At 34.5% G+C, this 72089-nt stretch overlaps 4 protein-coding genes across 4 annotated transcripts; 2 read left to right on the top strand and 2 right to left on the bottom strand.

The window, feature by feature from the left end:
* The first annotated feature begins 11791 nt into the window (after positions 1–11791).
* On the top strand, positions 11792–12511 carry LOC131145722 (uncharacterized). Its single transcript, XM_058094915.1, has one exon. The coding sequence runs from the start codon at positions 11792–11794 to the stop codon at positions 12509–12511; it is 720 nt and encodes a 239-aa protein (XP_057950898.1).
* Positions 12512–30527: 18016 nt separating this feature from the next.
* Positions 30528–35262, top strand: LOC131146929 (transketolase, chloroplastic). The gene is made up of 7 exons (XM_058096782.1): positions 30528–31158; positions 32626–32716; positions 32814–32919; positions 33006–33288; positions 33381–33529; positions 33612–33765; positions 33911–35262. Exons 1-7 carry the CDS (start codon positions 30691–30693, stop codon positions 34868–34870), a joined length of 2211 nt encoding a protein of 736 aa, XP_057952765.1. The 5' UTR covers positions 30528–30690; the 3' UTR covers positions 34871–35262.
* A 4486-nt stretch (positions 35263–39748) lies between these two features.
* On the bottom strand, positions 39749–43654 carry LOC131146928 (small ribosomal subunit protein uS10y). Its single transcript, XM_058096781.1, has 4 exons — positions 43506–43654; positions 43281–43406; positions 42836–42949; positions 39749–40122 (listed from the first exon to the last, which is right to left on the bottom strand). The coding sequence occupies exons 2-4, from the start codon at positions 43393–43395 to the stop codon at positions 39980–39982; spliced, it is 372 nt and encodes a 123-aa protein (XP_057952764.1). The 5' UTR covers positions 43396–43406; positions 43506–43654; the 3' UTR covers positions 39749–39979.
* Positions 43655–49045: 5391 nt separating this feature from the next.
* On the bottom strand, positions 49046–68273 carry LOC131146927 (chloride conductance regulatory protein ICln). Its single transcript, XM_058096780.1, has 7 exons — positions 67875–68273; positions 67677–67800; positions 65610–65724; positions 65364–65423; positions 64584–64643; positions 64393–64487; positions 49046–49531 (listed from the first exon to the last, which is right to left on the bottom strand). Exons 1-7 carry the CDS (start codon positions 68039–68041, stop codon positions 49454–49456), a joined length of 699 nt encoding a protein of 232 aa, XP_057952763.1. The 5' UTR covers positions 68042–68273; the 3' UTR covers positions 49046–49453.
* Between the last annotated feature and the right edge of the window lie 3816 nt (positions 68274–72089).

Genomic DNA, 72089 nt, shown 5'->3' with positions numbered 1-72089 from the left:
CACACACCCACACTGCTGCAGAGAAGAGAGTCGCAGCACCTCCATCGCCATTCGCAAGTTCCCCATAGCAGGTATCTCCAACCTACAACCCCGACAACCCAGCACGTCGCCGTCATCCACGCCCCTCACCGTCGCTGTGGCCCACGCCGTTCTTCTCCGTCGTCAGACCAGATCTGTTCATTCCCACGGCTCGTTATCATCTCCATCTCCGGCGGCCATCTCTACCACAGCGGCCCCAAACCAACAGCTTCGAGAGTCTCTTTCGTCACTGTTACCACCTTGCCGTCGCGCACGCACCAGCCTCCAGCCTCCCTTCGCCCAGCGTGTTGAAGCTCTTCCCGGGCCTCACCTGCAACTCCAGCCGTCCTCCAGATCCGCCGTCTCCAGCAGACCACCCACGCAGCACTGCTGCTGGCCTTCCCGAACACAGCCCCACTGTAAGTCCCCTACCTATCTGCACACACACACTTTTACATACACAAACACACACAAGTAGATTATATCATTATCATTATTATAAGTTTTTTTTTTTTATATATAATCATTTCAGTAATATTGATGCTTATTTTTTTTTTAGAGGTATTAAACATTTATTATTATTATTGAAGGATCTTTATTGTTTGAATTTGTTTTAATATTTAAAGTGTGTTTTTTGCTGTGTTTATTATATATATAAAATATTAATACTATTGTTGTCTGTTACATTGTTTGTTTTAATGTTTAATATCCATGATATATTTTTCTTGTTATTATTATTGTATACTTTAATATTGTTGTCATATTATCATTGTGTATTTATTTTGTCATATTATAATTATTATGTTGCATATTTATTTTAAATATATATTTTTGCATATTTATGTGATTATTATTATTATGACCTTATATATTTATATTTATGTTATTATTGATTGCATATTTTAATTGTATATTTAATTTGCATGCATAGGTATTATTGTCATTGCCTTAATTATTTATTGGCATATTTATATTATCATTTAATTGTATAGTTTACATCTTATTATTGTGATCACCTCATATGTTTAGGTGCATATTTATGTTACTTTTACCTACCCTTCTTATTGTATATTTGATTACATATTTATTTTCGTATTATTATTGTATTTCCATGTTAGATTTTGGTATATTTCCTAATTATCACATGTTTCCATATTGTACCCATATATATATATATATATATATATATATATATATATATATATATATATATATATATTTGCATAATAGATTATAATTTGAAGTGTTCCCATAATTTCACTTGATTTTGTTTCCAAATTGTATAGTTTACATGTTAATTATAGGATTAGTTTATTTATTTAATTATTTCCATATTGTACATGTTATCATTAATTATATGCTAATATTAAGGTAGGTTTGTTATTATTAAAATATGCTTATTATTATTATTATTATTATTATTATTATTAATGTTATTATTGCTGTAATTATTATCTTTATTATTATATACATATCATATGTATATTTTTAGATATGTGGTATTATTTTATATTATTATTATTATTATTATTATTATTATTATTATTATTATTATTATTATGCAGGTATATATATATGTGTTAAAATAGATGTTATTATTACTATTAGTGTACGTATATATATTTGAGTTACGTATTATTATTGCCATATATAAGAGTACAGGTCATTTATTATTATCATACATACATATTTAGAAGCTAAGGTAGCGTTATTATTATGTGATATTATTATTAGTATACTTTAATTATTTATGTAGTGTCATTGTGGTATCATTTTATGTTATTATTACAGTATAGCGTTGCAATATTAATATGATATTTTTAGTATATGAATATTATCATAGTATTATGTTTTCATTATTGTTACTATTGTTATTACTTTCTGTTATTATTAATATTAAATATTCTTAGTATTTTTGTTTCTCAGGTATATTCAAATTTTGTATTATGTATTATGATATTTACTCTTATTATTTTATTTTATAGTATTATTTATTTTTGATTTTTTTATACCTATGATTTTAATGCTATGGTATTAGCCTTCGGGCTTCACGTACCTTAAGCTCTAAGGGATTATATATGTATATATTATATTTATTTATTTTTCACTTGTATTTATAAATTCATAAAAGGAGTAATTTAAAGACTTTTTAAAATTAACTTAGGGATAAGTCTAAATTAATTAGGTACCGTTCGTAAGGACGGGCGCGTAGGGGGTGCTTGTACCTTCCTCTCGCGTAACCGAACTGCCGACCCCAGCTCTGGTAACGTAGGCCCATTCTACCCCTAACGGGGTAGTAATTATGTGTTCTAACCACACTAAAGGTTAGTGGTGACTCCAATATTCCATATTTTTTTTTGAAAATTAAAACTGATTTTTATTTTGCCGCCCGAGGCACACGCACTTCGGGACGTCGTGACAGCTTGGCGACTCTGCTGGGGATATTAGAGAGTCGAGCCAGTAATTAATTAGAAATTATCTCAAGTTCAAATTTAATAAATCTTTTAATTATTCATTATTTTGTGAATATTGTAATTTGTAAATAACTTTGATTAATATACTTACTTAATTACAATATTAAGTAACAAATTAATATACTAAATTTGCAAATTGTAATTTGTAAATTAATATACTTAATTACAATATTAAGATACAGATTTTCACAAAATTAGCATACTAACAAATTTAATTAATCAAAGTTATTTACAAATTACAATATTCACAAAATAAGGAGTAATTAAAAGATTTAATAAATTTGAACTTGGGATAATTTCTAATTAATTACTGGCTCGACTCTCTAATATCCCCAGTGGAGTCGCCAAACTGTCACGACGTCCCGAAGTGCGTGTGCCTTGGGCGGCAAAATAAAAATCAGTTTTAATTTTTAAAGAAAAATATGGAATGTTGGAGTCGCCACTAACCTTTAGTGTGGTTAGAACACATAATTACTACCCCGTTAGGGGTAGAATGGGCCTACGTTACCAGAGCTGGGGTCGGCAGTTCGGTTACGCGAGGGGAAGGTACGAACACCCCCTACGCGCCCGTCCTTACGAACGGTACCTAATTAATTTAGACTTATCCCTAAGTTAATTTTAAAAAGTCTTTAAATTACTCCTTTTATGAATTTATAAATACACGTGAAAAATAAATAAATATAATATATACATATATATTCCCTCAGAGCTTAAGGTACGTGAAGCCCGAAGGCTAATACCATAGCATTAAAATCATAGGTATAAAAAAATCAAAAATAAATAATACTATAAAATAAAATAATAAGAGTAAATATCATAATACATAATACAAAATTTGAATATACCTGAGAAACAAAAATACTAAGAATATTTAATATTAATAATAATAGAAAGTAATAACAATAGTAACAATAATGAAAACATAATACTATGATAATATTCATATACTAATAATATCATATTAATATTGCAACGCTATACTGTAATAATAACATAAAATGATACCACAATGACACTACATAAATAATTAAAGTATACTAATAATAATATCACATAATAATAACGCTACCTTAGCTTCTAAATATGTATGTATGATAATAATAAATGACCTGTACTCTTATATATGGCAATAATAATACGTAACTCAAATATATATACGTACACTAATAGTAATAATAACATCTATTTTAACACATATATATATACCTGCATAATAATAATAATAATAATAATAATAATAATAATAATAATAATAATAATATAAAATAATACCACATATCTAAAAATATACATATGATATGTATATAATAATAAAGATAATAATTACAGCAATAATAATAATAATAATAATAATAATAATAATAATAATAATAATAATAATAAGCATATTTTAATAATAACAAACCTACCTTAATATTAGCATATAATTAATGATAACATGTACAATATGGAAATAATTAAAGAAATAAACTAATCCTATAATTAACATGTAAACTATACAATTTGGAAACAAAATCAAGTGAAATTATGGGAACACTTCAAATTATAATCTATTATGCAAATATATATATATATATATATATATATATATATATATATATATATGGGTACAATATGGAAACATGTGATAATTAGGAAATATACCAAAATCTAACATGGAAATACAATAATAATACGAAAATAAATATGTAATCAAATATACAATAAGAAGGGTAGGTAAAAGTAACATAAATATGCACCTAAACATATGAGGTGATCACAATAATAAGATGTAAACTATACAATTAAATGATAATATAAATATGCCAATAAATAATTAAGGCAATGACAATAATACCTATGCATGCAAATTAAATATACAATTAAAATATGCAATCAATAATAACATAAATATAAATATATAAGGTCATAATAATAATAATCACATAAATATGCAAAAATATATATTTAAAATAAATATGCAACATAATAATTATAATATGACAAAATAAATACACAATGATAATATGACAACAATATTAAAGTATACAATAATAATAACAAGAAAAATATATCATGGATATTAAACATTAAAACAAACAATGTAACAGACAACAATAGTATTAATATTTTATATATATAATAAACACAGCAAAAAACACACTTTAAATATTAAAACAAATTCAAACAATAAAGATCCTTCAATAATAATAATAAATGTTTAATACCTCTAAAAAAAATAAGCATCAATATTACTGAAATGATTATATAAAAAAAAAAAAAAAAAAACTTATAATAATGACAATGATATAATCTACGTGTGTGTGTTTGTGTATGTAAAAGTGTGTGTGTGCAGATGGGTAGGGGACTTACAGGGGGGCTGTGTTCGGGAAGGCCAGCAGCAGTGCTGCGTAGGTGGTCTGCTGGAGACGGCGGATCTGGAGGACGGCTGGAGTTGCAGGTGAGGCCGGGGAAGAGCTTTAACACGCTGGGCGAAGGGAGGCTGGAGGCTGGTGCGTGCACGACGGCAAGGTGGTAACAGTGACGAAAGAGACTCTCGAAGCTGTTGGTTTGGGGCCGCTGTGGTAGAGATGGCCGCCGGAGATGGAGATGATAACGAGCCGTGGGAATGAACAGATCTGGTCTGACGACGGAGAAGAACGGCGTGGGCCACAGCGACGGCGAGGGGCGTGGATGACGGCGACGTGCTGGGTTGTCGGGGTTGCAGGTTGGAGATACCTGCTATGGGGAACTTGCGAACGGCGATGGAGGTGCTGCGACTCTCTTCTCTGCAGCAGTGTGGGTGTGTGTCATGGGGCTGTAAGGGATTTTGAGAGCGATGAGAGGATTGCAGCAGGCTGGGTGTAGGCGAAGAAGAAGAAGAAGCTGGATAAAGAGAAAAAAATTTCTGGTGCTCTGGCCTGCGCTGCGTGTTTTTGTGAGAAAAAGAATAGGGTTTTTCTTTTTTTGTATTTTTGCTTGGCTCCCGACTGTGTGAGAAGGAGAGGGAGAGAAGAGAGACGTCTCCCGGCTGTCCACAGCCACCCCCCCCCCCCCCCACCCCACATTTAAAAAAACAACCCTAAAATTCTTTCTTTTCTTTTCCTTTTTCATTTTTATTCTCTTCATACTTTTATGGTAATAATATATACAATAATAATGATAATAACGATAATAATAAAAATAATAGCAAAATAATAGAAATAATAATGAAAATAATAATAATAATAATAGCGGTAAATAATAATAATAATAATAATAATAATAATAATAATAATAACGGTAAATAATAATAATCATAATATAATAATAATAATAATAATAATAATAGTGAAAATAATAGTAATGAAAATAATAATAATAATAATAAATATATCCAAACTAATAAGAGTAAAGTAATAATAAAATAATGATAATAAAAATACTAATAACAATAATAAGAATAAAATAATAATAATAATGATGATAATAAAAATTCTAATAATAATAATAATAAACTAATATTGGGCCTGGAAAAAAATGGGGTGTCTACACACGGCTGACGACACCCACACACTATCTGAGATATGTGGTTGCACTCTATCTATATTTAACAACGGTACCATGCTCTATATTCTGTGTCTATGCTGTATCTGTCTGTAATCTTTCCACAGGGATCTGATACTATATATATACGTACTATACTCTTTATACTGTTTTCCTTATATTTCCAAAATAACCATAACACTATATTACTGTACTGTAAATACTATAATATCCATAGCATCTTGATGCTATAACTGTGTAATCTGTCTATACTTTCTTTCTATATAATCTATTTGTATTTTCTTTCTGTATAATCTAAGTGTTATGGCATTTTGGGAAAAACATAACTTTTTATATTCACTGTATACATTGCTCTGAATAAATATTCGTATACTGATATATATATATATATATATATATATATATATATGCAAACTATGTATGTATAAAATATACAATTATCTCACTATATCTGTTTAATTTGAAATACTGAAAAACTACCTAAAACTCCATGTCAATATCATATACTTAGGCCACACATGCTTTAAAAATTCATATCCTGTATAATATCTGGTATAAATGCATACATATATAATATTTCTGATAACATAAATAAATTTCCTAGCATAGCATATTTCCCTTACTTTATCTCTGAAAAGCCCCTACTATACTCTAGCCCGATACCCGCAGGGCTCTTCACTCAATACCCTGAAAACCACATCCCTCATAACAAAACATTAGTATTTCTTCGTGTATTGTATTTCCTATAACTGAGGGAAAGACAAATACTGAATAAAATGTCTTATCCTGAGATTGGGACGAAATCCAAATCAACTTTTCCAACGATCAGCTCCAGAAGACTTGTAGAGAACTTCGCCAGGAGCGTCGTGGTGGCCTTAGATCTTCAATCCAACGAGAAACGGGCCCGGAATCGAACAGAGAAGGGGAAGGAGTCGTAGTAAAGAGAGAGAGAAGAGTTCTGCGCTGAAAATTTGTCTAAAATCCGGGTTTTTCATTATTTATAGGGCCAAATTCGTCGACGAGACACGTCACCTTGTTGACGAGTCCTTCAATAATTTCGTCGATGAACTTCCTCCCTCATCGACAAATTTTAAACTGTCCCAAAAATCCTTCTCAGTATTTTCTCGTAGACGAGGCGTAGCTTCGTCGATGAGGACCTATGGAAAATCTTTTGGGTTATTCTTTCCAAAATGCAATGTTGTCGACGAACACTTCGCATTCATCAACGAAGCCTGCTACCTCCTTCTGTTTCTGTTTCCATTTCCCTCTCTCTTAATATTTAAATATCATTATTTCTCGTGTCATTACAGTATGGGTTTACTTTCTGAAGTATAAGTTGGAAGTATTTTATGCTTTCAGGGTACGGAAAGCTATGGTTGAAAACGAAATTGGTTTGAGAATCAAGAAACTGAGAACAGACAATGGCGGTGAGTATCAAGACATTGGGTTCAAGAAGTTCTGCTACGAGCACGGTATCAGTATGGAAAGAACTATGCCAGGTACGCCTCAACACAATGGCGTAGCTAAGCGAACGAACCAAATGTTGACTAAAAGAGGTAGAAGCATGCGTATATAGTTAGGCTTACCATTGCAGTTCTGGGCAGAAGTAGTCGGCACAGCAACGTACTTGATTAATAGGGGTCCATTAGTACCATTGGACCACCGTATACCAAAAGAGGCATGGAGCGTAAAAGAGGTGAGACTTTCACATTTGAAAGTTTTTGGTTGTGTTGCATATGTACATATCAGTGATCATGTTAGAAACAAGTTTGATCCTAAGTCCCGAAAATGCACCTTCGTCGGTTACGGTGAAGATGAATTTGGATAATACATTTGGGATGATGAAAACAAAAAGTTGATCAGAAGCAGAGACATGATTTTCAACGAAAAGGTGATGTACAAAGACAAGCACACAACAGGATCCACCAAACCAGTTCAGATGAAGTCAACCTATGTAGATATGGATGATGTCCCATAATGTGTCAGGACACAACAGTAAAATGCTGATAATCCTCAAGCGGAGGAACCAGTGGAGCAGATCATCGCACCACCGCCTCCTACTCTAGCTCCGGAGCTTAGGAGATCTACTCGGTCCCGTGTACCAAATAGAAGATATATAGATTCTAGCTCCGGAGCTTAGGAGATCTACTCGGCCCCATGTACCAAACAGAAGATATATAGATTACTTATTTCTTATAGATGGAGGAGAGCTCGAATGCTATGATGAAGCATGTCAGGTGGCAGATATGAGCAAGTGGGAGCTTGCGATGAAGGACGAGATGAAATCCCTCACCTCCAATAGAACGTGGGAACTAGTTGAGTTGCCCAAAGGTAAGAAGGTCCTTCACAACAAGTGGGTGTACAAAATCAAAGAGGAGCATGATGGCTCCAGGAGGTACAAGGCTCGGTTTGCAGTTAAAGGTTTCGAGCAGAAGGAAGGAATTGACTACACCAACATCTTTGCACCAGTTGTGAAGATGACAACCATCATATCAGTCTTGAGCATTGTTGCCTCAGAGGGCCTATATCTTGAGTAGTTAGATGTGAAGATGGTGTTTCTTCACGGTGATCTTGATGAGGAAATTTACATGCATCAGCCAGAAGGATTCTCAAAGAAAGGTAAAGAGAATCTAGTGTGCAAGTTAAAGAAGAGCTTGTATGGTCTCAAACGAGCTCCCAGACAATGATACTGGAAATTTGACAGCTTTATGCACAGGAATGATTTTCTATAGTGCAACGTTGACCATTGTTGCTACTTCAAGAGATATCAGTATAGTTATATCATTCTGTTGTTATATGTGGATGACATGCTAATCGCAGGACCAGATATAGAAGAGATCAGGAGATTGAAGTAGCAATTTTCAATGGAGTTTGACATGAAGGACTTAGGCTCAGCGAAGCATATACTTGGGATGCAGATCTCCAAAGATAAGTAATAGGGAACGTTGCAGTTATCTTATTCGGAGTACATTAGCTGTGTTTTATAGAGGTTTAACATGAGCAGCGCCAGAGCAGTAAATACACCATTGGCAGGACACTTTCGCCTCTCCAAGGATCAAGTTCCCCAAATAGATGAAAAGAAGGACTTCATGGCTAAGGTACCTTATGCCTTAGCCATTGGAAGTCTCATGTACGCCATGGTTTGTACCAAACTGGACATTAGCCAAGCAGTGGGAGCAATCAGTAGGTTCATGTCAAATCCAGGGAAGACGCACTGGGAAGCAGTGAAGTGGATCTTCATGTACCTAAGAGGTACTGTTGATACGTGCTTATGTTTTGGCAAAGAAGACTTGAAAGTCAAAGGGTATGTAGATTTTGATTTTGCTAGTGAAGTTGATCACCGCAGGAGCACCACCAGATATGTGTTCACTGTTGGCCCAACAGCTGTTAGTTGGATGTCGCAGATACAAAAGATTGTTGCCTTATCCACTACAGAAGCTGAGTACGTAGCAGTGATAGAAGCTAGCGAAGAGATGATTTGGCTTTAGGGTTTGTTGATAGAGCTTGAATTAAAGTAGGAGAGGAATGTTTTGTACAGTGACAGTCAGAGTGCGATACATCTGGCAAAGAACTCTGCATTTCATTCCAGAACCAAATATATTGAATTGCGTTATCACTTCATCAGATCTTTATTAGAGGATGGAGTACTGACACTTGAAAAGATTCAAGGTAGTAGGAATCCAACTGACATGTTGACGAAGGTGGTGACTATAGAGAAGTTGAAGTTGTACTCAACTTCAGTTGGTCTCCATGGTTGAAGACAAATATGAGCACATCATTTATCTACGCACTGGTTGATATGGTGTCTCCGTCTTCAAGTGGGAGATTATTGAGCTGTGCACCATGGGTGGAGACGGAAGCCACCAACCCCAGCATTTTATGTTGATTTTGCAGAGGAGACCAGCAGCCCTCCACCAACCTTGCCTACTATGGTTGAAATGCAACCACCAACCTTGCCCATCTTGTTTTAATTAACACCCCCCCCCCTTTATAGGCTATATAAAGGAGATGTGTGTGTGTGTGTAATTGTGAGTGGGGCAAGATGTAGAATTGTGTGTGGTTGTGTGTGTGGGTGGCAAGAATCGAGAGTTCTTGTGTGCAGAAAGTGTTGTGCGCAGAGTGTGCAGAGAGTGAGGAACAGAGAGTTGTGGTGAGAGAGAGAGAGAGAGAGAGAGAGAGAGAGAGAGAGAGAGAGAGAGAGAGAGAGATTTGAGTTTAGCAGTGTGGCTCCTCCTTCTTGTATTATTCTCTCAGTTTATAGTGAAGTTGTGTGTGCTCCGTGGACGTAGGTCAGGTTGGACTAAACCATGTAAATCTGGTGTTCCATTCTTGTTTGTGTATTTTTTCTTGTGTGCAATTGTTGCTCATAGATCCACCCCCAACATAAATAAGAGAAGATTAAATTAAAATAGTGCAAGTTCAGAATCACGAATATTTTGTTGTTCTAAAGATGGTATTATCTCCCTATGTGCAGATGATGTTGACGAATGTCATCTCGAAGATAAAAGTCAAAATTCACTCGTAACAATATCAATCTACTGTTACATTGATAGAAAGATGGGGAGAACCGTCCAAATTGATGCTCACATATGAAAAATATAAAATACAAAACTAGTAATTGAGAAAAGGAAAAAGAGAAGAGATGATGTTGTGTGTCAATTTCTCGTGTATGATATTATCTCCTTATATAAAGATATAAACACCCTTTCATTAAGGTTCTGTTTGGATTAAGAATTTTATTTAGAAAAAAGAAAGGAAAGAAAATAATAAAGAGAAAACTCATTTTTCCTTAAATTTTCCTTCTCTATTAAATATTATAAAAAAAATTATTTTAGTATGATTAAAAATTAAGAAAACCTAAATATTAATGATGGGTAAAATCAAAATTTTATTTATTGATTTGGTATATTTTCTTTATTTTCTTTCTCACTTTTCTTGATTGCTAAACATAAAATTTTAAATTCCTTAATATTTTCCTTTAATTTCCCTAATATTATTCGAGTTCCAAATGGAGCCTAAAGGAGTCATTTCTTGAAAAACACCTATTACAAATACTATCTTTTATGTAAAGAGATAACCCTTGAATAATGCTTGTTAGAATAGGTATTTTAGATGGTAAAAATAATATATATTTATGAATGAGAGACGAAGGTATCTCATTCTAACATAATTTCATTGCTGCTTACAACTTCTCCTAAAGTACTCTCTTACTTAGGCATTGGAGAGATCCCCTGCAGTACACCCCGAGTCCTCCAAACCGCGTTTGTTTTCGTTATTTTCAGGTGATCGATATTGGAAAGCTTTCCATAGGTTAGATCAACATTTTTTGTAGCAACATTTGGCGCCGTTTGCGGGAACTCTTTTGAGAGGTTTTAAATTTCCGATCCTTGATCCCTACATCATGACAATAGCCACCAATTCCAGGTTCGACCCTGTCACGGGTGATCAATCACCCAATCCATTCATTCTGCACCCGAAGACTGTTCGGGAATGACAAGAGAGGAATTTCTTATCTTCCAAAGGAGAATGGAAGTTTCTCAGAAGAAGAAGGAGGACATGTTCAACATGCTCTTACAGCAAATGAGTCATGGAGAACTTGCCCCCACCAGCAGCTGGTTAATCCTGACTCACAGGAGAAAGCGGAAGACCTAAAGGAAAGTAATGGAAAAACCAACCCCACAAAGAAGGTGGAGGACACGAATAGCGTGGGAGTCAATGAATAACGATCGAACGAACTGGAGGAGAGGATCAAGAAAATTGACCAAATAGAAAAGATGATGAAGGAGGCTCGTTCCAACCTGTCCTGCAGGGAGACCTCATTGAAGACTTCAGATCCACCCTTCATCAAAGAAGTGATGGAGGTCCTGTTGTCAAGTAAGTTCAAAAAGCCTACCTTAGAAAGGTATGAAGGTTCAACTGACCCGGTTAATCACCTAGATACCTTTAAGGTATTAATGCAACTACAAGGCGCACCAGATGTTATCATGTGTCATGTGTTTGCCGCTACCCTTAAAGGGAATGCCAGGGCATGGTACCGAACCCTAAAACCAAGATCCATCAAATCCTTTTCAAAGATGGAACAAAAATTTGTTAGACACTTCATCAACCGCCATAGGATGGCAAAGACCTCAGCTCATCTCTTGAACCTGATCCAAGGAGAAAGGGAAACGTTGAAAAAATTCATACATCACTTCGTCGCTCCTACCTTAGAGATTCGCAACTTGGATCATGGGGCAGTATTGGCAGCCCTAACCACAGCCCTCCAACCTGAGGACTTCTTGCACTCCTTGGGGAAAAGGCCTCTGGCCAATATGGGGGAACTAATGGCACGAGCACAGAAGTATATCAATCTAGAAAAAGTAATGGACACAAAAAGAGACCGAGTTGATTTGAAAAAGAAAAAGCTCGAGGGATATGGAGGAGGCCTCCAAAACAAGGAAGAAGTCCTACACTCCTCTGAACGTCTCGCAAACCAATGCCCTAGGGGGCTCTGACCCAATCTAGCATGCCCAGAAAGGAGATTGTTTCATAAAATTGCACCTCTGTCAGTCATATCATCAAACATTTTGTGTGTCTCTATTAAATTATCAAACTTTGCATACATATCTATAAGTGTTGTCACGCTACTCGATTTTAGTACAAAAGATGAGCACAACTCATTAGGTAAAAGAAAATCAGCCCAACTAACGAGCAACGCTCATAAGGCCAGAAGACTGCCCAACAAATAAGCACAGTTCATTAGGCAAAATCGGCTCAATTGACAAGCAATGCTCATGAGGCCAAAAGACTACCCAAACAAATGAGCACAGCTCATTAGGAAAAATAGGCCTAACTGACGAGTAGCGCTTATAAGACCAAAAGACTGCCCAACAAATGAGCATAGCTCATTAGGCAAAATCTGCCTAACTGATGAGTAACGCTCGTGAGATCAGAAGACTACCCAATAAATGAGCACAACTCATTAGGAAAAATTAGCCCAGCTGACGAGCAATGCTCGTGAGGCTAGAAGACTGACGAGTAACGCTTGTGAGGCCAGGAGACTACCCAACAAATGAGCACAACTCATCAAGCAAAATCAACCCAATTGACGAGCAACACTCGTGAGGCCAAAAGAGCTATTCGACAAGAATTCCCCAGGAAAGGCAGTTTGGCAAGAATGCCCCACTAAGGGCAGCTCGACAAAAATGCCACCAGAAGAGCAGCTCGGCAAGAATGCCCATGAAGAGTGGTTTGGCAAGAATGCACATGAAAAGCGGCTTGGCAAGAATGCACATGTAGAGCAATTTGGCAAGAATGCCAATGTAGAGCAGCTCGACAAGAATGCCCATGAAGAGAAGCTCGGCAAGAATGCCCATAAAGAGTGGCTTGGCAAGAATGCACATGAAGAGTGGCTCGGCAAGAATGCCCATGTAGAGCAGTTCGACAAGAATGCTTATGTAGAGCAGTCAAGAATGTCAATGTAGAGCAGCTTGGCAAGAATGCCAATGAAGAGCAGCTCGGCCAGAATGCCCACAAAGTGCAACTCAGCAAGAATGCCCACGAAGAGCAGCTCGGCAGCTCGGCAAGAATTCCAAATGAAGAACAGCTTGGTAGCTCAACAAGAACCACCATGAAAAGCAGCTCGGTAGCTCGATAAGAATGCTCATGAAGAGCAGCTTGGCAAGAATGCCCATGAGGAGCAGCTTGGCAATTCGATAGAATTTCTGTAAGGAGCAACTCAGTAAGAATGCCCATGAAGAGCAACTCGGTAGCACGGCAAGAATGCCCCATGAAGAGCAGCTCGGCGACTTGGCATGAATGCCCCACGAAGAGCTGCTCGACACGAATGCCCCACAATGAGCTGCTCAACACAAATGCCTTATGGAGACCTGCTCGACACAAAATGCTTGTCAAAGACCTGCTCGGCATCATCGGCTCAGGTGGCCCAAAAAACCCAGCTCGGCACAACTCACACATAGAAACATCGACTCGGATGAGCCGGCATGTTAGTACATTTGGCTCGGCAAACCACACCCAAATTCGGCTCTGAAAATCAGTTCGACAAAGCCATGTATGCCTCCACCTCAACTCGGACTAGCCGACTCCCCCTTGAGTTCGATTCGACAAGGCCAGGAGTGTCGTAAGATAGAATCGAGAAAGCCGAGCATGCCCTAAATCTGGCTCAGCCCAAGCCTTCACTCCATGGAGTAAGCCTGAGTAAGAAATCTCCTGTTAAGAAACTATGCATCACTACTTTGGATTGGTTCATCACCCAGATCAAACACAACTAGGCTCCACAAAAGCCCAACAGGAACAAATTTTGAACTTTGGGAACATGGTTCAAAACTTCGGAACTAAGGGGGGGCAAATGATATACCCCAAATATATCACCTACCCTAAAGAGAAGGCATGTGCCCAACATTAATAGGGGAAATCACCTACAAAGTCAATCGCTCGACCAGAGCCATTGACGCCGACCATATAGTGACCGGAGTGATCCACGCCCGCACTATAATGATCAGAGTGATCCATGCCAAGTTATATAAATGACAGATCTACCGGGGTCAAACTTGGCCAATATAAAAGGGGTACTACGGAGATGCTAAGGTATCCTATTCTAACACAATTTCACTATTGCTTACAACCTCTCTTAAAGCACTCCCTTACTTAGGCATCGGAGAGATCCCCCATAGTATACCCTGGGTTCTGCAAGCCGCATTTTTTTTTCGTCCTTTTCAGGTGATTGAAATCAAAAAGCTCGCCGAAGGTTAGATCGACATTTTTGGCAGCAACAATGAATATGCATCTCTAATACATATTGGAATAGATACTTCTTACATAAAGTTGTATAATTTAAATATAGATTATTCAATAATTTTTTAACAACAACAGTAACAACAAAACCAAGTCTTAAGTCCCATTAGGTGGCATTGGTTATATGAATCTTTTTCCATCAATTTATGCGATCATGGACTATTTTTTAAAAAAAATTCAAGACTGTTAAATCTTTACTCACTATCTCATTCCAACTTATTTTAAGTCTACCACAACCTCTTCTACTGCCCCCCAAAGTAACTAACTAACTCTTCTTCACTAGTGCAATATGTGACCTACGTTTCAATTGCTCAAACCATCTGAATCGTCCCTCCCTTATCTTATCTTCTAAATGAGTTACACCTAACTTATTGCAAATATGTTCATTCTTTAATTTATCTTTCAATGTTGTACTACTCATCCATTTAAGGATTCTCCTCTCAGCAACTTTTACTTTTTGGATATTATATTTCTTCATCGTCCAATATTCTGATCCATATAGCATAACTGACCTTATATTCATCCTATAAAACTTTCTTTTTAATTTTAAGGGTATTATATGATCACAAAGCACATTTGAAACACTTTTTCATTTTACCCAAACTACATTAATTATATGCATTACATCATCTTCAATTTCTTCTTCAACTTGCATAATAGATCTAAGGTATCGAAATCTACAAGTATTATTTATTTCTTCATCATCAAGAATAACTATGTTCTCGCAATGTCCCAGAGAAGAAGGTATCGAAATCTACAAGTATTATTTATTTCTTCATCATCAAGTATAACTATGTTCTCGCAATGTCCCAGAGAAGAGTCTAGAATAGTGAGGGGTAAAAATAATAAAGATTTGATGGACTTGCCACTGACCTTTTATTTACATAAGTGCGGTTTAGTTCAACTAATTACTATTCATTGATTGGTGTCGAGACTAATCCTAAACCAATGAACTAATAGTTAAGATCTACATTTACTAGAGTTAGAATTGAGAGTTCAGTTATGTGAGAGGAAGGTACTAGCACCCCCTACACATCTTCTTTATGAACGGTACTTAATTAACTATGGATTATCCATAAACTGAATCTAATGGTCATTAATGAACTCCTTAATAAATAAATAAATAATATTAAAATTTTAAAGAGAAAAAAAAAAGGGGGGGTGTAATTTAGGATTGCCTAATAAGACCTCCAAAAAAAGGAATCTTATTACATAAACCCTCCTCATAACTAATATTGGTGAGGTCTGAATCACTTTTTTACCCTTTGTTTAATCATTGGTACGTACACACACTAAAATAGAATATATATATATATATATATATATATATATATATATATATATATATATATACAGATAATAATCAAACAAATTCATCAAATTTATATATATATATATATACAGATAATAATCAAACAAATTCATCAAATTTGAGCAAAAAAAAGTCTTTAAAACATTCCTAAGTTTCCAAAAAAAAAATTTAAGATTTTTCTAAAATAAAGTTCAACATTTTTTCTACAATTCTCTAGGACTTTTAAAGATTTTTTCTCCATTTTATTTATTTTTGGCATTTTTTTCCTATTTTTTTATCCAAGTCAAAATAACTCAAATAATTGTTATTTTTTATTTTTATTTTTTATATGTTTTTCTAATTTTTTCTAATTTTCACTAGTTTTTCCAACTTTTAAAACTTAAAAAAATTAATTAAAAATTAATTTATAAATAAAATAAAATAAAATGGTGGTTATGGTTACACCAGCTCAATTGATTTAAACTGGTCAACTTAGGTTGACCTGAGTCCAACCGAATTGACTCAATTGAGGAAAAGGACTGTCATGTGTCAGCCAGCGGTGACAACATGTGACGCTATATTTATATTTTACATTTTTTATTTTTTTATTTTTGTTTAAATTTATTATAGTAGGGTGACATCAACATGACATCACTCATCACATGATAGAATACTATGGACTTTGGAAGAATGTCATAGATTGCTGATATGGCAGCAATCTACAGATAGTCAGGATCACGCCACATCGCTACCCAAACATGTTGTCTTGACTACGCCACGTGTCACCATTTGTATGGTGGCACATGTCCCACTAATTATATATATTTAAAAATCTAATAAAAAAACCCTATTTTTCTTTCCTTTTCTTTTCTTTTATTTTCTCTCTTCTTTTCTTTTATTTTCCTCTTCTTCTCCCATACCATCTCTAACCTCCCTCTCTCCTATGTGCATCTCTCTTTTGTTCTTTATTTTTTTATTTTCTAACCTCTCTCTTTTTCTTCGATCTTTTACTCTCTCTTTTCATTTTTCTCATCTTGTTTTTTTGTTCCCCAAATTCAAATGAAGTAAAAGGTAGAGACAATTTAAGTATGGATCTGAAACCTATAGGTGAGTTTTTCCTTTTATTTTGTTTTTTATTCAATTTTTTATCTGTGATTCTTTGAATTTTCTTTCAATTTTTCCTCGAAAATTTTCTCAGGAACCAAATACAGTTTAGGGTTATTTGAGATCAGACGTATATGGTTGGGCTACATTTGATTTGAGCTGGATTAGGCCTTTGACCGAGTAAATTGGTAGGTTGGGCTTAGGAAAGGACTAAGCCCAGTTAGGCTTTGAATTGAGTTAGATTTAATTGGGTATGGTTTTAACAATCAGATTGATGGGTTGATTTGGGTCCAGATAATTAGGTGGGGTTTGGTTTAAAGTTTAAATGTACTTAGTCTAAATTCAATTAGGACTTGGCCAATTGGGTTGGACCTAATATGATTTAACATAGGTTTCTTGGGTTCTAAGAACGCTGGATTTGGGTCAATGGATCAATGGATAAAGGTTAAGGTTGACCTGGGTCCTAGGTCATCGAGTCATTTGACTTGAACCTGAGTCGGATCAAAGGGTATTTAGATCTGAGCTTTTTCGGATTCAAATTTGGACTTAATCTTTCCAATATGGTTATTCAAATTTTGAGACAATGTTGAATTCTGTTTCAAACTCAAATCCCAACTTGAATTTAAAATTCAGCAATGCCAAAAATTAAAACAGGATTAAACTGAATAATATAAACCTCTATTCCAAAATTCTGCTAACATATTCTTCCTTCGCTCAAACTCTCTTCAAAGTCTCCACCACTCAGTGAAAAGTAAGATGTACTCCCAAGAGGGGGTGAATTGGGATTTTAAAATTTATTTTTACCTTATTTAATTAATTCTTTTTTAAGTTCAACAACCACACATACAAAGTTGACTTACAATCACAAGTTCAACGGAAAATTAATTTAACTAAAACATTTATGAATGAATATACCAATTTGAATATCCCTTTCAGCAATTTAATTTAATCCAACTAAGATAACCAAAAACAAGATTCACAATGAAGAGATCTACCCCCAACATCCATGAGGGGAGGGATTTTTATAACAAACATATTGCAATAATGTGGCCAACATGCATTCACACACAACACACTCCACTATTAATAGAGTTGGTGGCTATTAGATTTTCTATATTATTGGCTTACTCCACCATTAATAGAGTAGGTGGCTACTTAATTTTTTTTATATTATTGACAAATTATTTTTGTTCATGAAATAACCAAGAAATGTTATCAATTTCCTATTTTAAATAGAAAATCATCAGTTTGTCTCTAATATTAATTATATTCTCAGTGGGAGCCAAAAATATAATAATATTCCATTTGGACTAAAAATTTTATTTATTTGACTAAATTAAATTATTCAATTTATTTATCAAATAATAAAATAGATAGTCCACTAGCAAAGATCAAAACATTCATTATTGTGCTACCCCATAGGTTCAAACTAAGCTGGTAGTAAGTTGGTCAAACCAATCTACTAATCAAGGTTGGCGTCTAGCAACACTCCTTAATAACTAGATAGTATGAAGTACACAATTACGTTCAAGAATCCGTTGAAGAATAATGTAGTATTTTCTTCTGTCATTACAACTTCAGGTATACCCTAGGATATGGTCCAACTATCAAATCTTAATAGGTAACCTATTATGTTCAATGTCTATTATAACTGACTAATGAATGACATAAGAAACTTTTTTTCTTCTTTCATTCAATTTCCCTAGCTAAGGTCTTAATTTAGTCGTTATAATTAATGACAAGATAGAGCTCAAACTCATTACCATGAGTTGACGGATTCCTTCTTAATCAATTATTAATTTTATAAGTATTAAATCATACCCAATATCTTTTCAATTATCGCCCTAGGGCAATAGGTGTCCAGAATCAAAGTGTGATCAATAACATGTTAATCACTATGAAGATCTTAGGTCAAAGAAAATATTTACATTATATTCCTCAAGAAAATATCCTATTGACAGTTTGATAGTAATTCTAACAATTAGGAATTTTCATTTGAGTCAGTTCAATGATCATATCTCCATATGCATCATCTATATATGCAATTTTGTTAATGAGATCAACTAATCTCTATCTTATAGAGACCACCACATATATGTTGATCTAATCGAATCATTAGTGTCCTAATATTAATGATCCTATGACCAAGAACAATTTGGATTAAATAGTAAAAGACCTAACTCTCATTATTACACACTCCATCATGATGACAAGCCTACAAATTTAAACAAGATCTTTATTTAGTTAATTAAATAATTAAATAATAAAATTACTAGTGTCATTTATTAATTAAAACTATTTGATAAAAAATGTGTTCAAACTATGTGAGATTGGATCTTGGACATACTAGTTCAATTCCCGATAGAGATAATAAATGTCATTAGTGTTTATACTCCTCAAGTAAGCTTAGCAAAAAATCTTTAGAGAAAATTTTGGGAAGATATGGATAGTATTATACAAGGCATACCAAGGACTGAGAAAATATTCATAGGAGGAGATCTGAATGGACACATTGGAAGGAAAATAAAGGTTGTGAGATGATACATAAAGGATATGGATATGGAGACAAAAATATGCATGGGGAGATGATCTTAGACTTCATTATGTCTTGATTTTTTTTACAATGAATACTTATTTTAAGAAGAGAGAATAACACTTAATAACTTTTAAAAGTGGACAAAATAGAAGTCATATAGATTTTTATGTTTTTTAACTAAAAGGGTAGATCGTTTATCATGCAAGGATTGTAAAGTAATTCTAAGTGAAAGTCTAACCACACAACGTAGAGTCTTAGTGCTAGATATAAAATGGGAGAAAATGGATTAAATAAACTAATGTAAGAGAACTAGGTGGTAGAACCTAAAGGATAAAATATAATAATATTCAAAGAAAAAATTATCAAAGATGGGATTGGACTATAAAGGATGGAATAAATACAAATACTCTTTAGAGTAAATTAGCTAGCTCTATTATAAAGATAGCAAAAGAGATTTTAGGTGAATCTAAAGATGTCCAAAGAGTCGTAAAGAAAAAAAGAATTTGGTATAAAACGTGCCAAAAATGTAGAAACATGGATAACCTTAAAAAGTATAAAGATACGAGAAAAGATGCAAAAAAAAAAAAAAAGAGTCATTAGTAAAGTTAAGCACAAATCATTTAATAATTTATGTGAAAGATTATATACAAAAGAAGAGGAAAGAGGTATATTTAATCTTCCTAAAGGTAGAAAAAATAAGAGTAAGGACTTAGAAAATATAAAATGTATAAAAAGTGAGGATGATATTGTCTTTGTTAAGGATGAAAACATGAAAGATATATGATGAAGTTACTTTAATAAGTTGTTTGATGAAAACCAAATAGAAGACTTAAACTTAGAATTGACAAATGTAGAAAAGACTAAAAATATGGGACACAATTATAAAAATTAAGAAAATGTCAAATGAATGAAGGAAAACCACTTTAATATCTATGTACAAAAATAAAGGAGATATTCTAAATTGTTATAACTATTGTGAAATTAAATTTATGAGTCATATGATGAAATTGTAGGAAAGGGTAGTTGAACAAAGATTAATACTAGAAATGAAAGCCTTGGAAAATTAATTTTGTATTACGCCTAGGAGATCTACCACAAAAGATATATATCTTTTAAGAAAATTAATGAAAAAAAGTTTAGGAAAAAGAAGAGAAACTTTCATATGGTATTTATTGACCTAAAGAAAACATATGATAGGGTACCTAGGGAAGTTCTATGATAAGTTTCAGAAAAAGTAAATAAATGAAATGTATGTAATAGGTATACTAATGTCATTAAGGATATGTAGAATGGAGTGATGACTAGTGTAAGGGTTATAGATGGAGAAACTAGAGAATTTCAAATCACCATATGTGTACATCAATGATCTATTTTGAGCCATTATGTAACGAACAAAAATTTTTATTATTATTATTAATTAATTAATTATTATTAATAAAATTAATTAAATTAAGAAATTTGAGGATTGTGGGTATATATATATATATGTCTATATACTTTAATACATATAAGGATAAATATTATATATATATATATATATATATATATGTATATGTATATGTATATGTATATATATAAAAGTAAAGTAAGGGATAAAGGTAAATAAAAAAAAAAAAGGAAAAGGAAACTTAGTTCTTAAGCTTCCTGTAGCAAACATAAAATGGAAAGGAAAAAAAATTAAAAAAAAGAGCTTCACGCACAGAAAGGGAAAAAAAAAAAATTCACATCAGTACATCTCACGCTCTCTACTCCTCTCTCTATGATTTCGTGGCAGATTCTCACCCAATTGAAAATCTGAAAATACCACTGAACTCCATTCTTCGCCCCCAACATTTCTACTGAACTGGATTTGTTGTAGGAGCAACGTGAGCATATCTCCTGGGGTAAGGAAATTTCCCATTCTTACCTCAATTTTTCTTAAATTTTAAGCCAAATGGGCGATGGACATCACCACGAGAATTTAGGGATGATTCTCTACAAGTCTAGCGGAATAGATTTCTCGTGGGGTCGTTGTAGAAATAGCCCCAAAATTAGGATAAATTGGTTATTTAGAAATTAATTATTATTTAATTATTGTAAATTAGGAAAGGTTAAAATAATATTTTATTGGGATTGATTTGATTGAATCAGGGTTCGGGTGAGTGCCACGGGTATTTTGGGAGGCCTGCACGCGTGGTTCAGGGAATCAGGTAAGGGAAAATAAAATTATATCAGTATTTTATTAAAGTGAACTTGTTATTTACAAGCATACGAAATTTATTATTTATCGATATGATTTTTTTTAGAACAGCTTGAGTACTGGAAAATGATGATTTTGTTTAAGGTTTATATTTGGGATAATTGTATATGATACTAAATTAATGTGACATGGGAACAATTTTTCCTAATAAATTGAATATAAATTACTATAATATTTGGATTTGCATGTGGAAATGTATTGATCTGTTGGACTACTGTGTGGGGATGTGTTGATCTGTTGGATACCTATGTAGTAATGCATTGATGCATCTGTGTGAACTAACTAGTGTGGTTATTCGTATCCATCTCAATATAACCTTGGCATGAGGAGGTTGTTATATTGCCTAGATATAAATCATGATATCATGTTGGCAGGTCGAGGAGTTTGTCATATTGTCATTTATATGGGGTAGGACATTGGCAGGTCGAGAAGCTTGTTCTAGTGATGTACGACAGGTAGGCCATGAGGATTGGATACTGGTGAATAGTGGTGCCTGTGTGGGTCACGTGTTGCGGAAGCTGGAGTGGTGCTTGTGTGAGCCACGTTATATCCTGTGTGGATAATGGCGCCTGTGTGGGCCATGTTTTGTATCTTGTGTGGATGGTGGCACCTGTGTGGGCCATGTTATGTACCATGTGTGGGTAGTGGTGCCTGTGTGGGCCATGTGTAGACAAGAAGTACGTTGGTGCCTATGTGGGCCACGTACTGATATGTACGCAATTGCTCTGTGTGGGCCACGTACTGAGGACATTGGAAGACGAAGTATAAGTTGCATGATTCCTGTGTGGATGTGTTGTACATGTGAATTTAATTCAAACATAATAATAATTATATAGCATCCTGTGAATGCATATGTGTGCATGCAGCAAGGTAAACATAACACCGGGGGCTTGCTGAGAAAGGCGAGCGCTCTGCTAGGTAGTTTCTTGGTATCAATGCAAAGGGATGCTACTTGTATGGGTGGGTAGACATCCCGATCCTCTTTACCTTTAAAATAATAAATATATGTATACTGATGGCGAGGTAATTCTTCACCTGAGGGTTTACTGAGTAAGGTGAGTGCTCTGGTAGGTAGTTTTTAGCACCAGAGCAGAGGGAAGCTACTTGTATGGGCAGGTAATCTTCCCTATTCTCGGGGACTTTCACCTGCATAAAAATTATGTACTTGTGCATATTGGATGTGTGTGTGATATCAGGTGTCAGTGATATTATTAATGATACGTTTTCTCAGTTGTTATTGATTTTATATGAGAAGCAGTTTATTTTAATATATAAATATTAAAACTCATTTGTCAAACACTGTTATAATTTATTCCACCCATACTGAGAAGTGTCTCACCTTAATGGATTAACAACTTTTCAGGTTCTTCTGAAGATCGGGTTTGAAGGCCTAGGCTGGGACTGTTTTTGCTGCTTTCTTTTTGGGGTATTGTGAGATACTGATATATATACAGATATATATTTGTACTGGGTTATGTTTTAAATGCTGATTATGGATACGGATATTTGGATGTTGTAGTATTCGTTTTTGGGTTGTTATATAGAACTCTGGTATTTATTTGAGGTTATTTATTTATGTTTCGTTGCGTGCATGTTAATTATGGTATCAGATACAGGTGATTAGAACATGTGGCACCCAGGCCCCACTTGGCGGGTTTGGGGCATCACATTGTGGTATCAGAGCATTAGGTTATAGGTTCTGCAGACTTTAGGATTGATTAATACCAGAGTATAAGTATGAACAAGGCCAAGGAAAAGAATGGGTAGATTAGGATGTTGATAGGAGATTTTGAGTTTTGTTTCGTAGCTTAGAGGTAGAAATCCCTTGATGGACTTCTATGAGTTTCTGAATCCGTCCAGTTTCAAAAAATCACGGTGAATCCATTGACGGTGATGTTTCTGAGGAGAGAGACTGGAACTCAGAATTAGAACTTGAGGGTTAGGTTGATTTGGGGATAAGCTAGTTGTTTGATGTTTTAATTGAGGATTTAAATGTTAAACTGATCAGTTGTTCTATAAATGCACCTAACGTGATATGAAGGTTCTAAATTCGCTTTTGTCCTACCCGCAGGATGGATTCTTGGGGAAAGGATGTTGATGTTAGAGGGGAGAATTATGTAGGAGCTACGAGTGTAGAAGAGATCAATACGTGCACTCTACTCCGGGGTTTAGCTCGGCAGGTTTGGGAAGAATTAGGCGAGACTCTGAAGGATAGAACTACCCTCATGTGAACCAGGGTTGTTCGATTGACCAATTTACTCCCCTGAAACCTTCTGCATTTGTGGGCGGTGTTGACCCACTCATAGCGGAGAGCTGGGTGCAAGAAATTGAGAAAATATTGGCAGTATTATCTTGCACTAAGGCACAGAAGGTTCTTTTCGCTACGTTTAAGCTAACAGGGGAGGCCGAGCGTTGGTGGCAAGTAGTGAAGCTGCTAGAGGAATAGCGGGCAGTATCCACGAATATGACCTGGAGTCGATTTAAGGAGCTTTTCTACGATCGGTACTTCCCTACCGCCACTAGGGCTGCAAAGGCAGAGGAATTCTTCCACCTGACTCAGGGGCAACTTACTGTGCAGTAGTACACTGCGAAGTTCATGGAGCTCTCCTATTTTGCACCTTTTATGGTTCTAGATGAATTCCAGAAGGCAAGGTGGTTTAAGAGGGGATTGAAATCGAGAATTCATGAACAAGTGGCAATCCTAAAGGTACAAAGCTTTTCAGAGCTGGTGGATAGAGCCACCGTGGTAGAATTGAGTCTACAAAGGAGTGTAGAGATGGCAGAGCAAAGGAAGAGGCCTATGCCTCCCAGTTTTTCTGATGATGCCAGACAAGGCTCGTGGAAGAGGGACAGATATGTTAAGGGACAGAGATCTGATAGAGGTGATTGAGGACGTCAGAGCGATTCGTCACCTCCCTATTGTGCTCGTTGTAAGTTGAAGCATTGGGGAGAATGCCTAACCAAGAACATTAAGTGCTATTAGTACAGCAGATATGGCCACATGGCCCGAGATTGTCGGGGACTGCCGAACAACGCACCCGCTCCTGATCAGCACCAGAGGAATGAGCCACTGCCTCATGGTGGTCTAGCGTGTGTATATACCATGGTTCCGGCTGATAAGGATATTGCTCGTGGTGCAGGACCAGGCATGATTTTATATTAAAGATTGATTTTATTTTAGATTCATATGCTTACTTAGAATTGTGGAGTATATTGAATTTGTGGTGTAATGATAATTAAGTAATTTTAGAATTTTGTAAAAGGATTGATTAGTAAATTTTGAGGACGAAATTATTTTAAGAAGGGGAGAATGTAACGACCCAAAAAATATTATTATTATTAATTAATTATTTAATTATTTAAAAAATTAATTAAATTAAGAAATTTGGGGATTGTGGGTATATATATATGTATATATACTTTAATACATATAAGGATAAATTTTATATATATATATATATATATATATATATATATATAAAAGTATATATAAAATGGATTTATAAAAGTAAAGTAAGGGATAAAGGGGGGGAAAAAAAGGAAAAGGAAACTTAGTTTTTAAGCTTCCTCTAGCAAATAGGAAGTGGAAAGGGAAAAAAAAAAAAAAAGCTTCACGCGTAGAAAGGGAAAAAAAAAAAAAAAAATTCAGGCCAGTACTCCTCACGCTCTCCACTCCTCCTTTCTCTATGATTTCGTGGTGGATTCTCGCTCAATTGAAAATTCGAAAATACCATCGAACTCCATTCTTCGCCACCGACATTTCTACCGAAGTGGATTTATCATATGAGCAACGTGGGCATATCTCCTGGGATAAGGCAAATTCTCATTCTTACCTCAATTTTTCTTAAATTTTAAGCCAAACGGGCGATCAAACACCACCACGAGAATTTAGGGATGATTCTCTACAAGTCTAGCGGAACAGATTTCTCATGGGGTCGTTGTAGAAATAGCCCCAAAATTAGGATAAATTGGTTATTTAGAAATTAATTATTATTTAATTATTGTAAATTGGGAAAGGTTAAAATAATATTTTATTGGGATTGATTTGATTGAATCAGGGTTCGGGTGAGTGCCGCGGGTATAATTTTGGGAGGCCTACACGCGTGGTTCAGGGAATCAGGTAAGGGGGAATAAAATTATATCAGTATTTTATTAAAGTGAACTTGTTATTTACAAGCATATGAAATTTATTATTTATCGATATGATTTTTTTTAGAATAGCTTGAGTACTGGAAAATGATGATTTTGTTTAAAGTTTATATTTGGGATAATTGCATATGATACTAAATTTGTGTGACATGGGAACAATTTTTCCTAATAAATTGAATATAAATTACTGTAGTATTTGGATTTGCATGTGGAAATGTATTGATCTGTTGGACTACTGTGTGGGGATGTGTTGATCTGTTGGATACCTGTGTGGTAATGCATTGATGCGTCTGTGTGAACTAACTGGTGTGGTTATTCGTATCCATCTCAATATAACCTTGGCATGAGGAGGTTGTTATATTGCCTAGATATAAATCACGACATGACGTTGGCAGGTCGAGGAGTTTGTCATATTGTCATTTATATGGAGTAGGACATTGGCAGGTCGAGGAGCTTGTTCTACTGATGTACGACGAGTAGGCCATGGGGATTGGATACTGGTGAATAGTGGTGCATGTGTGGGCCACGTGTCGCGGAAGTTGGAGTGGTGCCTGTGTGAGCCACATTATATCCTGTGTGGATAATGGCACATATGTGGGTCATGTTATGTATCTTGTGTGGATGGTGGCACCTGTGTGAGCCATGCTATGTACCCTGTGTGGGTAGTGGTGCCTGTGTGGGCCACGTGTAGATAAGAAGTACGTAGGTATCTATATGGGTCACGTACTAATATGTACGCAATTGCTCTGTGTGGGCCACACACTAAGGACATTGGAAGAAGAAGTATAAGTTGCATGATTCCTGTGTGGATGTGTTGTGCATGTGAATTTAATTCAAACATAATAATAGTGATATAGCATATTGTGAATGCATGTGTGTGCATGTGGCGAGGTAAACATAACACCGGGGGTTTGCTGAGAAAGGCGAGTGCTCTGCTGGGTAGTTTATTGGTATCAGTGCAAAGGGATGCTACTTATATGGGCGAATAGACATCCTAATCCTCGGAAACCTTCGCCTTTAAAATAATAAAGATGTGTATACTGATGGCGAGGTAATTCTTCACCTGAGAGTTTACTGAGTATGGTGAGTGCTCTAGTAGGTAGTTTTTAGTACCAGAGCAGAGGGAAGCTACTTGTATGGGCAGGTAATCTTCCCTATTCTTAGGGACTTTCGCCTGCATAAAAATTGTGTACTTGTGTATATTGGATGTGTGTGTGATATCAAGTGTCAGTGATGTTATTAATGATACGTTTTCTCAATTGTTATTAATTTTATATGAGAAGCAGTTTATTTTGATATATAAATATTAAAATTCATTTGTCACACACTCTTATAATTTATTCCACCCTTACTGAGAAGTGTCTCACCCTAGTGGATTAATAACTTTTCAGGTTCTTCTAGAGATCGGGTTTGAAGGCCTAGGTTGGGACTGTTTTTGCTGGTTTCTTTTTAGGGTATTGTGAGATACTGATATATATACAGATATATATTTGTACTGGATTATGTTTTAAATGTTAGTTGTGGATACGGATATTTGGATGTTGTAGTATTCGTTTTTGGGTTGTTATATAGAACTCTGGTATTTATTTGAGGTTATTTATTTATGTTCTGTTACATGCATGTTAATTATTGTATCAAATATAGGTGATTGAAACACGTGGCACTCGGGCCCCACTTAGTGGGTTTGGGGTGTCACACATTATCTTTTTGCCTTAATGATGAACCAACTGATTAAAAGCATTCAAAATGAGGTTCCATGGTATATATTGTTTGTAGATGATACTGTATTGATTGATGAAACTAGGGGCGAAGTAGAGACTAAGTTAGAATTACGGAGAGAAGTTTTGGAATCTATAGATTTTAGCATAAGTAGAAATAAGACAGAATATATAAAATGTAATTTCAGTAATGGTAGGAGGAATATGGGAGACAAAGTTAAACTTGTTGATAAAGAAATAAATAACGCTTGCAGATTTTGATATCTTGGATCTATCATGCATGTTAAATGAGAAATTGAAAATGATAAAATGCATAGAGTTAAAGCGAGTTGGATAAAATGGAGAGGTGCTTCAAGTATGTTTTGTACTTGTAGAATACCCTTAAAAATAAAAGGAAAGTTTTATAAGACGATTATAAGATGAGCTATGCTATATGGATCAAAATATTGAGCAATGAAGAAACAGAATATCCAAAAAGCGAAAGTTGTTGAGATGAGAATGTTTAGATGGATGAGTGGCATAAGACTAAAAGATAAATTAAGGAATGAACATATTCACGATAAGTTAGGTGTAGCTCTTATAGAAAATAGGATAAGGGAGGGATGACTTAGATGGTTTGGGCATTTGCAAAGTATGTCACATAATATGTCAATGAGGAAGAGTGAGTTAATTATTATGGGAGACGGTAGAAGGGATATGGTAGAGTTAAAATAACTGGGAATAAGATAATGAGTAAAGATTTAATAGTCCTGAATTTGTCAAAAGAAAGGATTCATGATTGCATAAATTGGCGAAAAAGATTCATATAGCCAACCCCACTAGTGGGACTTAAGGTTTGGTTTTGTTGTTGTTGCTGTTGTTATTGTTGTTTTAACTCTTTGAAAGTTGAATAACCCCAATCAAAAGTCAAATTTTCTTGGTAAAAAAAAAAAGTACTGTAAAGGAAATAGTGGGCTAGAAAAATAAACGTAAAATTTGACTAGAAAAAAATATATATATTTCGCCCTTTATGAAAATTTCTCGAGTATAGTAAAGAAACATATAAATTATAAATAAATATTTTTATATTTTTTAAAGTAAATAATTAAAATACACATACATTCACATTTAACAATGACATTGGCCAAACAAATTCCTCATTTTACTTGTAAGTCATGGGTCTTTTATATTTATTGTTTTAAAAAAAGTACTAAATTTCAACACTTAAATATCTACTTAGAAACTGTCTTTATGGTGATGAACTAATTAATACTTATTCATATTCTTTTCTTTTTTGGATTACGCATCGGGTATCCGCGCGTCCGTTTTACGGTCCACGTGACTAATCCTGCGCCCCTTAAAGTTGACCCCACAACTTCAAAGAGAGGGTAAATTCAGGAGTCCAAGGGTGGAAATGAGTCCGAGAGGGTTTGAACACCTAACCTCGTGAGAGGCACTCCCGCAGCCCTTATTCATATTCTTTGTGGGTATGTAACATGCTCAAAGTAGATGTATTTGATGGGAAAAATATAATACTGTTGGCCCCTCCATGGGACCCACACAAAGGGAAATTTATTTTCTCTTCAATAGTTTTATTGCCTTTTGATTATATGCTTAAGTAGCAAAAAACTTGTAAAGCCACAATTCTAGATGCATATTTTTTGAATAATATAAATCAATTTATTAGACTAAGGATAATTTAGGAATATTTCAAATAGCTTCTCTCATTTAAATCAACATTTTTTTGCCTATTAGAAAGTTTATAAGTTTATATAAATTGAAATAACCAGCATCTGTATCGAAGAGTTTTATCATTTCAAAAAATATGTCTCCTTTATTTTCTCATTTCTTTAAGTTTTGTTTTAACCTAATAAAATTTCTTTTGCAAACAATCCATTATGAGTTTTGACATTATTCTAATAAAGAAGAGATGACATTTTGTTTTGCAAAATTAGATATTTTTTCAAAAGGCTTAGATGAGCATGTGACCTTGAAAACATTAATTAATAAATTATGTTTATTTATTAGGAAGGACATGTGCAAAATAATATGTTGTTTTCCAAGGATATCAATTAATTAGGTGTTTGGTAGCACTAATTTCAATCTTAATATTGAATTTGTGTTAAAAGAATACAATATAAAATTCAATTTATTTCATTTAAATTTGTCAAATTCAAATTTTAAGCTTCACAAACACAATTTAAATCTTTTTTAGCCAAATATTAGGACTTGTTCAATGAATAGTATTTTTAATTTTTGTAATAATTATGAAAATATTAGTCTTTATTTTTCTATGTTTATTTACAAGGTATTCGATTTAGAGTTGTATTGAATTTGGGTAAAATGATGTATAAAATTATATTAAAACTTGTCTAAATCTACTCAAATTCAAATTTAAGGTACAAAATTCATACTCCCAAACACCACCTTAAAATAATTAAAAACAATAAATGAATAAATAAATTTCCACATTTAAACATGTCCTCGATTTTATTTATTTATTAAAGAAAACTCTTTGGAAGTTGAAGAAAATAAAACAAAATAGTTTACAGAAAACGAAGGGCTATAAAATAAGGATAAAATTCCTTGCAAAGAACAAAATAAAAAATAAAATCAAAAACAAAAATGGAAGCCGATCATTTCCTACCCGAAGCCAATGGTCACGATGCACCTCCCCATGCAACCACTCCTCCTACCCTCTAAATCAACGGCCACGATTTCGTGTCCCTAAATCTAAATGTCCCACCACTGAAAATGCTCCATGGACTTCCTCGCTCTCTCTGCAGCCTAGTTCAAAGTTCACACCTCTCAGCTCCACACAAACAGAGCATCACTCCTCTCTCTCTCTCTCTCTCTCTGCAACAATGGCTGCATCTTCCACCTCCCTGTCACTCTCCCAGCCTCTCTTCTCTCCCTCTGTTCGCCACAATTCCTCCTCCCCGCTCTCGGACCGGCTGGCCCTCTTCACGAACCCCCTCAGACCCTCCTTGTCCGCTCGCGCCGCCGCCGGCTCGCGGAGGCGCGTGGGATCACGCACCACCGTGCGAGCTGCAGCGGTTGAGACTCTGCAGAAGACGGAGACCGCCCTGGTGGAGAAATCGATCAACACGATACGGTTCCTGGCAATCGACGCCGTTGAGAAGGCGAATTCGGGCCACCCGGGTCTGCCCATGGGCTGTGCTCCGATGGGCCACATTTTGTACGATGAGGTAATGAGATACAACCCCAAGAACCCGTACTGGTTCAACCGTGACCGGTTCGTGCTCTCGGCCGGACATGGGTGTATGCTGCAGTATGCGCTGCTTCACCTTGCTGGGTATGACAGTGTTCAGGTGAGTTCAATTCAGTGTTTGTGGGGATTCGATTCGGGGGTAGCTAATAATTTTAGTTCATGGACACTGATATACGAGTAATTGTTACTGTCTGTTTTTTTGAAGAAAAAAAAGGAAGAAAAATTGTGTATAGTATTTTATATTTAGCGTGCTTTGGTGGTTCATGTTACTGCAGGACAGTGTAAAGGTATTGGAGTTGTTCTTTTTTGTTTCTGGTTGTTTCTGATTTTGCTCTTTATGAGATTTACGAAGAGTTTGCCCACACATTTGTTTGATTTATTGTCTTTTGGTTGGAAGATAGTTGACCCAAAATTAGTGAACTCGGGCAAAATTGGAAAATATGGTCTTCGATATTTTTCTCTCTTATCAATAATAATAATAATCATCAGCATAAAATTTGAAGTAATAGTTTGAGTGGGTAAATTTTGATGAAATAAACTAGTGACAATTATTTGTTCTCGTCCAGGAAAATTGTGTTTGGAATGTTCTTTCGAAATGTGGACGATTGGTGATTTAGAAAGCAATATTCAATGTTCAGGCGAAAACACATAATTTGTGGTATCATTTATGTGAATGCCTAATTTAGAAGACCCCTCCTTCTTTACTCTAGGAGAGATCATTTTTTTCCACTTCTTTTTGGGATTTTCAAGGGTTTATCGCTGTCTGATCTCCAAAGAGATTGGAAGGCAGCTTTAATGTAATTGTGATTCTTTGTTATTTTTCAGTTTTTCCCTAGAGGATTTCTTATCCTCCACTCTTTGTAAATTCTTTTCATTAGTAGATCCTTTTTTGCTATCAAAAAATATATATATATCATTGAATTGCAGATGAAAGGCCAAATAAATAACATAGAATGGTCTAATAGCAAGGTCTCTCAATTTCAGTCACTCTCTAAAATACCATGCCGCTATAGCCGGCCTATTTGTTATAGTTCATGGCTGATTTAGTTTGTATATTTTGACAACTTACACTAAGGGAAGCATAGTCCCACCATATTGCTTTCTATATTCCCATTCCACATATGACATAGATCAATGTTTTGGCGACCTTGAAACAAACAAACTGAACCCAGGGTTTGCATGTTTGGCTTTAAATTTAGCAGATCAGTTGATGTTGGATTCCGAATTTTTGTGGAAATTCATGATAGAGAAAACCATCATTAATAAGACAACAAAAATCAGAGGATATTTAGATTGAGGAAAATCTTCTTCTGTTTTTTTTTTTTTTTTTTTTTTTCCCTGGATTGTATGATTTGTCTCTATGATTGTTCTATAGTTATCGTGGAAATATTAGAGATTTACTAATATGGTTGTTGATTGAGATGATGCTTCATTTATGCTTCCTACCTTTTGCATTCAAGGTTGTAATTTACTTGAAGCTGCATTTTATTTCATTTTTCTATTTTGGGTTTGTGTTGGGTAGGTCACAGGCCCTTTATATTGTCTTTTTTTGTGCTCATTTTTTTAGGACGAAGACTTGAAGAGTTTCCGTCAGTGGGGAAGCAAAACTCCTGGTCACCCTGAGAACTTCGAGACGCCTGGAGTTGAAGTTACTACTGGTTAACTTCTATATTTTGAAATCTAAATTCATTCCATTTTAGTGTTTGCTAAAAGAATGCTGAGAGTTGTTCATTATTTGCATTCTTTCTTCTGTAGGTCCTCTTGGTCAGGGTGTTGCCAATGCTGTTGGATTAGCCCTTGCAGAGAAGCATTTGGCTGCTCGATATAATAAACCAGACATTGAGATTGTAGACCACTACACGTAAAAACACTCCACATTCCACTGTTTCTTTTCATTTTTCTATTAAAATAATCCAACCTACTTTGTTGACTCTAGTCTTTTCTTAGTTATGCTATACTTGGTGATGGGTGTCAAATGGAAGGAATCTCAAATGAAGTCTGTTCACTTGCTGGGCACTGGGGGCTGGGAAAGTTGATTGCATTCTATGACGACAACCACATTTCCATTGATGGTGACACAGAAATTGCTTTTACCGAGTGCGTTGAAACTCGCTTCAAGGGACTTGGGTGGCATGTTATATGGGTGAAGAATGGTAACACTGGATATGATGATATTCGTGCTGCTATCGAGGAGGCGAAAGCTGTTAAAGACAAACCAACATTGATAAAGGTTGAAATTTTCTCATATGACTCCATGCATCTTTGAGGGCATTTTCCCCTCTAACTCAGGCTGTGTGTTTGTTATTAATTGTGTTGGTGCAGGTGACTACCACCATTGGCTTTGGGTCCCCTAACAAGGCAAACTCATATAGTGTGCATGGAAGTGCACTAGGTGCTAAAGAAGTTGATGCCACGAGAAAGAACCTTGGCTGGCCATATGAGCCATTCCATGTGCCAGAAGATGTTAAAAAGTAAAATAATTATGAAGGTTGCATTTCCCTCGTGCCTTCAAAATTAGGTGCAACATTCTGACAACACTTTTGTGTTTCATAGGCATTGGATTCGCCATGTTCCTGAAGGAGCTGCTCTTGAAGCTGAATGGAATGCCAAGTTTGCAGAGTATGAGAAGAAATACAAGGAAGACGCAGCAGAGTTGAAGTCTATCATCACGGGGGAATTGCCTGCTGGCTGGGATAAAGCACTTCCAGTGAGTGTTTGCCTATTGTAGTTGTTTTTATTTCAATTTTCATCTTTGTGGGTTGTTTTTTTCTTTTTTTTATTGTACTTTTATTATGAATCAGTATTGATATTTGTTCATGGTCAACTAATCGTTCTTATTCTTATTTTTTCAGTCTTACACTCCAGAAAGTCCTGCAGATGCCACCAGGAATTTGTCTCAACAATGCCTTAATGCCCTTGCCAAGGTTCTTCCTGGGCTGCTTGGTGGTAGTGCGGATCTGGCTTCCTCCAATATGACATTGCTCAAAATGTTTGGTGACTTCCAAAAGGACACCCCTGAAGAACGTAATGTCCGATTTGGTGTTAGGGAACATGGAATGGGTGCCATCTGCAATGGCATTGCCCTTCACAGCCCTGGCCTCTTACCCTATTGTGCAACCTTCTTTGTTTTCACCGACTACATGAGAGCAGCCATTAGGATTTCTGCTTTGTGCGAAGCTGGTGTTATTTATGTGATGACCCATGATTCAATTGGGCTTGGTGAAGATGGGCCTACTCACCAACCTATTGAGCACTTGGCAAGCTTCCGGGCAATGCCAAACATCCTAATGCTCCGCCCAGCTGATGGAAATGAGACTGCTGGTGCATATAAGATTGCTGTTCTCAACAGAAAGAGACCCTCAATTCTGGCTCTCTCTCGTCAAAAGCTTCCTCAGCTTGCAGGAACATCCATTGAAGGAGTCGAGAAAGGAGGGTATATTATTTCAGACAATTCCACGGGCAATAAGCCTGACATCATTTTGATTGGAACTGGTTCCGAATTGGAGATTGCTGCCAAGGCAGGTGATGAGCTGAGGAAGGCAGGAAAGACCGTAAGGGTTGTTTCCTTGGTTTCTTGGGAGTTGTTTGAGGAGCAATCTGATGCATACAAGGAAAGTATTTTTCCACCTTTAGTCTCAGCAAGGATTAGCATTGAGGCAGGATCAACCTTTGGATGGGAAAAGATTGTGGGAAGCAAGGGCAAGTCAATTGGGATTGACCGGTTTGGGGCAAGTGCACCTGCAGGAAAGATATACAAGGAGTTTGGAATTGCAGTGGAAGCAATACTTGAAGCAGCTAAAGCTGTTGCTTAGACCTTGTTGATGGTCTCGTCTCTTCTTTGCAACTTTCATTTTGGTGGAAACGTGAGTTTTGGGTCCTTCCATTCGGATAGTTAGTGCAGTGGAGGTCTGATTCGACAGATGAGCAAGTGGAAGGCCTCTTGGATTATAGCAAGGAAAAGGAATTTGATTAATAATTAAGACAACCTCAGTTCCTTCTTATTTTCCTTGAATTTTATTTTTCTGAGATGGGGTGGAGGGGGGGGTTTGGTTCCCCTTACTTTATTAATCAAGAACAGATTTACTGTACTGATGTTCATAATTGCTTCCCAAGGTTTCCCATTCGGTGTAATTTTAAATTTGTACTCTTTTCAAAGGATAATTATCAATGGGGATTACCATTTCGAAGAGATTTTTAATTACTACATTTGGATTCTTCTCTTGTGGTCTGTTTGGGGGTTGACACTAATAACTATATATAAGCCTACTCTTGGGGATGTTTCAAAGAATAAATGATTCTAGAATCTGATTGAATCTACGACCTGAATAGTTGGTCTACTATGAATTTATATGGGGATTTTAATAGAAGTCCTTCTGTTTTGTGAATTAAAGGAGTAAATATAGGAAATCAAGAAAAAAAGATCCAAGAATTCAAAGAATGGTTGGTGGTTTTTTCCCTATTGCAAGAATAATATGAAGGGTTTATATGGTTTAAGTGATGATTTGGATTGAAAGGGTGGTTCCAACCCATTCAGTTAGGCTAAGGCAATCATGTTCAAAAGTTCAAGGATGAGGTGGGATGACTCTCTGGTTGTTGAGGCTTCTGCTGTCAGCCTAAGCCCTTATCCACATTGTTTTCTTGCTTGTCATAACAGCAGCATAATTCACTTGTCCAATATAAAGAGAACGCATATTCTTGCATTGTGCTTAGGCATATGACTCAACCAAATATTCCCTAGAACTCCATCCTTAAAACAAAACTGAAAATCACGAAAGGAGCTGCATATCCTTGAACATATGCACCTTCTCTTTGATGCTTTGATGCAATTTGGAATTACTGTCAAATGGAAATTAGAAAAGACTCTAAACAAAAATCGAAAAATGACAATATATGTTGAAAGTTGGAACAATTTTCAAACCTGATTGAATATATTTTGATTTCTGATAGATTTAGGGTAAAGAAAATTAGGACTTACAGAGTGGGGGCTCACCCCGCTTAAGCAAGACTCATTTTAAGGACAAAATCATGATATTGATGAGTTAAAACAGACAATACTTTGCATAAACCACAAGATATTAATAATTAACGACGTCTAAAAAACACAAACTTTGGGATCTCCTTCAAAGAGCTATGATTTCACATTGTTTAAGAGTGGAGTGAATCTTTAATTTTTGATATTGGGCTGATCCCACTTACACTAGATATCATTTAAGGGTAAAATTTTAAAGCTTAAAATCAAATTGAACAATATCTCGTGTGAGCCATAATACTGTTGGGATTATCCCACATCGGTTGTGGAATGAGCTGGTGGTCAATTATTAAGTGTGAGAGAAAGTCTCACCCCATGAGCTAACTTTTGGGGTTGAGAAGACTCTGAACCGCCCAACATTGGTATCAGAGTCATGGTTCAACATTCTCTTCGGGATGTTGGGTACGTGGTGTCGTCTATTTGGAGCCTGATGTGTGAGGGAAAGATTGTTAGGTTATCCCACATCAATTGTGGAAGGAGCCAGTGGTCAGTTATTAAGTGTGAGGGAAAAGAAAGTCTCGCCGCATGAGCTAACTTTTGGGATTGAGAAAGCCCTGGACGGCCCAACAAATATAACTTTTGGCAACAACAAAATATTTATACCATATTTGATAGAAAAACATGGAAGAGAAAAATAATAGAAGAAGATGTTGATGATATTGGAAAAGGAATTCTTCTAAAACCAGTATTTCTACTGTTAGGAGAAAAATGGGAGCACTTCCCCATTAAATTAAGTAGTAATTACTTTGTTTGTCTAATTTCTTCTACTTAACTGGACAATGCACCGAAATAAATTGGGTGATAATTCTGTCTGATTTTTCTGAAATAAAATAAATAAAACAAAACAGAGTAATCAATTTCATTACAATCCTAATATTTTCCTATGCCTGATTGGGACTTTTCCTGTCTGTGTACATTCCTTTTCTCCAGCCAAACTTAACATGGCCTCATTAAGATCTCTCTGTAGACCCATTTGCTCTAGAAATAGCCTGAATCTGTTCAATTTTTTTGGGGGAAAAAAATCAACTGGTGAGTTTCCATTTCTATGCACACCTGAAAAATGAAGAAGCAAATACAGACATCCTAATACTATCTTCCACAGTCGCTTTCAAATCTCCAATGGATATATACCTGTTCATTATTCCAAAGACAAGAAACCAAAAAAAGGGGATCTGCAGTAATTCTCCATGTACCTAAGGAAAAGAAAAAGAAATAAACATGTGGACAAACAAGGAGCAAGTGATTTTTTTTCTTCTTCCAATATGATAAAAAGATAGTGCTTGTAATGGCCCTCCTCTAGATACCTTGATGAGTGCTAGTTAATTAGGGGATAAAGGAGTCCAAAAAAGCCTTAAAAAGAAGGTAAAAATATGCTTAATCGGTCTTCGAAAGGTATATATGGATTGACTCATAATTTAAATAAAGAAAAAAGACAATTTTTGACAAAAAGACGTTGAAGTTTCATAAATTTAAGAATCTCACTTAAGTTTTTAGAAATTTTAAAAGGCACCGTTGAAACGAAACCACATAAGTTTCCCCTTATATTATGCAAAAGGACAAACTCTTTGAGTGATACAAGCGTCTTAATAATCAAATGTTAGGAAAAGTATGTAGGATTTTTGAAGTGTCACAGGAGTGATGTAGATTTTTGAAATTTTAAGAAAGATCCTTATTTTATTTTATTTTTTATCAAATTTCAAGAAAAGTCAATTCCTTTTGCCCTTTAAATAATGTTTTCATCATGGACACATATTATTTGCTACCTATTGTTTGTATTGGGAAAAATTATTTTGATTCAACTTATCTTTCTTGACTTGCCTATTAGAATCGTATATTCTGGATACTAATTAATCACTTAATATCCTTTTTTTTTTATCTTATCTCTTCTTTTTTTTTTAAATTCAAGATCAAGAATAGTAACCGATTTCATAAATCGATGGAGTTCCCCAAATAATTTATTTATCTTATTATTATTATAAATTAAAGATTTATTATATAGCTAGAATAACCTTCACAAATAGCGAATACTAATTTGTTAAGAATTAATCGGATTGAAGCTATAGCATCATCGTTCACTGGAATTGAAATAGTCGCGAGGTCCCGGTCACAATTGGGATATTGACAATTGAAAAAGATATAATGCACATTGCAATGAGAGATGACAATTTTTATTAACTTGTATTTGGAGGCTTGGGATTAACTATGAGGAATCTCTTCAATTATGAAAGATAATTTTTATTCTTAAAATTTTTAAAAATAATTATCAATTTTTTTATTTTATTTTTAAATTAAGCAGAGATTTTATTTATTTATTAATTTAGTTTATGCAAAACTCAAGCTCAAGGACTTTAAAAAAGGATATTTTTATACTCAAAAATTGAAAATAATAAAATGATAAAACTATTTTTCCCCTACTAGCTCATAAGTTTACTTCCTTCTCATATATATGAGTTTAAATGTGATAGTTTGAACAGAATAATAATACAATATGGTATTGAATTCCATTCAAATCCTTATCCACTTAAATCGAATTCAAAAGTTCAGTTAATTCAATAATATTGTGCTTTGAAGATTTAAAATTCCAACCAATTCAAATACAAAAGGCTTCACACACTAACATTAGCAAATATAGCATTGCTGAGGGATTTATTTATCCTGGAATTTTGTAGTTGACAAACATGTTGGAGCTCCCATTGCTCGTTCATTAATTATCTGGTCAGAACCTATAGCCGAGGCACAGGTCTCCCCTCATAAACTACATTCACAACCATCATCTTAAATTTTCACAAAATTTCCATCATGGATTAACAAATTATCTGAAATTTATCAAAATCTCAAAATTTTAGCTCAAAATTTAAACTATGCTAAGAATTCAAATAAGAAATTTAGGAGTGATATGAAATTTCTCTTTTAATTTATTTTATTTATATTTATGAAAACAAATAATTATTACAAGTTCCATTCATATCTAAATTTTCATTTTTTATATAATAAATAATATTTAAATAATTTATAAATTTTAGTTATATTAACTGATTCACTAAATATGTTTAATATAAATTATCTTACATATATATTTGATGCACATTATATTAAAACTTCTCCACCTTCTACATAACATAAATATATTTACTTGCAATATATTAGTCCTAACACTCACATCATTATGTCTATTAATCATTTTTAAAACTTCATAAAAATATTCCATATTTTATTACTTCCGATATTTTTTCAAAACGAAATTGAAATTTCCGTACTTTCAGAGTTTTGAAATTTGAGGTTCACAACATAACCTTAGAAGAGAAGCTCAATCAATAACATTAAAATAAATTTAAAATTTGACAACTAAGCACCACATATGTTCCAGAATTACAAATAACCACCCAAGATAAGCGTAGCTTAAGAACCCCCAGGGTGTGGTTCAGGTGGTAGTGCGGGCTGCGGGAGTGTCTTTCACGAGATCAGGTGTTCAAACCCTCCCGGGTTCGTTTTCGCCCCTGAACTCCTGGATTTACCCTTCCTTTAGAGTTGTGAGGTCAACTTTAAGGGGCACAAGATTAGTCACGTGGACCGTAAAACGGACACGTGGATACCCGGTACGTAATCCAAAAAAAAAAAAAGAAGTGTAGCTTAAGACACCCGACGTAAAAAAAAAAAAGTGTTGCTTAAGAACACAAAATTCCACTCCATTGATATTCCAACATCAAACACTTGAATCCTAATGTTCATTTCATAAGTAGAATATAAAGGAATAACATAAATACTCTCCACATTACAAGAAAATCTTCTAAAAATTATAATATTCCAAACCAAGCCAGATACAGCGAGGGAAGTGTTTAAATTTCACTATGGAAACTAAAGGGTACCAAAAAGAGAGAGCACTCAACACACTCTAAGAATCCGCAATGGTAACCTCAACCTCCACACCAGGTTCAATTGTAATGGAGGTAATCTGCTTAACCACGTCTGGGGAACTGAAGAGATCAATCACTCGTTTGTGGACCCGCAGCTCAAATCTATCCCATGTGTTCGTCCCTGAAAACAAAAGAGCATGAAGAATATCAAATTGATGAATAAACTAAATATAACTTCACACCTATAGCTTCACAGAAAGCAATTTGACTGAGTTTTTCAGATAGGCTACTGTCCTCTGGTCTACCCAAGTTTACAGAGGTGTTTCAACCCACTTAAATTGCCTAAATCAGCAAGACCAGTTGGTTGGGAGTTTGGAGTTTGGACCATGGAGTATGGATTCACATTGGAAAATGCTTAAAAGCCATGCGCCCATGATGACAGGAGCTCATGCCATTGGGTTTTACTGAGTGATGCAGTGTGAGGCCTCGTGATGACAGCCCGCGTGGCAGGGCTTTACTGGATGATACAGTATCGAGGCCCATGTCATCAACCACACTGCATCATCCAGTAAAGCTTTGCCACATAGGCCCATGTCATCACAGGCCAATGTTTTATAACATGGTTGATTCAGATTTGTGTAGATTTGAATAAAATACAATGCAATATTTTATGCATTTCTGTTAAAATCTACACAAATCTGAGGCCTGAATACATACTATAAAACACACGACTAGTTTTTAATTACAAACAATTAAGGCTTCAGGATTTAGAATCTACAATTTCAATAAAACCAACCCCCCCCCCCCTTGGGTCTTTGCTAAGTTCGGAGGGACATAGGACTAACAATAGCATAAAGCAGTAACATCAGTGTCAGAGATTCACACTTCTCATACACATCCAACACAACAAAAATTATCCAACATTTAAAAATATAACATCAATTTTTTAAACTTCACTACAAATTCCAGCACAGCTTCACTTCAATTTATTAATGACACACTCCAAGAAGTTAATGATTTAAGGAATGTCGTAGTATACTTGCTTATCAAGAATTTCTAACAATGAAGGACAAATAAGATGCAACTGTATATCTTCAAAGCTTAAGGTTTGCAAAATATTATAAATATAAATAATTATTTCTTTATTATTGTCCCTCACCATGTTATTCTCTATGTTATTCAAAAGTAGTTCTCCTCTGCATGCATCATATAACATACCCAAGTTCCAAGTCTTGTCAGCAATCGGCCATTGCCCATCGGCCTCTCTTCACTCTCCAATAAAAATTAAAATTCAGTGGACCTAGAGAAGTTATATGATAAGAAATAAAGAGGGCCAAGAGGCACAAGCTGCATCCATTTCTGCCACAGTATTTGGACAAGCCCCCATGCTCACCCCAGCATTTCCACACACACACAAAATCACTGACAAGGTATCAAGAACCAATGCAGTCTTTCATGCAATGGCTGATTATAGACAGTCGAAAAAAACATATCATACCCGACTTTCAATTTTTCACCCACTATCAAATATGTGACAGACATACAGGAAGAAGAATGAAGAGAAATGGTGGGAGATGAAAACCCATCATAAACACATTTCAAAATCCTCTGAAAAGGGAATAAATTTTGGAGGGAAAAGACTCTGTTTTTATTATTAATTTTTTTATCATACCAAAATTCACATCAGATATAAAAGCAAAAATAAATAAATAAATAAAATATACAAAACACAAGGTCAATTTTGTAAAATTAAATTAAATATTTTCCTTTGTTTTTGGTAATTTAAACAATATAGGGGACAAAGTTCTCTCATTGGAGTACAAAGTATCAAACTTGAAGCTGGGAGAGGTGTAGCATTGCCATTACAGATCCGCAGTGGAATCAATTTCGACTTCCCCCTTTCAGGGTCAGGGTTTGGGTCTGGGTCCGGGAGCAATAGATCCAACTAATACCCTTAATAAGGGGGCAAATAGATGTGATTACAATCATTGATGATTTGATGATTATCTATACTATGTTTTGACAATTACCAATATTCATGCCAATCATGTGCCTAGAATCTCCATGCATTCCAGTAATGCTAAGTCAAAAAATATCTCGATATTCTCGGCTTCCAATTTTATTTAGAGAGGCAGTGGCACAATACTAAAAAAATAATTCAAATAATAAACCCATAACTAAGAAGAAGGTACGTTTAACTAATCCCAACTAATTTGAATCAAATATAAACTACATATTATCATTAGGCCTAAAACTTATTGTTACAAGGCCAAAAAATTTTGTATATGTAACAGTTATATTTTGTTATTGGGTAAATTACAAGGTGCATATATGCCTATATTCAGCTACCTCATCATTGAGACTTGTTGCCATCTTAGGCATGACAGATACTTTAATCCCACCAACAAGCCATAAGAAAAATATTTATTTTTTTCTAATGTTAATTTCTTCACAAATAGTTCTGAATCTTCTGATATTTATGAATACAACAATAACATCAACTAGTAAAGCTCTGGTTCTAAAATCTAACTATTCTTTTCTCTTCACTAAAAGAAGATACAGCGATCTCTTTTCTTCTCCCTCCTGAATATATAAACGCTGTAAATATTTGAACCAGCAAAAATATTCACAGATCAGTTTCAGTGAAATAGAGGGGAAATTATATATTCTAAATAATAACTAAGTTTATACAAAAATCGATATCATATTTAGGTTTACAAAAATAGAGGGGGGAAGGTATGGCTAGGTTTACAACTATCACAGTTAATGAGATAACGTTTACAACTAGTTAAATGAGATAAAAGGAAAACGTAAGCCAATGCTCTAAGGATTTAGACTAAAAATTTATTAAATAAAAAATCAAGAAAACATCCATAATTAGGCTTACAACATACCTTCTCCACATGGAGACTTCCTGGTAGTAATGTGAAGAACCTTGGTGGGCATTCTCACTGGTCCCTTAACTCTCAGCCGCTTGTCCTTGGCACCACGAACGAGATCCGCACACACTAATTAATATATCAAAAATCAAAATCCGCAGCTAACAATATAATTTCACAAATTATACAACGAATAATTTTTCTCTAAAAAATCATAGATTTATTGGAATTATTACTAATCAATAAACCGCCGGCTAGTAGAATCCTATCAAAGAAAATATGCATAATAAAAATGGGACGAAGCAAAAATATGAGTGAGATTCCAAATAATCTTAAAAACCAATGAAATCAAAGAGTGAGTAATGAATAAAACATGCCCAATAAACAAAAATAACCAAATGCGTCTGTTCTGAGAATCGACTAATTCTAAAAGTTCATTAAACAGTATCAACAAGAGGACCTTTCTCGAGGTTCTTGACATTCTTGGAGGAGAGAGTGATTCTGATCTTGTGAATCTGGTCCTGAGGCTCCTCCAGGCCAGCCTTAGTAGGCTTCATAGCTGCGTACGCCACCATGGCTTCTTCTCCTGAATCCAAAAACAAAATTCTTCAAACATCAATCCCATTTTGTCCACGAAAACAAGAAATGAACAGACAGAAACAACAGAGGGAGCAACAAAACTTACCAGAGGGGGCAATGCTCGAGAGAGGGAGAGAGAGACGTACGCTAGGGTTTTGGAGAAGGGAAGGAGAAGCAGGAGCAGCCAGAGGCGGCCTATAAAAATCTAGGGTTTTTCAAGTGACGGTATCCTGCAAATTTATTTCAAATTACCCCCTGGATTTTTTTGTTATTACCTCAATGTCCTTTTAATTAAAAAATTAATAATAAGTTTTTTTTCACAAAATTAGAAGATTTTATTGATAATAATAATAATGGGAAAATATACGGGCCCGTTCAGCTAAGAGAAAATATTTTTTATTTTAATTTCTTAATTATTACAAAAAAAAAAACTAACTGATTTTTCCAGTTTGATATCATTTGCATCAAAATAGAAAACAGTAAAAAATTTGATAATATTCACTTTGTGAAAAAGAATTTCATTTTTCGTTTTAAAATTTTTAAATAATTACTAAAATATCAGCTTATTTTTAAATTATTTAAATGAATTTTAGAAAACATCTTTTATTATTTTTCAGATTTCTAATTTCTTACATAATTCTAAAAAATTAGAAAATAAAGTGTTTTTTTGTAATTTATCTAAAAATTATATATATATGAAAACTATTTTTTTACAACTAAACAACATTAATTCTATATTTGTTATACAAATCTTGTAAACTTGAAAAATAAGCTGGTATTTTTTTAATTTTTGGAAAAATTAGAACAAAAAAATGAAATTTAATTGAGTAAGATAATTAAATTTATAGGGATATTTTTTTTATTGTTACAAAAGATATCGCAAACTAGGTTGAGAGTGACTCAAACTCAAGACCTTAGTCAATTTTATCCGGATGGAAGCGGCCTACCATGACCTCATGTGATAAACACGTCAAGTTGCTTATTAACTACTTAGTACTCAATTCGATCATGGCTTACTTGAACTCAGTTTTTAAATTAAAATAGTAAGCTCGGGCTCAATTCTTTAACTTGTTGAGTAAATAAATCGATTTTGAGTTAATTATATACTTGACTTAGAAGGCTCATGAGTTGGATCACTTACCAACTCACAGGCTAACTTATTTATTGGCTTATTGCCGGCTTGTGAACTAATTGGATATTAGTCTCGTTAAATATTAAATTTTAATTTTGAATTTTTTCATCGAATTGCCTTTATTAAATGTCAACTATCTTTATACTAATCTATTAGCTCAACTTATTATTAATTCGAAATGAGTTTAAGTAGAGTTGAGTTTGAGCTTGAACTCAGTTTGGCTTGTTTATCAAAGCGAAATGAGTTATAGTTGAGGCCACTTCAAGCCAATCTAGCTGAAATTGATACATATGCTAAATTATCAAAACTTAAAAACACACTTTAAAAGTTCAATTCAAGTTTGAGCAGGGCGGCTCTTCATTAAGGTCACTGAGGTGCTTGTCTAGGACCTCAAAAATTTTGGAGCTCCCAAATTTATTTTTTAATATAATAATATTAATATTATTTATGTAATTCACATGTTTGGTGGGTAGAGTGCACATGCAGTGCACCTAAAATTATTTGATGTACCGAGAAAAATTAATTTTAAATAAAAATAAAAATTAAACAAAATATTAAAGTTTCTAATTAAATCATTCACCTAAGGCCCCATATTGTGAAAAGTTGCTCCTGAGTTTGAGCCAAGTTTTGTTCGAGTTCAACCCAAGCTCTACCCTTTTTCAGGCAAATGACCCAAGCTTGTGCTAGTCCAAGCTCGACTCATCTACAAACCTGCACAACCTTCTTATTTACTAGAATAGTATGAAAAATTTTATGACACTATACTACACACCCCATTGCTAATCATTAAATTAAAATTTTAATGTTGGTTAAAAGGGCATGTATTGTAAAAGACCTCAGCAATACTAACCCATCTTGTAATGCTTTTAACAAAATAGATGATCTACAAATAATTGAAAAACAATAATTTATAAATTAAAAACAGTGGATTTGGAGTTGAATTAAATTTGAATAAAATGTAATATAAATTTGTACTGAAATTTATCCAAATTTACATAAATTCAAATCCAAGATTAGAAATTTATGTTACCAAACATAATATATAAGAATTCTAATAAGATTTAATTTACAATCTAAAGTAGTATAGGAAGTCATACATTCAATTATTTAGACTCATTCATGCCTCTATTTAAAGAGTTTAAATTTTAAAAAATGATGTCTAAAATTAATTAAACTTAAAAATTAGTTTCCAAGAATATGAATATTTTTGCTCTTTAGTTTAACCTCTCTGACCTCTTTTGCAATTTCAGATATTTTATGAATTTAATTTTATTGACATCTATAGGTTTGATTCTTATTATATCAACAAAATTATTATTTCATGTAATTTTTAAAATATGTAATTTTAAAAATTTTAAAAGTATTGTGCAAGTAATTTTCCCATTGCATTTATATGCCTTGGACTTAATTTTAGTTAAATTAAATTTGATTTAAATTTAATTATTATTTTACTTTATTTTGAAATTCTAAATCTTTGTTTGGAATTCAAAAAATATTAGAAAAAGAAAAATAAAATGATAAGAAATTTGCATTTTCATGTTTGGTTATCAAGAAAAGTAGGAAAGAAAATAAAATAAAATTATTTCAAATCTATAATTAAAATTTAATTTTACATATTATTAATGTTTAATTTTTAAAAAAATTTAGTCATGCTAAAATAAACTTTCGTTTCCAATAATATTTCATATAGAAGGAAAATACAATGGAAAATGAGTTTCCTCCTTATTTTCCTTTCTATTTTCCAGACAAAATCCTTGATCCAAACGGACCCTAAGGAAAGGAAAGGAAAATATCAAGAAATTCATATTCTTATGTTTGATTACTAAGGAAAATAAAAAAGAAAATAAAAATACACCAAAACTATGGACAACATTTTAATTCTATACATCATTAATATTTGAATTTTTCATATTTTTAATCATATTAAAATAAATTTTATTTTCAATAGTGTTTAATATAAATGGAAAATGAGTTTCCTCCTTTTTTTTCCTTTCCTTTCCTTTCTCCAAACAAAATACTTAATCCAAACACACCCCACAGTTGTGCAAAATGGAGCTCTCGTTAATTATGTAATACCTATTTCTATGAAATTTCATAATACATAGATTAAAAAATATTTTTACCAGGAGTATTGGATGTGACCTTATATTGAATTTGAATAAGATGTAATATAAAATTATATTAAAATTTGTTTAAATCTACTAAAATTTAAATTTAAAATCCAAAATTCATGCTCGCAAAAAATACAGCGACGATATTAATTTATAGCCTTTATTATATAGCTATGTAAAGCACAAGCCAAAAATCCACCCCTCATATAAACTTAGATTTGAAGGTATTATAGAAAAATATTCCACTTTTCTTTTTTAATTTGTCGTTTCATTATTTTAAAATCCATTTGAGTCTCGAAACAAGGCATCACTAATATGGAAGACAAATTACTCAAATAATTAAAAAGATAATTTTTATATTTTCTTTCTAATTTTCTAAAAATTATAAAACTAACACCTTATTTTTTAAGTTTTTTAATATTTGTACATAATAACGAAAAAAAAATTCTCCAACTTCCATACAAGAAAGTTGAAAATTTCAAAAACAAGTGATAATTGTATAATTCCTTAAAAAATGAAAATAAAGAATAAACTAATGCTGATTCTCACAACTGAAATAGCCTTCAAGTTTTACAATTTCCTCTTTTAAACTCAAACAATGGTTCTTTTTTTTTTTTCAAAAAGATAATTACAAAAATAATTAAATGATCAAAATCATATTTGTTAGTCTTAGTGGCTACATAATCCTAATTGTCATATTTTAATAATAACAACTCATTAGACATTAGTAGTTTTAAGTTAAACTGATCTTTGCATACTAAGTTGTGACATGTATAAGTGGCAAAATCATACGAATACGGGTTTAAGTACAAAGATTAAGCGAATACTCTCATAGGCAAAAATCAAGAGGACGCTCACTTGGGAGATTTCAAGCACATCCAATGAAAAAAGTGTAGAATCATATGTAATGGGGAGTGTTTGAGATAGTATTTGTTGTAGTTCTGATTCATGCATGTTTATTGATCAAGAGTTGAGTAAATTGCATATGCATACTAGTTCATAAGAGTACATAGAATATCACTAAGTCATAAGATCCATATTTAGGAGTTTTCAAAGACAAAGCATAAAGTTTTATGAAAATATCCTATACTCAAATGTATTTTAATATGGGACAAGTATTAAATGATCTTAGTGTTTTAAAATTTTATATGCTTGCTCCTGGTTGGGTTAAAATCATGCTTATGCACCTAAATATCAAATTTGTGAAGAAACAGGGCAAACCGTCATCGGTTTGACTCAGGTGCATCGACAGTTTTAGACAGAGAGTAAGTTGAAATTTGGCTTGGAGGAAACTGTCGATGGTTTGAGGGGAAACCATCGACAATTTGTGTCGGGATTCCAAACCCAACAGCTATAAGTGGCTAGTTTTCAAAATATTAAATTATTTTATAAGCCCAACGGCCATAAAACGGTTAGTACTCCAAATTACCTATAAATATAAGGCCAAAGACTTGTTCTACAATGATTCTGATCAATCTTAGTAATTTACATTTAGTGAATATCATTTTCAAGCATACTACATTTTAGTTCATCATCTTTGTGCTCAATATCTCTTTTGCTCTCTAATCTTGTTGTGATTCATTACTTTGAAAGATTAGTGTGAGGTTTTCCTTGAATCAAATATCAATTCATTCAAGGAGCATTGTTTTTATAAATCATATTCATCTTATAAGAGTTCTTTATGAACCAAGTGTTAAAGAGATTGATTCCCTTGTAAAGTCTCTGTGTGAGCAAAAGGAATTTTTTCTCGTGTGAAGGCTCTATGTGAGCATTAAGGGATTTGTTCACTTGAAAAGGCTCTGTGTGAGTGTAAAGGGATTTGTTCCCTTGAGGTATAAAGGTTTCTCCGTCCTTGAAGGAGATCGTAATAGTGGATTGAGAATCCTTGAGAGTGTCTCAAGACGTGGACGTCGGCAAGGGACTAAACCACGTTATTATTATTTGTTGAGCTTTTCTTCCCTGCTCTTTAATATATATATATATATATATATATATATATAGTGATATAATTATTTGTATCTTACCAAAATCCAATATCTGTACAAACGTGAGAAAAACCTTGAATTTAAATTTATATAAATTTCTTTTAAAAAAAACAAATTTATTTGTAAAAAATACTACTCCGAATTCCAAAGTCCCTCCCCCCCCCCCCCCCCCCCTCCTATTTTATAGCACAAATTTCACCCTAGAATTTGAATCTATGTGAATTTAAACAAGACAATAGAATTTGATAATGCATATGGTACAAATTTGCACAGATTTAAATATGAAGTATGAAGCCTAAACTCTAAACATACTACAAATCCAAAAGAAGGGGAAAAATTATCCCAAATGGTCCTCCCAAATACTCCTCTTTTGTTAATTGAGCTAATTCAATAAGCAAAAGGAAACGCATTCTCATGAAAAATGATGATCCTCCATGCACCATGAAGCCCAAAGGTCTTTGTGTTTACTCTGTAAATTTAAAAAGGATAAAAAGAAACACCATGCGCCCTACTCAAAAAGCCCATGGGTACTAGATCACAAAGAAAGCTATTCCACTGGGGCTCAAAAATTTTCAACTATCTCACATAAAGAGCTTTCCCCAATTGATGTCAGCTCATTCATCTCCATATTGTAATCCTAATCCTATTAACTTTGGAGAAGTTTGACAGTGCTGTTGCTAAGAAAAAAGAACCTCTAAATACACAAGAGGACTCCTAAAGCATTTAAAAAAAACACACGCACACAAGGAAACAGACCAACAGCTTAGGAGAGAAGATGTATAACACAGGAGACACTGGCAAAGAGGATCAGATTGGTCATTGGAGCTCATTGATGGCCACTGCCACTCTGATTACCTTGCTCCATCTCTTCTGCATCCTCGAAGCGCCGATCATTGATTTGTAGCTGCATCAACGATTAGGGCGTACATACATAGAATTAGAATATATAAATGAAAATGTAGAATGAGTTTCTATGGCATTTGAGAAAGTGATTAGGCCCATACATTCTAATAATAATAATAACTGAGCAAGGAAACACTTAAACGTGAGGAAGATCAGAAAGCCCATAGTTAACAGTGTAGTGAGAAGAAAATATGTGCAAGAAAACAAGCGATGTTTAGCTCTTATTGCAATCACCAAAATACAAGTTTGAAGCAGATAAAAACAGGTGAGATTATGAATGCACCGCCTTCCCCCTCCTCCCAACCCTCAAAAACACTCTCAGAACACATTATTTCAAACCACTTATCAAAAGGTGCTAAACTCTCCTGCATTTGACAAGAGCTAAAAATCTTAAGGTCATAAGTACTGGTAGGCAGTGTTAAAAAATAGATAGTAATTATGAGTGCTTGCAAAATAAGTAGTACCATTCAAAACCAGTAATCAATGTGTTAGAACTAAAAAAACATGCTGAATTTGAGTCATAGGTACTAAAAAATAAGTAATATTTAGAGTTACCAAAGACCATTTTTACATTAAGTTAAGGGTCCATTTTTAATCCCAAAATCCACTTTATAGAAGTTTTTAGAAAATTAAAAAATAGGTTTTCTTTTTTTAATAATTATTTTGAAATCTAGAAATGAAAAAATGAAAAAATGTTTTACCCATTGAAACAAACTCTTTGTTTTCTACCTTTTTAGCAAGAATCTTGAAAAACTAAAAAAATAAGCTAAAATTTTATATTTCTTTGGAAAACTAAAAAATAAAAATAAAAATATTTTCTACAACTAAAAGGGCCCTAAGCAATTTTTTGTGTCCAGAAAAGGAAAAGAAAATTTTCATAATAAAACATCATAAACAAATGAGAAATTTTTCTTCAAAATCTGCACTGTTAAATGTCTCCAATCAAGGACATATACTCATAGACACCACTAATTCATTAATATGAAAATCTGCAATCATATATAATTGAGTAATTGACACCCTGTCAAGTAACTAATCAAAAATGTGACCCCTCCACTCCCCAAATAAATAAATAACCTCCCGGGTAGGAAAAAGAAGCACAAGAAAAGAAAAACAAAATCCTTTCCCACATTGATTTGATAACGGAACTCTCAGTCCATCCATATTATACCCTGGACCATGCACAGAATGACCATCTGCCCCAACCAGAATCAGGGCAATGAACAGTAAAGATGAATCCTGCTTAGAATCATGTGCGTCAAGCCATCAACTCTATTAGCCCACATCCACGTTACTACTATTACAACAACAAAACCAATGCCTTAAGTCCCACTAGGTGGGGTAGAGGCTAAGTTATTCTATCTTATTTCTAGTTATCCTAAAACCTCTAGATTCTAAAGTTTCTCTCCATAATTCTAACTTAGTCTCTACTTCACCCCTAGTTTCATCAATCAATACAATATCATCCGTAAACAACATATACCATGGAACCTCATTTTGGATACTTCCAATCAGTTGATCCATCACTGAAGCAAAAAGATAAGAGCTTAAAGTAGATCCTTGATGTACACCTATTGTGACCTATAATTCTTACACTAGTCATTACTCTATCGTACATATCCTTAATGATATTAGTATACCTACACATGCACCCTTTTTTTCTAAAACCCACCATAAAATTTCCCTAGGTACCCTATCATACACTTTCTCTAAATCAATAAATACCATAGACAAATCCCTCTTCTTTTCCCTAAAATTTTCCTCCATTAATATTCTCAAAAGATATATAGCTTTTGTAGTAGATCTCCTTGGCATAAAATCAAATTAATTTTCTAAGACATTCGTTTCTAGCCTTAACCTTTGTTCAACTATCCTTTCCCACAGTTTCATCGCATGACTCATAAGTTTAATTCTACGATAGTCATTACAATTTTGAATATCTCATTTATTTTTGTATAAAGGTATTAAAATGTTTTTCCTTCATTCATTTGACATTTTCTTAGTTTTTATGATTGTTTCAAATAAATTAGTTAATCATATAATTTCATTATCACCTAAGCATTTCCAAACTTCAATTGGGATATGGTCCTATAGTTTTTCCATTTTTCATTTTTTTTGTGCAAACGTAACTTCGTTAATTCTAATTTTGCGAATAAATCTCATATTTTTAGTATTTTCCTCATTTGTCAATTCTAAGCTTAAGCCTTCTATTTGGTTTTCATTCAATAACTTACTAAAGCAACTTCGTCATCTTTCTGTTTTGTCTTCATCCTTAATCAAGACAATATCATCCTCACCTTTCATACATTTTACATTACCTAACTCCTTACTTTTTCTTTCTCTAGTTCTAGCAAGTTTAAATATATCTCTTTCCCCTCCTTTTGTATCAAATCTATCCTAAAAATTATTAAATGATCTATTTTTAGCTTCACTAATGGCCTTTTTTTGTATCTTTTCTCGCCTCTTTATACTTTTTAGAGTTATTCATATTTCTACATTTTTGCCATATTTTATACCAAATTGTTTTTATCTTTACGGCTTTTGAACATCTCGATCCCACCACCAACTTTCTTTGCTATTTAAGAATCTTCCTTATGACTCACCTAAAATCTCTTTTGCTGTTTTTTTAATGAGCTCTCTATCCTACTCCAAAGAGTGTTTGTGTCTACACCATCCTCAATAGTTCAATTACCGTCTTTGACCATTTTATCTTTAAATTTTATTATATTTTCTCCCTTTAGGTTCCACCATCTAGTTCTCTTACACTGATTTATTTTATCATTTCTCTTCCATTTTTAATACATATATGTATATCTTCCACATCCACATTACTACGTTTCAAAATATAACAGCAAAAAATGATATGACTGAAAGAAAACAGCTATTTAGAGGTTTGCAAGCACTACCAAGTACCAATCTTAGGTGCATCACGTAGGAAAATGTCACTTTGTTTCCTAAAAAAAGTACAAAACTCAAATGAATCACAACCACAAATGCATGACAAGAGCAACTCTATGTTCTAAAAAAGAAAGGGGAAAAGAAGAAGAAGAAGAAGAAGAAGAAGAAGAAGAAGAAGCGTTGCAAGGTAGGGGCATATCCAAAAATTGGAAGGATAGGAGTAGTGTGCTCAAATGTAAAGGTAAGCATAACGACACACATAATGCTTAGGATAAAAAAGATATATTTTTCTCACCACTGCCAGAGTACTACAAATACAAACAAAACATTAAAACTTGCACAGAAAATGAAATAGCAAAATTTGTGCTCAACAAATTGGGAAAATGAGGAGAGTGTGATTCCACATACCTAATGATGGTTCCTCATGCTAAAGTGAGAATAGTATAGAAAGCTTATTATATAAGGAGTGTTGTGTCGGGCACCCCACTTGTGTCAAACGCCAATACTACAACTATTGCTATTGAATATATAAGAAATTAAAGCAATGCAGAAACTAATAATAAAGCAATAAAAAAAACAAGACAAGAAATTTACGAGATTCGGTATAGAATTACCTATGTCCTCGAGCGCCGATGATCAATCCACTACTTCTTGACAAAGTACAACTTTGAGGTGTGTTTTACAAATAAAGAGTTGAGCTCTTTATATAACTTCAACCTCAAGTCTAAAAAACACTTCTCTCCAATGTGGGACAAATAATATAAAAAATTCAAAACAACCTTTTATACTAATGTGGAAGCATTCTACCAATGTGAGACAAAAACAACAAATCTCCACCTTGACGATAAATTCAACAAATTTTTCAGTCACCAACATTTTCTGGAGTTCCACATCATCGGCGCCTTCCAAAAATATTCAGATTTGCAGGATATTAATCAAGTCCAAACAATGTTTGAACTTGATTGTTGTCACAATCTTGGTCAACATATCTGCGAGATTTTTAGTTGTAGCAATCTTCTAAAGAAATATCTTGCCTCCATCAATAATATCCCGCATAAAATGAAACCAAACGTCGATGTGCTTCGTTCGTGCATGGTAGACTTGGTTCTTTGCCAAGTAAATAGCACTCTGGCTATCACAGAATACAACCATGTGCTTCTGAACAACTCCCAAATTTTCAAGTAAACCCTGCAACCAAATAACTTCCTTAACAGCCTCTGAAGTTGTCATGTACTCTGCTTCTGTTGTAAACAAAGCAATGGTAGACTGTAAGGTAGACCTCCAACTCACTGGACCATTAGCAAATGTAAAAATATATCCAGTAGTTGATCGACGTTTATCCAAATCACCTGCAAAATCCGAATCCACATATCCAACAACACGTTGATCAATAGTATTATTTTTCTCAAATACTATACCAATATTAATCGTATTCATAATATATCTCAAAATCCATTTCACAGCTTGCCAATGTCCTTCACCCGGATCATGCATATACCTGCTCACCATACTAACAGCTTGTGAAATATCAGGTCTAGTACAAACCATTGCATACATCAGACTACCAACAGCACTTGCATAAGGAACCTGTGACATATACTTACGTTCCTTATCTGATTTAGGAGATAAAACAGCACTAAATTTGAAATGAGGAGCAAGAGGAGTGCTTACTGGTTTTGACTGCTCAGACATGCCAAAACTCTGTACTACCTTCTTCAAATATTGTTTCTGAGACAAACTAACTCTTTCTCTCATTCTGTCTCTGCGAATCTCCATGTCAAGTATCTTTTTTGCTTCACCAAGATTTTTCATCTCAAACTCTTGATTTAACTGCTTTTCAACTTGTTGATTTCTTCCCTATTTTTTGAAGCTATCAACATATCATCAACATACAAGAGTAAATATATAAAAGATCCATTTTGCAGTCTACGAAAATAAATACAATGATCATGTTTATTTCTGATGTACTTCTGACCCATTATAAACTGATGAAATCGTTTGTACCACTATCTTAAAGACTGTTTTAAACCATACAACGATTTACCCAGTTTACATACCCAATTTTCTTTTCCAGCAACCTGAAATCCATCTGGCCGAGTCATATAGATTTTCTCTTCCAAATCACCATGTAAAAATGCAGTTTTTACATCGAGTTGAACTAGTTCAAGATCAAATTGTGCTACCAAAGCCAACAAAATTCGAATGGAAGAATGTTTAACAACTAGAGAAAATACCTCATTATAATCAATGCCTTCCTTCTGTGCGTAGCCCTTAGCTACCAATCTAGCTTTGAATCAAACATTATTTGCATCTGAAATCCTTCTTTCTTTACATAAACCCATTTACAACCAATTGCTTTCTTACCCTTGGGCAACTGGGCTAGCTCCCAAGTCTGATTCTGATGAAGAGACTACATTTCTTCATCCATTACTTTTTTCCACTTGTCTGATTCAGAGTTCCTCATTGCTTCTTTGAAAGTGTAAGGAACATTATCATCTACAACTGGAAGTGCATAGGCCACCATATCAGTATATCGAGAAGGCTTTCGAATTTCTCGTCTTGGCCTTTGAGAAACAATTGATTCTTGTTACTGTGAAGATTCTCGAATTGAAATCTCCTCTTCTTGTACACTATTCCCCATCGTAACTAGAGAGTTACCTTGTGTAGTCTCATTTCTCAATGGGTTTCCCAAAATTGTCTCAACCTCCACCTGTTGTTGAGTACCACTGGTCTTCTCTTCAACTCGTGACTCCTTGCATATTGTTTTCTTCATCATCGCAAGTTCATCAAAAGTTACATCTCTACTTAAAATCATTTTTTTCGTCTCTAGACACTAAAGACAGTATCCTTTGACTCCTGCGCTTATCCCCAAGAATGTTGTTTTCTTGGCTCTTGGATCCAACTTAGATTCTTTAACATGATAATAAGTCATAGTACCAAATACATGTAAAGAATCATAATCACTAGCAGGTTTTCCAGACCATACCTCATAAGGTGTTTTTCCTCATATTGCAGATGATGGTAGATGATTGATGAGATGACACGCATATTTAACAGCCTCAGCCCAAAACCTTTTGTCTAACCCAGCATTAGACAACATACATCGAACTTTCTCCAGCAAAGTCCGATTCATGCGCTCTGCCACCCCAGTCTGCTGTGGCGTATTTCGAACTGTGAAGTGTCGAGCAATACCTTCATCCTGACATACCTTCATAAACGGGTCACTCATGTATTCACCACCATTATCTGATCTGAGCCGTTTAATCTTTTTGTCAGTTTGAGTTTCAACTAATTTTTTCCACTTTGGAAAATATCACACACTTCATTTTTATGCTTCATAGAATACACCCAAACTCTTCTAGAAAAATCATCAACAAAAGTAACAAAATAATGCATACCACCCAACGAAACCGTTTTTGTGGGCCCCCATACATCTGTATGGATGTAGTCTAAAATACCTTCAGTCAGGTGGATTGCTGTGCCAAATTTCACTCTAGTTTGTTTTCCCAAAATGCAATGCTCACAAAATTCAAGTTTGCACACTTTTGCACCCTTTAACAAACCTCGCTTAGCCAATTGTTGCAAAGATTTTTCTCCTGCATGTGCTAATATCATATGCCATAACTTGGTTATATTTGAACCTGCATCTTTCTCAGAAACAACAGCTGATGAGCCAATAACTATACTACCTTGTAAATAATACAAGTTATTTTTCCTTATTCCTTTCATCACCACCAGCGCACATGATTTAATCTTTAAGGTTCCATCTTTCAAAGTGATAGTGAACCCTTTAGATTCTAAGACACCCAATGAAATCAGATTCTTCTTTAGGCTTGGAACATACCTAACATCAGTAAAGGTCTTAATAGTTCCATCTTGACATTTCAACTGTATTGAACCTATTCCAGTTGTTTTACAAGTATTATCATTTCCCATAAAAACAACCCCACCATCTAATTCTTCAAAATTAGAAAACCATTCCTTATTGGGACACATGTGATAGGAACAACCAGAATCCAAAATCCACTCACCAAAATAATGTCACGAAGATGTTCTAACAAAAGAAAATTTTGACTCACTTCCATCATCATTGGCCATATTGGCATTAGAATGTGCTTTTCCCTTATTCTTCTGCTGTAATTTAGGGCAATATTTCTTCCAATGCCCTCTCTCACGACAAAAGGCGCATTCATCTTTAGCAGGTCTCCCAAGAGATTTACTCCTCCCATGAGATTTACTCTTCCTTCCAGGCATACGACTCTGAGAACGTCCCCTTATTGTTAGTGCTTCTGCTGTTTCCTTATGGACTCTCTGATCCTTCTTTCTGCATTTAGTACTAATCAATGCAGTAAAAACAACATCATAAGTAACTTTATCTTTCCCATACAATAAAGTGGTGGTCAAATGTTCATACTCATCAGGGAGAGAATTCGGTAATAATATAGCTTTATCCTCATCTTTCACCTTTTCATCCAAATTTAACAAATCGGCCAAAATTTTATTGAAAGAATTTATGTAATCATTAATCAAAATACCTGGTTGATATTGGAAGCGAAACAATTTTATTTTCAAATAGAGCCGATTTTCCAGACTCTTGGTCATAAATGTATCTTCCAATGTCTTCCACAATTTCTTTGCAGATGTCTCCCTCATAACACAATATTTCTGATTTTTGGCGAGACACAAACGAATCGTACCACATGCCTGACGATTGATCTTTTCCCAATCTCTGTCACCCATATCTACCGGTTTATCATCCAAAGCAATATCTAGTTCTTGTTGATACAAGATGTCCATCACCTCACATAGCCACATACCAAAATTATTGGTACCATCAAATTTCTCCACCTCAAACCGAGCATTAGCTATCGTCTTTGATGATGATGTCGAAGTTGAAGGGGTTGGAGTTCGTGTGGATGGGGTTTCTTCTACTGCTGCACTAGTTTCTGCTATCTTCTATATATTCAATAGCAACCAACAAAGCAAAAGGCCTAGGATGAATAGTACGTACCAACTTTGTCTACTCTGTTTTATCCTATGAAATTCCACTTTGATCAGGCCGACCTCCAGGGAGCGACTGAGCCGCAATGCTCTCTGAGCACTCACTTAGACAATGTCTTTCTTAGGCATCAAACGTGGAATCAAGGATCTTAATAGAGGAACACCTCCGTATCAACACTATTCAACCTAACTCTGATACCAATTGTTGTGCCGGGCACCCCACTTGTGTCAAACACCAATACTATAACTATTGTTATTGAATATATAAGAAATTAAAGCAATGCAGAAACTAATAATAAAGCAATAAAAAGAACAAGACAAGAAATTTATGAGGTTCGGTATAGAATTACCTACGTCCTCGGCCGCCGATGATCAATCCACTACTTCTTGACAAAGTACAACTTTGAGGTGTGTTTTACAAATGAAGAGTTGAGCTCTTTATATAGCTTCAACCTCAAGTCTAAAAAACACTTCTCTCCAATATGGGACAAATAATATAAAAAATTCAAAACAATCTTTTATACTAATGTGGAAGCATTCTACCAATGTGGGACAAAAACAACAAGGGGAATATTAGGTGAGCATCTTACCGCCCCCTAATCTTGAAGGGCACTAAGTGAGCACCCCAACGAAGCAGATTTTATTTGAACAAATGGGACTTCGAACTTGGAATGAGCATGAAGAAATTAATGATACTTCTTTATCTTTTGAATTGTTTTTCTGAATCGGTCACTCAAGATCCTTGGTCTCTACCCAAGTTAAGAAAATTTGGGGGCAAGCTCTTGACACCCTTGAGGGTTGCCTTGGGCTTCCTTACGGGACTAGGAACCCCATGGATGAAACATCATGAAGTTGGGTTGCAAGCCTCAAAGCTCATATTGCATCACTCTTTCCTGGTTGGTAAAAGTCCATCCTTGAATTTGAAACATTTGAAGGATGAAGAACTACCGAACCAAACAAACTTGTAGTGGAGCAAAATAAACCGTAGGCTTCAAAATAATTATGAATGCAAGTGGGAAGAGGCATTGAAGATAAACTCATGGGGCATGATAAATCCACATATATAATCTCATTCACTCCACCTCAGCCATGAACTCAGTAGACTTTCCTTCCACATATGACTTAATCTTCGCAATTTCCTGCTCAAGTTATTTTGTGGTCTTTGGGCTTATATGTCAATTTTGGCATGTCTCTTATGCCTGCAGATCCTGTTGCTAATACAACTCCGATTTGTACACCGACGCATATATATCTCCAACAGTAAACCCATTTCATTCAACCATGTTGTTAGCAGTTTGATTGTTTAGCTTGATAATTGTTGGACTAGTTCGCTCAATAGTGACTAGTGTCAGACCAGTTGTATCATGTGCATTCTTGATTTCCTTCTTTTCTATTGAATTATCAAAATGGGCTATAACATATGTTAATTGAGCCTTCATGTCTGCAACTTCCTTATTGCACTATTGTAAATATAGATTAATCTGTTATTATCTTCTAAAAGGACATGAGTATTTCGAAGAAGCCTTCACTCAAGAACATCTTGCTAAATGATTTGATCTACAGTCACCATAGTTTATTTTTCCTCTTTTTTTCTATGAAAAAAAGTTTAAACTGGATCAACAGCGCTAATGCCGGATCAGTTCTGTACAGCTTCAGTTGAGCTGCTTGGCTTAAATAAAATGAACTTGTTTATGAAATAAAGGAGGTTGGCCATAGGTTTTAATAGGTGAATTCACGGGTTGGAATTTGGCTCAGGCTTGTACTGTTGGGTCCAGAAAATTTGTGTGTATTTGGGTTTATGTAATGGACTGATGGTCGTCAGATGACAAGGCTGGCAGAAATGGAGGGTGGTTTGATGATGATAGCAAGGAATGATCAAGATGAGGCTCTAAGACAAAAACAATGCTCCAAATAACAAATTGATGCAGGACCGACTGGCATCAAAGAATCAGCAAGAAATGATAGAAAATTAAGAGAAACTAAAAGAAGGTAAAAAAATTAGGGCAAAAGACGCAGACCTTTCCTGAGGTTTGGCAAAAAGGCAATGACCTCCCTTCAGGTTTCAAGAATTCCAAGTGAGGTTTGCCAAAAAGATACTAACTTCCCCTTGTATTTTGCAAAAGGACAAGTTTTTTTTAGGGAAAGTTTGTGTCTTTTTTATAAACCTCAAGGGAGGTCTTTGAAACCTCATAGGAGGTATGTGGAATTTTTGAAACCTCAGGAAAGGCCTTATCTTTTTGTCAAACCTCAAGGGAGGTGAATGTCTTTTGCCCAAAAAAAATTAATGGGAAAAAAAAAAAAAAAAAAACAATCAAAGCAAAACTAAATTTAGGGCTTAAAACTCAATATTCAGATTGCCTCTCATAGTTACACATTGAACCTCTATACAAGCTTTCTCCTAATACTAAAGAAGGAAAAGATTGCTCGGAAATAGTATTACATCACTAAAAACTAAAGCAGCAAGTAAGTGTAAAACCTTTTAAACCATAAAGCCCCTAAACAATCTACTATATTATTACCTTATCAAATCTTGCTACAAAAATGCTGCAAAAACAGGAAAATTTTCTGAAAAATAATAAACTGCCAGATCACTCAAAAATCCTAAAAATGCCGAACATGATAATTTTGGGTCATAGGCCTCGAAGCATATTGCATCATTTGACCAATTCAACTAAGATATAAGTTTCTGAAGAGAAGTTAGAAAAATATTTCTACAGTGCAACTTCCACTGCCTGAAAAGCAAATATGAGAAAAAATTGTTGCTTGAGATTTGCACATGGTTCATGGAAATGCATATTCTGATTAACTTGGAAAAGGCAATAGGAAGAGTATCTAAGAAAATATTATGGTGGGTTCTAGAAAAGGGGGTAACGTTGTAGCAGGAATATGGGCACATAAGGATACGTACAATTGGAAATAATTGGTCTTAAGGTCATAGGCGGAAGGGAAATTGGGGAATTAACAATTATGACATTTTTGTATCAAAGGTCAGCACCTCAGCTGTGACCCCTTTTTGGATTTTAGTGATAGAGAAACTTACTAAACACATTCAAGTCGAGGTTCATGGTGCCTGTTATTTGCAGGAACAATGGACAAAAGGTAAAAATGATAGCAAAAAGCTCCTAAAAGCAATGAATTTTATTACCTTGAACTCATCATTCAAGCAGAAGGAGAAACCGCAGAACATGGTTATGAAAAGTTAGTTAAAATAGAAAAGGGCATTTGGTGTGCTATGTGATTGCGGCTGACTTTTTGAGTCTAATCCCTTTTTAATGCTAATAAAGTACAAGGATCTAATGTGTGTGTCGAGTTCTTAAACAAATTTATATCTCATATCGCACACATGGAAAGGAGAAGTGGAAGCAAGACAGGACTTAAAGCGCATACATCTTGGTGTGTTCCACGATGAATTAAAGAGCAAAAGAAGAAGACAAATCTGTTTTCACTTATAATGCATTTTGTTTTATATTTGGTCTGTAATAATGCATGGCATGCATGATGTGAATGAACAGCTCAGAACGAACGTAGACAGACCCTAGGGACCAACACTTTGCACAAAAAAATCTTTTTCTTAATAACTAATTGGTTAGGGTCAAAAGATAGGGCTAAAATGAATTTTACAATTCGGTCGACCGATGTTGGATTTTTTGGGTTTAATTAAAAAACCTAAGCCATAGAATGACCATAGGAACCAATACCCTTAAACTAAAAGGCGCCATAACGTTGTTCACACAGGATTGGAAAAGCACAGGGCCAAACAGGACAAAAATACTCATTTTTTAATAGCCTTGGGCGACCGACCTAAACACTTCGGTCAACCGAATCTATCAGAATTCAATTCTTTGACTTGGTTTGGGCGACCAACCCAAATTTGAACAAATCGTCCACGGTCGATCGAACCTTGAAGCTGACCTTTCCAGCCTACCCTGGCCGACCGAAACTATCATTTCAAAATACCCTCGGTCGTCCGAACATGTTCTCTCGGCAAACCGAACCTAAGCCCGGACGCCCGAACCTACGAAGGTTTGGAAAATCGCCTTGACTCGGCCAACCGGTACTATGCTCAGCCAGCAGAACCCAACTAAAATTTCAAAAACTTTTGTCTCTTCAGGCGACCGGTACTGTGCATTGGGTGACCGAACCTCTCAGGTTCACATATTTTCACCGCAGTAATCAGGATTAACCCGCAATCAAACTTTTCCAAAAAATCCTAATATGTCCCTAACAGTCAAAAATCTCTCACACTCTATATATACCCCTTCATTACTCAAATTTAAATAGGAGATTAGATAGAAAAATTCTCTCAAAATATTTTTTATCCTTATTCATTGTTTACACTCTCCTACACTTTTTGTTTGAAAAATTTCTTTTGGAGAACATTTATTTTGGGCATACATTTTATTATTCATTCTCATTGTTATTTATTTCTCCTCATTGCTTTATTGATAAATTTCTTTGGAGGAATATTGTTCTTAAGCTTGTGGATCTTTGCACATATATTGCAAAGATTTCCAAAGCTCATTTGTACTTTATTGGTAAAATCCTTTGAGCTTCAAACCCTAGTTTTCCTTGAACTTTATTTTAAAATTATTTTTTTGGGAAATTTCTAAGGGTTTAAGATTTTTTAAAAACTTATATTTTCATATTCTATTTTTCATCAAAGATCTTATATATTTATTGGACACAAATTATTTGAAAGCAAAACTCTAGATTCTTCTAGAGATTGATTGAAAATCTTTTTGGAGAAAATTTCTATCAGGGTTCAAATCTTTGAGCACTCATAATAGATATAACCTTTATTCAAAGATTGAAAAATTATTTTGAGAAAATCACATACTCACATTGAGCTTGTATTCATATCATATGTGAGGGCATTTGTGTTTTAGTGTTGTACACATCAGCTTTTTAGAAGCAATATGGTTGTACGAAATATTTCATTGAATATCTATTGTATTCCCGACGTGTGGTCGGAAGAGGGAGACTTGTCCTGTGAAAAGTCCCGAATTGCTCAGACTTGGTTAGATGAGCATCGGATTGGTTCAGACCCGGTTAGAAGAATTAGGTGCACCATCCTGTAAGGTGTTGTAATCGGTGTCGCTCCACCCGCAAACGAGCAACTAATGGAATCCTCTTACTTGTGAGCTTCAAGCGGGGATGTAGGCAGTATTGGCCAAACACCGATATCACATATGGCGTCTGATCTTAATTTTCTGCAGTTATATTTCTGCACATGCATGCTTAAATTTAAATTTATTATGAATGTGCACATGCATTAATTATTGTGAATGATTGAGATATACTGAGCTTGTTGTATTTATTTTATTTATTTGCTCAGTCTTGTGTTATTGTGTTATTGGTATTTGCTTAGACAGATCCTAGGTTGAGATATACTGATTGTAGATTTGAATTGAACCTAGGCAAAAAATTTTAAATACCAAATTCACCCCCCCCCCCCCTCTCCTCCTCTTGGGAATACACCATTTCCAACAATTGTCAAACTCCTCTAAAAATATATGAGAAATTTCATCAAATGGCTACAAGACCAAACATGTCATACAAATCAGAACACTGGCAACTAAAAAGTAACATACATACAAAGCAAGTGTATAGGGACTGAGAATATTGAAACGGATGAGCAATATAGATCTGGAACATAAAATAATAAATATATTTGCAAAAACTTAGAAGTAGCACCTGTAGAAGATAATTAAAGGCATTTAACATGACTAGAGCAGTTGCAACACAAGAAAATAGTGCACTAGCGAGAAAGAGAGATTCAAAATAAGTAATGAGGACCAAAACCGAAAAAAAGAGACACTATAGTGCAGGTGCAAAATGGAATCTCAAACAAAATCTTTGAATGTGGGAAAAATAGAATCCACAGATGACAATAAATTTCATGGTTAAGAAATCCCCATAACAACCATTAAGTAGCCCCCTAATGTAGCCATAATGACCATATTGAAAGAAACAAACTTCAAACAACATATAATACAAAAAACATAACATGGATTTCACTATCCAAAGCATACAACAACCTAAAAAAGGATAAAGCAAAGTCATCAAGAAATGCTACTAGAAGCATTCACAAATCCCTAAAGGGAATTTATAATTTTTTTTTTTTTTTTAAAACTAAATTGGTCTTTTCCAACTTTTGAAGCATAAGATCCAAGTGACATGACTCTCTAGTATTCATCTCAATGCCTCAATACTAAACTCTCTCAGAACCACATAAACCTAAACCTCACAAAAAACCACATCAAATTTCCTTGCACATAGCAAAATAAAACATTAGAATTTGGTATAAAAGCCCGCCCCCATATGCAATGACAGACCAAAAGAACACGGCAAGAAATAAAAGGGCAAAAGCAAAGGAATGAAAGAGAAGGGAAAAAAAGAAAAGAAAAAAAGGGGAGGGAGGAAAAAGCAGGGTTTGGGTAATGACAAATTGGGTATGGTCCTAATAAAAATCCATAATTTTGCACAAAAAGACTGTTATCAAGCACCAAGAAGTCCATATAAACAAATTCCATGCGAACACATAAGCACCTTACCACTAAATGGAATGAAAATGTGCAAATAAACCAATGCACAACATAAAGAAGCCAAAAAGCATTCAGCGCTTTACAACTTTTACTTGGTTATGCTCTTCATCCATAATTTAGCATGAAGAGGGGCATTTTAAAGGACCAAGAAATCCATGTAAACTAATACCAAAACCACACAACCTACTTACCTACCAATAAATGGAATTTAAAAAAAAAAAAAAAGTCAACACACAGATCTCTCTGTATGCGTAGAGCTGCAGATACATGCATGCACGCGCGCACACAGAAGCAAGTCACATAAAGTGCTACATGGGATAACTAACCCAATCATAAATGCAACAAATACAAGCTTTGATAAAAAATAAAAATAAAATAAAATAAATAAATAAATAAAAACAGACAGTCACAAACATACCTCAAGCACTGTCCGAGCTAAGTCATGGTCCCCATTTGAATAACCAATTGTGTTGGTGGGATTCTGAGCAAAATTCCAGTCAGGTTCTTCTCCCTCTAGATGCCCATGTGTTATCAAATTAATTTATGATGATATGTTTAATTAACAGGGAGAAAAAAATATTGTATCAGTATGTGCTTGTCCAAACCTACCTGTAACCTCATCTTCCATCTGATCAGCACTAAAGATCCAATTGTGCTCTTCGCCTTCCCCTGCATAAAGTATAAATCATAGATGGGCAAAATGGTAGCACCATTTAAGTAACACATTACATGCAACCATGCAGTAGCAGAAATATCTTAGGACATGACATTAACACAGCTGTGACACGACCTAGACATGGCATGGAGAGGCCACCAGCACAGCTGTGACATGACCTAGACACAAGTGATCAAATTTTTTTAGTAAAAATGAAGAAATATTAGCTAATGATAGAAAGATATGTCAAAACATAAAAGGCTAGAGGAAATGAGCTTCTCCACTCTTGAAGCAAAACATGACAGTGTTCCTCGCCTTCTCCAAACTCCAAGAAGGCTTTTGCATGAAGCTCGCTCTTCTCATCTAAAAAAGTTACTGTGGACAGATTCTGTTTTTGCACTTCTATAGTCTATAATCTTCGAAAAGGCGATTATGTTGTTATTACTCAACTAAATTATGTTCACATTTAATTGATATTTTATATTTATATATCTCTATATTAATATATTTATATAATTCATATGATTATATTTTCCTAATATATGAGTGCGTATGTGTATGCCATGTCATGCCCCTGCTTTTCTGGATTTTACTTCACCATGTCCAAGACAGGTTGCATCCCATGATCCATGTCCATGTCTATGCTTCTTATATCTTGATCAAAAAGACAGTAAAAATGAATTAATATGAACAATTCAGTGAATTTCACTTCAGTTTGGGGTATCAATACTTGCCTTCGACAGGTTCAGGATTGAGCTCTGCACATTCACAAAATATCTCGAACAAAGTATCCACTATCACATATCAAATCAAGAAAAATAAATAAATAAAATAAACCTCTACCATCAGACAAGAACAAGCAAACAGCCAACTAATGAGAAACAGTACCATAAAAGATTTATCAAATATATTTATCTTTGTCTCTAAGAGACAAAGAGGTGAAACAAAAAGAAAATCTCAATAATAAGATAGAAAGATACATTCGATAGGGTCTGACGGAACCAGCCTCATCTCTGTGATCTTTGATAAGTCTACTACGTCATTACACTCTGAGTCTGAACCCTCTGACTCGTCTTCATCAGCTTCAGTCTCAATCTTCAGAAAAAAAATAATCAATAAGAATAACAAGTGTCAAAAAATGAAGTTTTTCATTATATTTTCTTTCAATATTTTTTATATACTATTAAAAATGAAAGTTTTTTTATAATTATATCTTAAAAATTAAGAAAAATCAAATGTTAATGATGTGTAGAATTTAAATTTTATTCATTGATTTTTATTGTATATTTATGATTTTATTTCTTACATTTCCTAATAATTAAACAGGAAAAAAAGGATTTCTTTGAATTTTCCTACTCTTTACCCAATGTTATCCAAGTTCCAATTGGAGCCCTTAAGGAAATATTGCTATCTAAGGATAGGATCCTTGACAGGACTCTGCTTTGACAAATAAAGATCAAACCATCAATACTAATAAAAGATAGCATGGACGAGATACATATAGAAGCATGACTTGTGTGTGTATGTCACCAAAAAACAAACAAAAAAATATGATACCAAAGCATCAAAGCCAACATTCTGAAAATATACAGATAAATTCGGGAATAATATGATAAAATCATGAAATTCCCCCGGAATACTTTATCTGAGAGGCCCAGAAAACAGGATGAAAAGAAAACTTATTAGCAACAATTATAGCTGTTAATATGTCATGCCGTTATGGTACTTAATATCACACTTATCATATGATATATTTTCCAAGTATAGCAATATGTTACTACACGATGCAATGCTTCTTGACTGCACCATGCCATACACAAATAATACATAATACAACATGTATAAACCATAATTTGCATGATGTAAGACAACATTTAAAAGACTCAACCGAGATTACCCGATGCCTCATGGTGAGTCATGCCCAAAATGCCTAGAAGCAAAGTCCAAAATACCAAATCCTAAAATCCCAAATTCAATAAACAATGAAGCTCATGTATTTCTGCAAAAGTATGCCTTTTGCACATTTTTAGTTGAAGCTTAAACATTTTGGGCATGTGTGATTTTTTTGTTAGATTTGACTATAAAAATTCAAACCAGCAATGTACATGAAATGAACACACTAATCAGGGTCCTCTCAAAGTCTCAAATCCCAACATTTCCAAAACAATTAAGAGTTGCATCTCAGATGAAAATAATATAAACTCACTTTAATGAATTCAAGTTGATATTCTTAGAATAGCTGACAAGTAGTTTACAATAAGCTGGAAATTTTCCCAACATAATATACAGAAAACATTTTGGGGCTTGACATGCGTACATTTGAAGTGCAATAACTAAAAACTGTCTCAAAAAGTTAGAACACTCCAAAATTATAAAACAATATAATGAAAGATGATGCAATCAACATCACGCTCAGTATAAAGTTCACTTGTTTCAGTTTTAAAGACTTATAGCCAGAGTATAAGCAGCATAACAAACATTTCATGACATTCTTGACACAATTTACACTACTTCATTGACCATCTAAATAAATTGAGGCATTATAAGAAAAAAAAAATAGTGCTTTGACTTCAAGCTATTGTGCTCTTCATGTGAAATGTCCATGTTGTTATCTACATAATGAGGCAACTAATTAGAAAGATACTGTTCGTCGGTTGGAAACATCATGCAAACCAACATGGTTTTGAATATTTGTGTTCCATGAAAGAATACTGAAAAAGGGATAGTCAAACATTTCAAACTTACTTAAATCGTAATCCCTAAAAGTCTGTCTGGATTGACTGGCAAGAAGCCCAAGGAAAAGAAAACGAAAAAATATATATAATACAAGTGAATTAATTCCTCAAGAAGGAAAAGAAACGACCTTGCAAGCCCAAATAAAAGTTATCCAAATTATAGAGCTCGTTCTTTCATTTTCATGGACAAGCCAAACAGCAGCAAATATCAAATTCAATTTTCCTTTGGTTTTCTGAGCAACCAGAGCACAAAAAAAGTAAAATTGACAAGCTTGAAAGACCCAAAATACAAATGATGAGAAATTAGAGTACCTGAGTATATATGCAAGGAGACGGATATGCCTCAGGGTCCCTTGACACTGCGTGCAATGAAAGTGACAAGAAATCAACCGCGTAACCTTTAGCCCGGTCCACATCGCTCAACCACACCACTTTCCTACAAAGCCCCCACAAGCACATTCAAAACCTTCACTATTCAGAGAGAGAGAGAGAGAGAGAGAGAGAGAGTACTTGGTGGAGATGTAAAGAGTTCCAGGAGACTCTGGAGGTCGATTGCCGATAACAATGGAGACACCAGGCTGCACGTGCACGAGATCCTCGCCGTTTTCAGCATCGAGGACAGGTTCTCCGGCACCGCCTCCCCCTCTCTCCGTGAATAGTCTCAACCCTAACACCATTTCTCCAAAATTATACTGTCTCCCTCCCTCTCGCTTTCTTTCTCGTGTGTCTGCACTGGTAAGCTAGAAAAAGCTTCTTCAACTTGTGTTTGCTAGGGGTTTTGCTCTGCTTGGCGGTAGAACGAGAATGGGCAGGGTTTAGTGGATATCAACCCGAACTCTTTTTCTTTTTTTTTGGGGAAAAATTACATAAACCTGAACTATGTTGTAAATCATTTTTCATGTACAAAATGAATAAAGGCAAGACGAAAATTCTTTTATAAAAAAAATATACTTGGTTGTTGCTGCCAAAAATCAAACGGTTTTGTGGATAATCTTTCAATCGTGATTATCTAAAAGAAATCAAATAATAATGGTTTGAAAGACTCCAAGTGTACTATGACGGATCACTCCTGTATGACCTGAACCAGCAAATAATTTTACAATGGAAGAACTCAAATTCATTACATCAGAGTACTAAAAGTCTCATTATAACAATATTTCCAATATCAAATTTTATACATCCTTATTTTTGTTATATCTTAGAATTTTATAATGGAAGAACTCAAATTCATTACATCAGAGTACTAAAAGTCTCATTATAACAATATTTTCAATATCAAATTTTATACATCCTTATAAATTCTAAGATATAACAAAAATAACAAGTTCAATATTTAATCTAAATTGTGCTTTCTAACCTCACCCACGCTTCCGTTATGCTACTCTGATTTCGACTATACTCCTATCTGAAATGTTTGATAAAAATTGGGGTAAAACACCTCTCAGTAAGTAAGAATTAAATTATTATCAGTTTGTGACTAAAATAAGTTGTGGTATAAAAATAATTAATTTAATAATTCAACTGTTAAAACCACCTTTATAAACCGAGCACCACATATATTTTCTATAATAAAAATTCAATTGTAACCTATGGATCACATATATCAATATACATACTTTTTTTCCAAAACAACGTTAAGTCCATTAAGTGGCTATAATCACATAAATATCCAAATATGTATACAAGACTCATTTTTGGCCGATGCATGTCATGTTTAACCCCAATGGTTGGGATGTGCGGTCCAAAGACTGGACTTAACTTGGTTAGCCACCAAAGTTAAATCAAAATTTTATATCTGTAGGTGCGATTTGCCTCCATTCTGGTCCGGAAATAGGTGTGTACTCCCCTACTCAGACCAAATCCACTATCCACCACCAACGCTTTCACAACAGTGTGGCTACACTAATGCTCATCTGTGATTACAATATAAAACATCCACCACATCCGGCCCATCAAGATTCTTAGAGCATATAATTGCAATTTATGCAATAACACAGTATAATACTCTCATCATTTTTCCAACGTAAAATTTGTGATAAATCTCATCATTATTCTCAATTAAACACATAACAAATATAACACCGTAAAATTCCAAACATGCTTAATTATGCATTAAAATAAATTAAACTCATGCCAAGCGATTTATATAATAATTATAATTTCATAAATTACCCAAGAAATTCTCATAAATATGTACTCGATAAATTTAAATAAAAACGCGAGTATGATCAACTCCCCATATTTAAATTTAATCCCCAACTTATTTAAAAACCCAAATATGAATAAATCCCCACAGTTTAATTGAACTCAAACATGTATTTAAATAAAACCAAATATGTGTAATTTAATTTAACTCAGGTATATATTTGAATAAAATCAATATAATTAATTTAACCAACTTAATTTAAATCAAACATATAAATATAATTAAATTCACGTAATTTAATTTAAAAAAGACATGTTTTTAAAATAAATTCTGACATAATCTAGCCCACTTACACTAACCCTAGAGTGGCGCATACGGTGTACCGGAAACGAAATTTTTCCGATCAAATCCTTGAAGAACGGAGCTGGGACCCAGGAATGATGTATGTTCTTCAATTTGGCCGAAAAATTAAAGAGAGATTGAGAGAGAGAGAGAGAGAGAGAGAGAGAGAGACTGAGGGGGAAGACGTCCTGGATTCTCAGGATGCTTTGAGCTGAGGCTTATATAAATATATATATATAATATTATATTATATTATATTATATTATATTATTAATTAACAATTATTATTTAATTAACTAACTTATTTATTTATTTATTTATCTAATTTTTTTTTTAGGATTGTTACATTAATCATGCATAAATATTTTTGGGGCTGTTACAACTCCGATGCCTAAGTTAGAAACTGTGGGAGGCTCTAGGTTGCAACAGTAAATGTGAATGAGTGAGAATAAGATTTATCTCTCTCTGTGACCCCTTTTTTATAGTAGTGAAGGCTAATCTTTCCCCAACTTGACACTTATGAGGTACCATCATACTTAGGGGGCTACAAGCAACTTTTGGGTTGCAAGTAACTCGTGCAAGCAACTTGTGGACAGTTATGTAAGTTGTTGCAGGGTAAAATCGGTGATAACCAATGAGGCTGCTCCCCGACCTCCGTTGACCTGAAATGGATAGAAACATAAAAACTTGGAGGACCCGGGGTGTACTCCGGGGGATCACTCTGATGCCTAAGTAAGAGGGATGCTTTAGAGAAGCTGAATGTAACGGTAGAATGGGTTGAATGACTTACCTTGGCCTCTTCCCCACATCCCTTCTTATAAGGGCTGGAATTGACCCTTAGTTGATCCATCTTTATTACGCGGGGGCGTGAATCGCTCTCAGGTCATAAAGTGTCTGCGTGCATCACTTGGCTATTTAGGTTGTTGGCATGGATCTCTCCTCCTCTTTATTAGATTGGAGTTGATTACTCTCACCAGTAGGTTTGAGTTGGGGGGTGCAGGCTAGGGTTGACTCGCTCTTATTGGTTCGGTTATTTTGGGCATATCAGTTGTCCCCCCCCCCCTCAGTTTCAAATTTCTGGATGGAATTTTGAAAAGTTGTCGCGTCCCCGCATTTTCTCCCCTATCTTCAGAATGCATATGTATATACGTATGATGTCCCTCCTACGACGACCTGCTAATTTTCACATTTTTTTTTATAATACAGTATCACAAAACTTAGCAGATCATAATCCATCTGGACCCGTGGGTACTAGGGATATATCAGTAATACAGTGCGGAAGCCTAAGCAGTAGGAAATCCACAATCATACTATCATAAATACAAAATCATTCATCACAATACCATTAATACCAGAGTCACTATATCCATTATTTCAGTATACACATCCCAAAAATAAGATCTAGGGACATTTCCACAAAATCCAACCATCCCTACTAAAACTTACCCTTCAAGTAGGGCAAATCGACAACACTAGATCAGCAGGACTTTTCCCGCTCTCCTAGCAGGGGCTCCTAAAAAGTTTATAAAATTTTTGGGGCAAGACACCTCTCAATAAAGGAAATAAACTTACACTTGTGTGTAGCAACATGAGTATTTCCGTGTTCTATATAAAATCATACATAACATATCAGTAAATTGTCTGTATCATATCTAGGAAACATATATTTTCAAATCATTGCAGAACATACATGATTTTCATAAATATAATTCATCTCGTATAACATAATAAGAAAACAATCTTAGTAGGTTAGCTACCTGTTGTCATGTATTACCCCCACATGACTGGGTTGTGTGGCCCGAAGGCGAGACCTAACAATGGTTGGCCGACCATTGCCAAGTCAAAAGTACAGTCTGTAAGTCTGATGGGTCTACCAGACCTAGTTCGTACACCAGGGGCGCTTACACACTTCTTAAAAACCACATCGACCATCCAATCTCACACCACTCTATACAGCGGCGTTAACACAAATATCATAATCAAAATGATCATGGACACATAGCAACGGTACCATGCAAGTGCTAGCCTAGACCAAGCCAACCAGGTTCTAATATCATATGACATATACTGAAACTGTGATACATGGATATTTCATATCATTAATTATCAAATCAATAATATCATTTTGCATATATACATATATCATGAAAATCATCGGCTTGTACGCCGGTATTTCACATTTTACCATAGCTCAGCCCGTACGCTGGCAAATCGTATCCATAGCACAGCCCGTACGC

Source organism: Malania oleifera, chromosome 13, assembly GCF_029873635.1.
Source record: "Malania oleifera isolate guangnan ecotype guangnan chromosome 13, ASM2987363v1, whole genome shotgun sequence".
In the NCBI taxonomy this organism is placed as follows: Eukaryota; Viridiplantae; Streptophyta; class Magnoliopsida; order Santalales; family Ximeniaceae; genus Malania; species Malania oleifera.
The sequence above is the reverse complement of the archived record's forward strand: the minus strand, read 5'-3'. Positions and strand labels throughout refer to the sequence as shown.

Bases quoted from the DNA above. Each gene is read 5' to 3' on its own strand.
- LOC131145722 (XM_058094915.1), top strand. From the start codon at position 11,792: ATGATGAAGGAGGCTCGTTCCAACCTGTCCTGCAGGGAGACCTCATTG.
- LOC131146929 (XM_058096782.1), top strand. From the start codon at position 30,691: ATGGCTGCATCTTCCACCTCCCTGTCACTCTCCCAGCCTCTCTTCTCT. The intron at 32,717-32,813 runs GTTAACTTCTAT...TTTCTTCTGTAG, and splicing joins TGGAGTTGAAGTTACTACTG to GTCCTCTTGGTCAGGGTGTT. The intron at 33,530-33,611 runs GTAAAATAATTA...TGTGTTTCATAG, and splicing joins GTGCCAGAAGATGTTAAAAA to GCATTGGATTCGCCATGTTC.
- LOC131146928 (XM_058096781.1), bottom strand. From the start codon at position 43,395: ATGGTGGCGTACGCAGCTATGAAGCCTACTAAGGCTGGCCTGGAGGAG. The intron at 42,950-43,280 runs GTCCTCTTGTTG...TATATTAATTAG, and splicing joins TGTCAAGAACCTCGAGAAAG to TGTGTGCGGATCTCGTTCGT. The intron at 40,123-42,835 runs GTATGTTGTAAG...TTTTGTTTTCAG, and splicing joins GAAGTCTCCATGTGGAGAAG to GGACGAACACATGGGATAGA.
- LOC131146927 (XM_058096780.1), bottom strand. From the start codon at position 68,041: ATGGTGTTAGGGTTGAGACTATTCACGGAGAGAGGGGGAGGCGGTGCC. The intron at 65,725-67,676 runs GTACTCTAATTT...TTTTTTCTGAAG, and splicing joins CTCCTTGCATATATACTCAG to ATTGAGACTGAAGCTGATGA. The intron at 65,424-65,609 runs GTATCTTTCTAT...GATATGTGATAG, and splicing joins TCCGTCAGACCCTATCGAAT to TGGATACTTTGTTCGAGATA.